The sequence below is a fragment of the Arachis hypogaea genome, chromosome 10 (genome assembly GCF_003086295.3).
Source record: "Arachis hypogaea cultivar Tifrunner chromosome 10, arahy.Tifrunner.gnm2.J5K5, whole genome shotgun sequence".
NCBI classification, from domain to species: domain Eukaryota; kingdom Viridiplantae; phylum Streptophyta; class Magnoliopsida; order Fabales; family Fabaceae; genus Arachis; species Arachis hypogaea.
In genome coordinates this window covers 34,132,893-34,204,981 of record NC_092045.1, presented here as the reverse complement: position 1 = coordinate 34,204,981, position 72,089 = coordinate 34,132,893, and the positions used below count along the sequence as shown (strand labels likewise).

Below are 72,089 nucleotides of genomic sequence, written 5' to 3'. Positions count from 1 at the left end.
TCATATATCATCCATAACCATTTGAGTTTGCCTGACTAAGATTTACAAGGTGACCATAGCTTGCTTCATACCAACAATCTCCGTGGGATCGACCCTTACTCGCGTAAGGTTTATTACTTGGACGACCCAGTGCACTTGCTGGTTAGTCGTGCGAAGTTGTGATAAAGAGTTGAGACTACAATTGTGCGTACCATGTTGATGGCGCCATTGATGATCATAATTTCGTGCACCAAGTTTTTGGTGCCGTTGCCGGGGATTGTTCGAGTTTGGACAACTCACAGTTCATCTTGTTGCTTAGATTAGGTATTTTTCAGAGTTCTTAAGAATGAATTCTAGTGTTTCAAGGTGATGTTCTTATCATCACCAAATCTGATTGATTCTAATCAATTTAGCTCTTGAATGCAATGTCCTGCTGAAGCTTGGCTAGCCATGTCTAATTCCTTTAGACTGAAGCTTTAGACTAACATTGCATGATTCCTGGAATTCTCATTAAGAATTTTGATATATTTATTTTCTTTTCCACTTAATTTTCGAAAAAAAACCAAAACAATTTCAAAATCATAAAAACCAAAAATATTGTATGTTTCTTGTTGAGTCTAGTGTCTCATGTTAAGTTTGGTGTCAATTGCATGTTTCTGTTTTTCTTGCATTCATTCATGTGTCTTAAGTGATCTTCAAGATGTTCTTGATGATTTCATTGCTCTGATCTTCAAATTCTCTTGGCTTGAGTGTTTTGTTGTTTCTCATATGCATTCTCATTTTGTTAGTGTCAATGGTATACAAACTGCTAAGTTTGGTGTCTTGCATGCATTATTATTTAATTTTAGTTGCATTTTGATTATTCCTCATATTAAAAATCCAAAAATATTTTTAATTTGTGTCTTTTCAAGTCAATAGTACAGAGAATTGAAGATTCAGAACATACAGCAGAGGAATTACACAAAAAAATTTGGGCGTTCAAAACGCCCAGTGAAGAAGGCAAACTGGCTTTTAAACGCCAGCCAGGGTGCTTGGTTGGGCGTTTAACGCCCAAAAGGGTAGTGTTTTGGGCGTTAAACGCCAGAATGGATACTGTTCATACCCTGACCGAGCTCCTCCAACTCGGCAAAATCCATGAAAGGTCCGACCTCGTCCCAAGGCCCACGCCTGAGGTCGGACCTCGGACAATAACGCTAAGAAGGCCCATCAAAAGGAACGCAGCCCAAAACCTAAAGGCCGAAAAGGCCTAGAAAAGGCGGTTCCACAAAGATAGAGATAAAACTCCCAAAAAGATAAGATAAGATAAGAATATCTTATCCAGGGGAGATCACGGCCAACTATTATAAATACACTGGAGCACCCAGGTATAACTCACACTCTAATTCTACTCAATATCTGCTTGGACCCATGCTAACTTAAGCATCGGAGTGTCATTGCAGGTACAACCACCAACCTCTCTGCATATCAAGCTCAGATCATCAATCCCCCCACCTCGGGCTCCTCCAAAACGACCGAGCTACACGTTTCAGGTAACCCTCGGAACATTGGCGCCGTTGCCGGGGACCTGGAAGTCATCCCTTTACCATGGCGGACGACCCTCTTAACAATGACCACGCTGCATCAGAGCAAGAGGATGAAGTTGACACCGGAGAACGACCGGACAGCCCTCTATCACCACGCACTCCAGGAGGAAACAAACAGAATCGCCCAAAGACATCAATCCCAAACAAAGATCCACAACATCCCGAAAAAGAAAAGAGCTCGGAAATTCTAGAAGCAGTCCGGGCACAACAAAACCGACTAAAACAACTCGAAGAGGACGTAAAGAAGCAAAAAGAAACCGAACAAGATCTGAGAAGGGAGGCTCGCAAGCGCAGGGAATTAGAAGAAAAACTGCACAAAATAGAGGCCAACCTGAAAGATCGGACAGAACGCGGCCCCACCCCCGAAGGCAATCATGATCCCTTCACGCAAGAGATCATGAAGGAGAAGGTACCACGAAACTTCAAACCACCCGATATGGATCTCTACGACGGCACCACCGATCCAAGTCACCACCTCAGCAACTTCAGAAGCAGAATGTACCTAGTCGACGCCTCCGACGCGATTCGGTGCAAAGCCTTCCCCACCACTCTCACCAAGTCAGCCATGAAGTGGTTCGACAACCTGCCACCAAGATCAATCACTAGCTTCGAAGACCTAACCAAAAAATTCCTAACAAGGTTCTCCATTCAAAAGGACAAGGCAAAACATGCCTCCAGCCTACTCGGGATCAAACAAGGTAACCAAGAAACTCTCCGAGAATACATGGAGCGATTCAACAAAGCCTGCCTGGACATACAACACTTGTCCACTGAAGCAGCCATCATGGGACTATCAAACGGCCTAAGAGAGGGACCGTTTAGCCAGTCCCTATCCAAACGATACCCGACCTCCCTATACGAGGTGCAGGAGCGGGCAGAAAAATATATCAACATGGAAGAAACCTCTCAACTGAGAGACTCTTCTAGGAAGGAATCAACCTACCAACTCGGACAAGCCACGGAAGTACCACAACTACACCCCCCTCCGAGTCTCCCTGGTAGACGTCTACAGAGAAGTATGCCACACCGAGAAGATCCCTCCGCCCCGACCGCTAAAACACAAGAGAGCGGGGAGAGATCGGTCCGAATACTGTGAATATCACAAGCTCTACGGTCATTCTACTAACGACTGCTACGACCTAAAAAATGTTATAGAAAAGCTAGCCAGAGAAGGGAAACTCGACAGATACATAGCAGAGAAAGGAGAAGAGACCAGGAAGAGAAGGCGGGGAGATAACGAAGATCGGGCCGAACAAATCCCGCGAACCCCTGAAAGGCACGTTCACATGATAAATGGAGGTTTTGCAGGCGGAGGAACATCCAGATCCTCGCGAAAAAGACACCTCAAAGAAGTCTACCACGTCCGAGAAGACAGTCCCCTGCCCGAACTACCTACTATCTCGTTTACCCGAGAAGATGCTCAAGGGATAATACCCGGGCACGACGATCCAATGGTAATCACCATTATCCTAGCAAACGCCAACTTACATCGAACCCTGATTGACCAGGGAAGCTCAGCAGATATCCTGTTCAAAACGGCCTTCGACAAACTCGGACTCGAAGAAAAAGAACTAAAGGCCTATCCCACCGACCTATTCGGGCTAGGAGATGCCCCGATCCATCCCTTAGGATACATCTCGCTACACACTACCTTCGGAAAGGGCGAGCAATCTAAAACATTGAGCATCGACTACATTATAGTCGACGTTACTTCAGCATACAATGCCCTCATTGGGCGACCAACCTTAAACAGACTGGCAGCTATAGTCTCGACCCCACACCTCTGTATGAAGTTCCCTACCGCAAAAGGAATCGCTACCCTAAAAGGCGACCAAAAACTGGCGCGGCGATGCTACAACGAAAGCCTGAGCTTAAAAGGAAAAGAGATCAACACAATAGAACTCGGGCGAGTTCAAGCCCGAGAAGATCTTCGGCCACAACCAGAGGGAGAAACCGAAAGAGTCCAGATCGGAAACACTTCTGAAAAAGTCACAAACATAGGAGCAAACCCCGAAGCGGGCCTAAAAGAGGAACTCATAACCCTCTTAAAAGAAAATTCCGACCCCTTCGCCTGGAAAGCCTCCGACATGCCAGGCATAAGCCCCGACCTGATGTGCCATAAGCTATCAGTGTACCCGGGATCCCGACCTGTCCAACAAAGACGCAGGAAGCTCGGGCCCGAACGCATGCAAGCAATAGAAGAACAAGTACAAGCACTACTAGATGCAGGGTTCATTAGGGAAGTAAAATATCCCCTATGGCTCGCAAACGTGGTCCTGGTAAAAAAGCCCAATGGAAAATGGAGGATGTGCGTCGATTACACGGACCTCAACAAAGCCTGCCCCAAAGACCCATATCCACTACCAAACATCGACGCCTTAGTAGACGCCGCCTCAGGCTATAGATACCTCTCCTTCATGGACGCATACTCGGGATACAATCAAATCCCGATGTACGGACCTGACCAAGAAAAGACCTCGTTCATAACCCCAAGGGCAAACTACTGCTACGTAGTAATGCCCTTCGGGCTGAAGAACGCAGGGGCAACCTACCAGAGGCTAATGAACAAAGTGTTCTCAGAGCACATCGGACTACAACTAGAGGTGTACGTCAACGACATGCTGGTAAAGACACAAGAAGACGGAAACTTGCTGACCGACCTCACCAGTGTCTTCGGCACCCTCAGAAAGCACAACATGAGACTTAACCCGACGAAGTGCACCTTCGCCGCAGAAGCCGGAAAGTTCTTAGGCTTCATGCTGACTCAAAGGGGCATCGAAGCAAACCCGGACAAATGCCAGGCGATACTCAATATGAAGAGCCCGACGTGTGTCAAAGAAGTACAACAACTGAATGGAAGGCTGGCCGCCCTATCAAGATTCTTGGCAGGATCAGTGATAAAATCACTACCTCTGTACTCACTCCTAAAGAAAGGGAAACCCTTCTCGTGGACCCCGGAGTGCGAAAAAGCCTTTCAAGAATTCAAGGAATTCCTCGGGCAGCCACCAATCCTAACCCGACCTTTAAAAGGGGAAGAGCTCGTACTATACCTCTCGGTCGGACATCGAGCAGTCGCTTCAGCATTAATACGAGAAAATGACCAAGGACAACACCCCATATACTTTGTAAGCAAGGCACTACAAGGGGCCGAATTAAACTATCAGAAAATAGAAAAATTCGCCTACGCCCTAGTGTTCACAGCTCGGAGGATCCGTCCCTACTTTCAAGCCCACACCATCAAAGTCCGGACAAACCAACCCATGAGACACATCCTGCAAAAAACAGACTTGGCAGGACGAATACTACAATGGGCGGTGGAACTGTCCGAGTTCGACCTCCACTATGAAGCCCGGACTGCCATAAAATCCCAGTATCTAGCCGACTTCATCGCAGAATACACTGAGACCCCTGGAACCCCACTCTCATGGAACCTGTATGTCGACGGATCCTCAAACAAAACAGGAAGCGGAGCCGGGGTTATACTTGAAAGCGACCAAGGAACGCGGATAACACTATCCCTAAAATTCGAGTTCCAGGCTTCGAACAACCAAGCCGAATACGAGGCCCTACTAGCAGGTCTAAAGCTAGCCGAAGAGGTCGGAGCCCAGAGAATCACAATCTTCAGTGACTCCCAGATCGTCACGTCACAAGTGAATAGAAGCTACCAGGCCAAAGACCCAACTATAAAAAAATACCTGGACCAAACACAGGCACAATTACGCCACGTTTCAGAAATACAAATCCAGCACATACCTCGGGAACAAAACGCCCGAGCAGACGCCCTCTCAAAGCTCGCCAGCACCAAGCCCGGAGGCAACAACAGAAGTCTCCTCCAAGAAACCTTACAATCTCCCTCCGTGCTAAGAGAGGAAGAAACACTAAATATATCCAACCAACAGCAAGGATGGATGACCCCCATACTCAACTACCTGAAGTCGGGAACTCTCCCCGCCGAGAGAAAGGAAGCTAAAAGACTCACAAAAGACGCCCAGAATTATACACTAATTCACGACGTATTATACAGAAGAGGATTCTCAAACCCCCTCCTCAAGTGCGTCCCAACCTCAGAAACAAAAAGCGTCCTCGAAGAAGTCCACGGAGGCATGTGTGGAAACCACCTCGGAGCTCGGGCACTATCCAAAAAAGTAGTCAGAGCCGGGTTCTACTGGCCGACCTTGCAAAGAGACGCAACGGAGTTTATGAAAATATGCCCCCCTGCCAAAAACACGCCAATTTTCACAAAGCACCACCCGAAGACCTTATCAGTATCACCGCACCATGGCCCTTCGCAAAGTGGGGACTCGACCTACTCGGCCCGTTCCCACAAGGACCGGGGCAAGTCAAATACCTCATAGTAGGGGTCGACTACTTCACAAAGTGGATCGAAGCTGAGCCCTTAGCCACCATTACGGCTCAGAAAAGCTGCAAATTTCTATACAAAAACATTGTCACAAGGTTCGGAGTCCCCTACTCCATCACAACAGACAATGGAACACAGTTCACGGACGCAAGTTTTCAGAACTTGGTGGCCGAACTAAAAATCAAACAGCAATTCACATCAGTCGAGCACCCACAAGCCAATGGACAAGCAGAGGATGCAAATAAAATCATCTTGGCCGGGTTAAAACGAAGACTCCAAGAGGCCAAAGGGGCATGGGCCGAAGAGCTCCCCCAGGTGCTATGGGCATATCGGACAACCCCACACTCTACAACGGGAGAATCGCCATTCCGACTAGCTTACGGGATGGAGGCAATGATTCCTATCGAAATAGAGGAAGGGTCACCCAGAGTCATCTTCTACAACGAAGGAAGCAACCCACAGGCACAAAGGGAAGAACTCGACCTCCTCCCCGAGGTCCGAGAAAGAGCCCGAATCCGAGAAGAAGCCTTAAAACGGCGAACGGCCCTCAGATACAATCAGAAAGTAATAAAGCGAAGCTTCTCCATTCACGACCTGATTCTAATCCGAAATGACATCGGAACACAAAAGTCGGGAGAAGGAAAGCTAGCTGCAAATTGGAAAGGACCCTACAAGGTAACAGAAGTCTTAGGGACAGGCTACTACAAAATATCCGACCTAGAAGGCAATGAGCTGCCCAGGGCCTGGCACGCCTGTAATCTAAAGCGGTACTACAGCTAGAAAAACTTAACCCGAGGTGTACTCTTTTTCCCTACAAGGGTTTTTTAATGAGACACCCGGTTAAGTAAGACACCCGACCTAGTCAAAGGGTAAACACTCTGTAAATATTCTTTCTTTTTTAATACTAATCAAATCTCTACTTTCTTTTCTTCTTCCTCAAGATGAAACAAATCCTAGAAAGTACCCCACCAAGGCGCATTAATTTATGCTCGGCAAAACGCAAAAAATCATTTGCCAAGAGACCACACAAGGTCGGCAAAGATAAAGCGACGAGGTTCAAATTAATGTGAGAAGTTATAAAGTAACTCTGAAAAGGCTCAAAAGGCCAAATAAAAAGAGATTACAAAAATAACTTAAAAGGCCGACCAACAACAAGGTCGGACCCCACAAAGGGAAAGTTATAAAGTAACTCTGAAATGGCTCAAAAAGCCAAATAAAAAGAGATTACAAAAATAACTTAAAAGGCCGACCAACAACAAGGTCGGACCCCACAAAGGGAAAGTTATAAAGTAACTCTGAAATGGCTCAAAAAGCCAAATAAAAAGAGATTACAAAAATAACATAAAAAGGCCGACCAACGACAAAGTCGGACCCAACCAAAAGGAGGTACTCGAGCGCCCGAGGACCGAGAAAAAGCTCGGATCCAAGAAAGAAGCCTTAAAACGGCGAGAACCAAGATTTCGAAAAACGCTTACTAAAAAGTTGCTTTACAAAAAAACAACTAAAAAGTACAAGCGAAAGAACGAAATCAAAGGAAGTTCCGAAAACGCTTACTAAAAAAGTTGCTTTACAAAAAACAACTAAAAAGTACAAGCAAAAGAACGAAAGCAAAGGAAGTTTCGAAACGCTAGCTAAAAAGTTGTTATCCGAAAACAACTAAAAAGCACAAAAGCGGAAACAAAAAGTCAAAACGCGAACAAAAACACCGCATAATAAAGTTACTACAAGTAGCTAAATAAAAGGTGTCCAAAAGCGTTCACAGAAACCATCCAAAAACAAAAAAAGCCCACAGGCCGGGCAAAACACCAAAAAGATTACAGAGGATCAAGGTCCTTTCCGGACTCCACATCAACAGCAGGCTGCGGAGGAAACATAGAGATCGGGACTGCATCGACGGCAACGTCATCCCGGTTTGAAACCTCCACACCAGATCCATCCCCGACCAAAGGTGAAGTCGGGTTCTCAACCGGAACTTTGGGGTCGGACATCGGAACCTCATCCTCGGTAGGAGCAGGAACAATCTTTCCCTCCACAACAATGTTATCCGTACTGAATAAGCTCAGATCCAGGTCAGGAGCAGGAACCCGGACCTGAGCCTTCAAATTTTCAAACATAGCATCCATACCCTTGGCCACATGACCTTCCAGCTCGTAAAACTCGTCCTGCGCGGATTGCAACTTCTCCTTTGTCTCCACAAGCTCGGCATATAGCCGAGTATAATTCTCTGTAGCCGCCTTCGCCATCTCCTCAGATGTCTTCGCTGCCGCCACAGCCGCGGTAGCTTTAGTATTCTCTTTCTCCAAAGAGGCCTCCAGCTCAGTAATCCTGGCAGCCTTCAGTTGACTAATCTTATCAAGCTCGGACTGAGCCTTCTCAAGTCGGGAGCTGGTCGCCCCAAGGGGGGATTTCCTGAACTCCCGGGCAATAGCGACATGAAGACTAGCCATCCGGACGCAGCTCCGCGCCATATACTGAAAATGATGCTCCATAGACACATCATCAGTAGAAATAAAGGTCTGAGGGAGAATATGCTGTTCAATCCAGCCAAGAGCATCAAAGTCCTTATCGTTGAAACCGGCAAGCTCCTGAGAGGTCTTCTGCTTCTTGGGAGGGGGACCCGAAAACGGAGGAGGAGAAGAAGTAGCAGGCCCAGAGGTCGGGGGATCCTGACTTATAGCTCGGAACTGGGGAGTCGGAATAGTCTTTAACCGAGTCTGAACACCCACAGTAGTCTTCTGTGGAGAAGATCGGGCAGAAGCCTCCCCGGCCTCGATATTCCGAGCAGCCACAGACTTCTTCGTCCGACGAAGGAACTTCATGGAATCCGCCTGAGAAGACATCTCTGCAAGAAATAAAAGAAAGGGATTACCACAACAGAAATTCCACCAAAAATAAGCAAAACCAAAGTACTAAAAAAGATGAATCTCGGAAGAGGTCGGGAACTACCTAACTCGGAACGGAGAAGGCTTGGATCCCCCAACATTTTCTTCGTGTCCAAGTGAGGTGCCCGACCCCATAAACTGCTCACCACACCCACAAAAGCCTGCTCCACCTCATCTAGACTCTCAAAGGTATACTTAACAGACACTACATTCTCCTGCCAACAAAGAGGAAAAGAAGGCTCCCCACTCTCATCTAGAAAGAAAGGTCGGACGTCTCCAGTAGCCCGGACCTTGAAATAAAAGTTCTTAAAATCGTGAAAGGACTCATCATACAGGGTACAAAACTTTCTTCCCTGGTTAGCCCTAAAAGAGACCCAAGATACCTTCCCTCCACCCGACCCCGGCCTCGTCAACACAAACAAGTAGGAAAAAAGAGAAATAGAGGGAGCAACGCCCAAAAACTGACACAAAAGTTGAAACAGCTTTAAAAACGCCCAAGAATTTGGATGGAGCTGCGTAGGGGCAAGGTTACAAGACCATAACACCTCGGACTCCAGGTCGGTAAAAGGAAGTCGGACACCCAGCTTAGAGAAAAAACAGTCATAAGCGTAAAAGAAGAGCTTCTCGGAACTATCTAGGGGCGGGAAGCACACTCTCTCCTCAGAATCCGGGGCTACTAGTTCATAATCCCTCTCAGACTCTCTATCCTCACATATGCTACATTGCCTACGAAACCTAGCTAAATACTCAGAATCTACCACAGAAGGGACTCTTAGAGGAACAGGATCTACCCAACCAAGACCACTTGGAATCTTGGTCGACATCGCTTGAAGAACCTTTCGAGACATAAAACTCTTGCCTACAAAGAAGAATACAACAGCAAAGCAAAAATCACATAAAAGGCAGACAGCAAAAACCCATTCAGCAAAACAAAGAAACAAAGATAGAAAAGAGCCCCCCCATATACAAACAAACAAGCAATGGCGGCGCCTCTTTTCGGGGCAACCCAGACATAGGGAAAAAGAAACAAACAAAGAGCCACACAAAAGAAACAGAAGCATATGTGCACAAGAAAAGAGAGGGGAACAAACCTGGAAGAAAGAAACGAGGACGACGAGCTGCGAAGCAAGGAGAACGGAACGGCGACACAGAGGAAACCCCGGAAAAACGCACGGAAAGATTCTGGGAAGAAGAAACAAAGAAAAAGAAGATGGCGAAAACTCAGAAAAAACAGGAAGGGAACAGAATAAACGAAGAAAAAGGAAGGGAGCAAATAAATAATGCCTTCACAGAGCCCGAACGGAAATCGAGGAGAAACGGTAAAATGCAATAAATGCTGAAACGGCCACTTTTGAATTTTGAAAAAACTACTATGCCCGAGCTCGACCTCTCGAAAAGGACGAACTCGGGCAGGGGCACTGTTCATACCCTGACCGAGCTCCTCCAACTCGGCAAAATCCATGAAAGGTCCGACCTCGTCCCAAGGCCCACGCCTGAGGTCGGACCTCGGACAATAACGCTAAGAAGGCCCATCAAAAGGAACGCAGCCCAAAACCTAAAGGCCGAAAAGGCGGTTCCACAAAGATAGAGATAAAACTCCCAAAAAGATAAGATAAGATAAGAATATCTTATCCAGGGGAGATCACGGCCAACTATTATAAATACATTGGAGCACCCAGGAATAACTCACACTCTAATTCTACTCAATATCTGCTTGGACCCATGCTAACTTAAGCATCGGAGTGTCATTGCAGGTACAACCACCAACCTCTCTGCATATCAAGCTCGGGTCATCAATCCCCCCACCTCGGGCTCCTCCAAAACGACCGAGCTACACGTTTCAGGTAACCCTCGGAACAGATACCATTCTGGGCGTTTAACGCCAGGATGGCACAAGAGGGAAGATTCTATTTTTAATTCAAATTTTTTTCAGGTTTTCAAAATTTTTCAAAATCAAATCTTTTTAAAATCATATCTTTTCAATCATATGTTTTCAAAATCAATTTCTTTCCATACTTGCTATCAATTAATGATTTGATTCAACATTTCAAGTATGTTGCCTTTTCTGTTGAGAAAGGTTTAATGTTTGAATCATATCTTTTCTTGTTAGGCAAGTCATTATTTTTTAAAATCAAATCCTTTTAAATTGTTTTTCAAATCATATATTCTCAATCACATCTTTTTAAAACCATAACTTTTCAAATCATATCTTCTCAATCACATCTTTTTCAAAATAGTTTTCAATCATATCTTTTTGATTTCTAATTTCAAAATCTTTTTCAAAAATCACTTGATTTTTTTTCCACTCTTAGTTTTCGAAAATCAATTGAAGTTTTTCAAAATGTTTTGAAATATTTTGCTTAATTTTCAAAAATTTCTTCCCCTCTTCTCACATCCTTCTATTTATGGACTAACACTATTCCTCAATGCACAATTCGAACTCCATCTTTCCTTGATAAGTTTGAATTTTCTACCTCTTCCTTCTATTTTTCTTTTCCTCTGACACCTCAAGGAATCTCTATACTGTGACATAGAGGATTCCATATTTTCTTGTTTTCTTCTCTTTCATATGAGCAGGTGCAAAGAGAAAAGCATTCTTGTTGAGGCTGACCCTGAACTTGAAAGGACCTTAAAGCGAAAGCTAAGAGAAGCTAAGGCACAACTCTCTGTAGAGGACCTAACAGAAATCTTCAAAGAAGAAGAACCCATGGCAGCCGAAAACAACAACAATGCCAACAATGCAAGGAAGGTGCTGGGTGTCTTTACTGCACCTACTCCCGACTTCTATGGGAGAAGCATCTCTATCCCTGCCATTGGAGCAAACAACTTTGAGCTTAAGCCTCAATCAGTTTCTCTAATGCAACAGAATTGCAAGTTCCATGAACTTCCATTGGAAGATCCTCATCAGTTTTTAGCTGAATTCTTGCAAATCTGTGACACTGTCAAGACCAATGGGGTTGACCCTGAGGTCTACAGACTTATGTTATTCCCTTTTGCTGTAAGAGACAGAGCTAGGATATGGTTGGACTCACAACCCAAAGAAAGCCTGAACTCTTGGGAAAAGCTAGTCAATGCCTTCTTGGCAAAGTTCTTTCCACCTCAAAAATTGAGTAAGCTTAGAGTGGAAGTCCAAACCTTCAGACAGAAGGAAGGTGAATCCCTCTATGAAGCTTGGGAAAGATACAAATAATTGATCAGAAAATGTCTTTTTGCCATGCTTTCTGAATGGAGCATCATAGGTATCTTCTATGATGGTCTATCTGAACTGTCCAAGATGTCATTGGATAGCTCAGCTGGAGGATCTCGTCATCTGAAGAAGATGCCTACAGAAGCTCAAGAACTCATTGAAATGGTTGCAAATAACCAATTCATGTACACTTTTGAAAGGAATCCTGTGAACAATGGGACGAATCAGAAGAAAGGAGTTCTTGAGATTTATATCCTGAATGCTATATTGGCTCAGAACAAAATATTGACTCAGCAAGTCAATATGATTTCTCAAAGTCTGTCTGGAATGCAAGCTGCACCAGGCAGTACTAAGGATGCTTCATCTGAAGAAAAAGCTTATGATCCTGAGAACCCTTCAATGGAAGAGGTGAATTACAAGGGAGAACCCTATGAAGACACCTATAATCCTTCATGGAGAAATCATCCAAATCTCTCATGGAAGGATCAACAGAGACCTCAACAAGGTTTCAACAACAATAATGGTGGAAGAAACAGGTTTAGCAATGGCAAGCCTTTTCCATCATCTTCTCAGCAACAGACAGAGAATTCTAAGCAGAACCACTCTGACTTAGCAACCATGGTCTCTGATCTAATCAAAACCACTCAAAGTTTCATGACTGAAACAAGGTCCTCCATTAGAAACTTGGAGGCACAAGTGGGTCAGCTGAGTAAGAAAATTAATGAACTCCCACCTAGCACTCTTCCAAGCAATACAGAAGAGAATCCAAAAGGAGAGTGCAAGGCCATTAACATGACCTACATGTCCGAATGTGGAGAGGAGGACGAGGCAGTGAGCGTCACTGAGGAAGGCCTCAATGGACATTCACTGGCCTCCAATAAGTTCCCTAATGAGGAACCATGGGAATCTGAAGCTCACACTGAGACCATAGAGATTCCATTGAATTTACTTCTGCCATTCATGAGCTCGGATGAGTATTCTTCCTCTGAAGAGGATGAAGATGTCACTGAAGAGTAAGTTGCCAAGTACCTTGGAGCAATCATGAAGCTAAATGACAAGTTATTTGGTAATGAGACTTGGGAGGATGAACCCCCTTTGCTCACCAAAGAACTGGATAACTTGACTAGGCAGAGATTACCTCAAAAGAGACAGGACCCTGGGAAGTTCTCAATACCTTGTACAGTAGGTACGATGACCTTCAAGAAGGCTCTGTGTGACCTAGGGTCAAGCATAAATCTCATGCCTCTCTCTGTAATGGAGAAGCTAGGGATCTTTGAGGTGCAAGCTGCAAAAATCTCACTAGAGATGGCAGACAATTCAAGAAAACAAGATTATGGACTTGTAGAGGATATTCTGGTAAAAGTTGAAGACCATTACATCCCTGCTGATTTCATAGTCCTAGAGACTGGGAAGGGCATGGATGAATCCATCATCCTTGGCAGACCTTTCCTAGCCACAGCAAAGGCTGTGATTGATGTTGACAGAGGAGAATTGATCATTCAAATGAATGAAGAATCCCTTGTGTTTAAGGCTCAAGGATATCCCTCTGTCACCATGGAGAGGAAGCATGAAGAGCTTCTCTCAAAACAGAGTCAAACAGAGCCCCATAGTCAAACTCTAAGTTTGGTGTTGGGAGGCCACAACCAACTTCTAAGTTTGGTGTTGAACCCCGGTGCACGAAATTGTGATCACTACAACTTCGCACAACTAACCAGCAAGTGTACTGGGTCGTCCAAGTAATAAACCTTACGCGAGTAAGGGTCGATTCCACAGAGATTGATGGTATGAAGCAAGCTATGGTCACCTTGTAAATCTTAGTCAGGCAAACTCAAATGGGTATGGTGATAAACGCCTAAAACATAAAGATAAAGATAGAGATACTTATGTAATTCATTGGTAGGAGTTTCAGATAAGCGTATGAAGATGCCTTCCCTTCCGTTTCTCTGCTTTCCTACTGTCTTCATCCAATCCTTCTTACTCCTTTCCATGGAAAGCTTAAGCAAGGGTTTCACCGTTGTCAGTGGCTACCTCCCATCCTCTCAGTGGAAATGTTCAACGCACCCTGTCACGGCACGGCTATCCATCTGTCGGTTCTCGATCAGGCCGAAATAGAATCCAGTGATTCTTTTGCGTCTGTCACTAACGCCCCGCCCTCAGGAGTTTGAAGCACGTCACAGTCATTCAATCATTGAATCCTACTCAGAATACCACAGACAAGGTTAGACCTTCTGGATTCTCTTGAATGCCACCATCAGTTCTAGCCTATACCACGAAGATTCTGGTTAAAGAATCCAAGAGATATTCACCCAGTCTAAAGTAGAACGGAGGTGGTTGTCAGTCACACGTTCATAGGTGAGAATGATGATGAGTGTCACGGATCATCACATTCATCAAGTTGAAGAACAAGTGATATCTTAGAACAAGAACAAGCGGAATTGAATAGAAGAACAATAGTAATTGCATTAATACTCGAGGTACAGCAGAGCTCCACACCTTAATCTATGGTGTGTAGAAACTCCACCGTTGAAAATACATAAGAACAAGAGTGATCATTGGCTTCGGTCCCAGAGAGGGAACCAGAAGAACCAAGATGATCTCAGATCCAAAGATCTCCAAGCTTCTTTTTTTAAAATACAATAGTATAATGTCTTACTTATAGAAAACTAGTAGCCTAGGGTTTACAGAGATGAGTAAATGACATAAAAATCCACTTCCGGGCCCACTTGGTGTGTGCTTGGGCTGAGCAATGAAGCAATTTCGTGTAGAGACTCTTCTTGGAGTTAAACGCCAGCTTTTATGCCAGTTTGGGCGTTTAACTCCCATTTTGGTGCCAGTTCCGGCGTTTAACGCTGGGATTTTTGAGGGTGACTTTGTACGCCGGTTTGGGCCATCAAATCTTGGGCAAAGTATGAACTATCATATATTTCTGGAAAGCCCAGGATGTCTACGTTCCAACGCCGTTGAGAGCGCGCCAATTGGGCTTCTGTAGCTCCAGAAAATCCGCTTCGAGTGCAGGGAGGTCAGAATCCAACAGCATCTGCAGTCCTTTTTAGTCTCTGAATCAGATTTTTGCTCAGGTCCCTCAATTTCAGCCAGAAAATACCTGAAATCACAGAAAAACACACAAACTCATAGTAAAGTCCAGAAAAGTGAATTTTAACTAAAAACTAATAAAAATATACTAAAAACTAACTAGATCATACTAAAAACATACTAAAAACAATGCCAAAAAGCGTACAAATTATCCGCTCATCACAACACCAAACTTAAATTGTTGCTTGTCCTCAAGCAACTGAAAATCAAATATGATAAAAAGAAGAGAATATGCAATGAATTCCAAAAACATCTATGAAGATCAGTATCAATTAGATGAGCGGGGCTTTTAGCTTTTTGCCTCTGAATAGTTTTGGCATCTCACTCTATCCTTTGAAATTCAGAATGGTTGGCTTCTTTAGGAACTTAGAATCCAGATAGTGTTATTGATTCTCCTAGTTGAGTATGATGATTCTTGAACATAGCTACTTTATTGAGTCTTGGCCGTGGCCCAAAGCACTCTGTCTTCCAGTATTACCACCGGATACATACATGCCACAGACACATAATTGGGTGAACCTTTTCAGATTGTGACTCAGCTTTGCTAGAGTCCCCAATTAGAGGTGTCCAGGGTTCTTAAGCACACTCTTTTTGCCTTGGATCACAACTTTATTTCTTTCTTTTTCTTTCTCTTTTTTTTCGTTTTCTTTTTCTCTCTCTTTTTTTTTTCGAAATTTTTTCTTTTTTTTTTCATTGCTTTTTCTTGCTTTAAGAATCATTTTAATGATTTTTCAGATCCTCAGTAACATGTCTCCTTTTTCATCATTCTTTCAAGAGCCAACATTCATGAACCACAAATTCAAAAGACATATGCACTGTTTAAGCATACATTCAGAAAACAGAAATATTGCCACCACATCAAAATAATTAAACTGTTATAAAATTCAAAATTCATGCAATTCTTTTCTTTTTCAATTAAGAACATTTTTCATTTAAGAAAGGTGATGGATTCATAGGACATTCATAACTTTAAGGCATAGATACTAAGACACTAATGATCACAAGACACAAACATAGATAAACATAAGCACCAAATTTTCGAAAAACAGGAAAATAAAGAACAAGGAAGTTAGAGAACGGGTCCACCTTAGTGATGGCGGCTCTTTCTTCCTTTTGAAGATCCTATGGAGTGCTTGAGCTCCTCAATGTCTCTTCCTTGTCTTTGTTGCTCCTCTCTCATGATTCTTTGATCTTCTCTAATTTCATGGAGGATGATGGAGTGTTCTTGATGCTCCACCCTTAGTTGTCCCATGTTGGAACTCAATTCTCCTAGGGAGGTGTTTAGTTGCTCCCAATAGTTTTGTGGAGGAAAGTGCATCCCTTGAGGCATCTCAGGGATTTTATGAGGAGGAATTTCCTCATGCTTGCTCCATTAAGTGCCCTCTTCATAAATGTTTATGAGGCCTTGGTCCAACCTTTGATTAAAGTTGACCCTTTTTGAGTTTGAAATAGATCTCGGGGATCACCTTCTTCAAGGCCACAACTTCATAGAAGTGGTCTTGATGCACCCTTGAGATGAATCTTTCCATCTCCCATGAATCGGAGGTGGAAGCTTTTGCCTTCCCTTTCCTCTTTCTAGAGGTTTCTCCGGCCTTGGATGCCATAAATGGTTATGGAAAAACAAAAAGCAATGCTTTTACCACACCAAACTTAAAACGTTTGCTCGTCCTCGAGCAAAAGAAGAAAGAAGAGAGTAGAAGAAGAAGAAATGAGGGGAAAGGGAATGGCTTTTATTTTCGGCCAAGAAGGGGAGAAGTGGTGTGTATGTTGTGTGAAAATGAAGGAGTGAAGGAGGGTATATATAGGAGAGGGGGAAGGGAGGGTTCGGTCATGTATGGGTGGGTTTGGGTGGAAAAGTGGTTTGAATTTGAATGGTGGGGTAGGTGGGGTTTTATGAAGGATGGATGTGAGTGGTGAAGAGAAAGATGGGATTTGATAGGTGAAGGGTTTTTGGGGAAGAGGTGTTGAGGTGATTGGTGAATGGGTGAAGAAGAAGAGAGAGAGTGGTGGGGTAGGTGGGGATCCTGTGGGGTCTACAGATCCTGAGGTGTCAAGAAAAAGTCATCCCTGCACCAAATGGCAAGCAAAATCTCGTTTTGTGCCAATTCTGGCGTTAAACGCCGGGCTGGTGCCCATTTCTGGCGTTTAACGCCAGCTCCTTGCCCTTTTCTGGCGTTTAACGCCAGTCTGGTGCCCCTTTCTGGCGTTAAACGCCCAGAATGGTGCCAGACTGGGCGTTAAACGCCCAACAGCTAGCCTCACTGGCGTTTAAACGCCAGTGGGTTCTTCCTCCAGGGTGTGCTGTTTTTCCTTCTATTTTTCATTCTGTTTTTGTTGTTTTCATTGATTTTGTGAATTCTTATGATCATCAACCTACAAAAAATATAAAATAACAAAAGAAAATAGTTAATTATAAAACATTGGGTTGCCTCCCAACAAGCGCTTCTTTAATGTCATTAGCTTGACAGAGGACTCTCATGGAGCCTCGGAAATGCTCAGAGCTATGTTGGGACCTCCCAACACCAAACTTAGAGTTTGACTGTGGGGGCTCTGTTTGGCTCTGTTTTGAGAGACGCTCTTCATGCTTCCTCTCCATGATGATAGAAGGATATCCTTGAGCCTTAAACACCAAGGATTCTTCATTCACTTGAATGATCAACTCTCCTCTATCAACATCAATCACAGCCCTTGCTGTGGCTAAGAAGGGTCTGCCAAGGATGATGGATTCATCCATGCACTTCCCAGTCTCTAGGACTATGAAATCAGTAGGGATGTAATGATCTTCAACTTTAACCAGAACATCCTCTACAAGTCCATGGGCTTGTTTTCTTGAATTGTCTGCCATCTCTAGTGAGATTTTTGCAGCTTGCACCTCAGAGATCCCTAACTTCTCCATTACAGAGAGAGGCATGAGGTTTACACTTGACCCTAAGTCACACAAGGCCTTCTTGAAGGTCATGGTGCCTATGGTATAAGGTATTGAAAACTTCCCAGGATCCTGTCTCTTTTGAGGCAGTTTCTGCCTAGACAAGTCATCCAGTTCTTTGGTGAGCAAAGGGGGTTCATCCTCCCAAGTCTCATTTCCAAATAACTTGTCATTTAGCTTCATGATAGCTCCAAGGTATTTAGCAACTTGCTCTTCAGTGACATACTCATCCTCTTCAGAGGAAGAATACTCATCAGAGCTCATGAATGGCAGAAGTAAGTCCAATGGAATCTCTATGGTCTCATTTTGAGCCTCAGATTCCCATGGTTCCTCATTGGGGAACTCATTGGAGGCCAGTGGACGTCCATTGAGGTCTTCCTCAGTGGCGTTCACTGCCTCTTCCTCCTCTCCAAATTCAGCCATGTTGATGGCCTTGCACTCTCCTTTTGGATTTTCTTCTGTATTGCTTGGGAGAGTACTAGGAGGGAGTTCAGTAATTTTCTTGCTCAGTTGTCCCACTTGTGCCTCCAAATTTCTAATGGAGGATCTTGTTTCAGTCATGAAACTTTGAGTGGTTTTGATCAGATCAGAGACCATGGTTGCTAAGTCAGAGTTATTCTGCTTAGAACTCTCTGTCTGTTGCTGAGAAGATGATGGAAAAGGCTTGCTATTGCTAAACCTGTTTCTTCCACCATTATTGTTGAAACCTTGTTGGGGTCTCTGTTGATCCTTCCATGAAAAATTTGGATGATTTCTCAATGAAGGATTATAGGTGTTTCCATAGGGTTCTCCCATGTAATTCACCTCTTCCATTGAAGGGTTCTCAGGATCATAGGCTTCTTCCTCAGATGAAGCCTCCTTAGTACTGCTTGGTGCATTTTGCATTCCAGACAGACTTTGAGAAATCATATTGACTTGTTGAGTCAATATTTTATTCTGAGCCAATATGGCATTCAGAGTGTCAATCTCAAGAACTCCTTTCTTCTGACTAGTCCCATTGTTCACAAGATTTCTTTCAGAAGTGTACATGAATTGGTTATTTGCAACCATTTCAATCAGCTCTTGAGCTTCAGTAGGCGTCTTCTTCAGATGAAGAGATCCTTCTGCAGAGCTATCCAAAGACATCTTGGATAGTTCAGAGAGACCATCATAGAAAATACCTATGATGCTCCATTCAGAAAGCATATCAGAAGGACACTTTCTGATTAATTGTTTGTATCTTTCCCAAGCTTCATAGAGGGATTCTCCTTCCTTCTGTCTGAAGGTTTGGACCTCCACTCTAAGCTTACTCAATTTTTGAGGTGGAAAGAACTTTGCCAAGAAGGCATTGACTAGCTTTTCCCAAGAGTCCAGGCTTTCTTTAGGTTGTGAGTCCAACCATGTCCTAGCTCTGTCTCTTACAGCAAAAGGGAATAGCATAAGTCTGTAGACCTTAGGGTCAACCCCATTAGTCTTTACAATGTCACAGATTTGCAAGAACTCAGCCAAAAACTGATGAGGATCTTCCAGTGGAAGTCCATGGAACTTGCAATTCTGTTGCATTAGAGAAACTAATTGAGGCTTAAGCTCAAAGTTGTTTGCTCCAATGGCAGGGATAGAGGTGCGTCTCCCATAGAAATCGGGAGTAGGTGCAGTGAAGTCACCCAACACCTTCCTTGCATTGTTGGCATTGTTGTTGTTTTCGGCTGCCATAGGTTCTTCTTCTTTGAAGATTTCGGTTAGGTCCTCTACAGAGAGTTGTGCTTTGGCTTCTCTTAGCTTTCTCTTCAAGGTCCTTTCAGGTTCAGGATCAGCCTCAACAAGAATGCCTTTGTCTTTGCTCCTGCTCATATGAGAGAGAAGAGAACAAGAAAATATGGAATCCTCTATGTCACAATATAGAGATTCCTTGAGGTGTCAGAGGAAAAGAAAAATGGAAGGCAGAAGTGGAAAATTCGAACTTATCAAAGAAGATGGAGTTCGAATTTTGCATTAAGGAATAGTGTTAGTCCATAAATAGAAGGATGTGAGAAGAAGGGAAGTGGTTTTCAAAAATTAAGTAAGAAATTTTGAAAACATTTTGAAAAACACTAATTAATTTTCGAAAACCAAGAGTGGGAAAGAGATCAAGTGATTTTTGAAAAAGATTTTGAAATTAGAAATCAGAAAGATTTGATTGAAAATTATTTTGAAAAAGATGTGGTTAAGAAAATATGATTAGTTTTAAAAAGATGTGATTGAGAAGATATGATTTGAAAAACATTTTAAAAAGATTTGATTTTGAAAATTAAAAACTTGGCTAACAAGAAAAGATATGATTCAAACATTAAACCTTTCTCAACAGAAAAGGCAACATACTTGAAATGTTGAATCAAATCATTAATTGATAGCAAGTATCTTTGAAAAAGGAAAGAAATTGATTTTGAAAACACATGATTGAAAAGATATGATTTGAAAAAGATTTGATTTTGAAAAACTTTGAAAACCTGAAAAAAAATTGCATTGAAAAACAGAATCTTCCCTCTTGTGCCATCCTGGCGTTAAACGCCCAGAATGGTGCACATTCTGGCGTTTAACGCCCAAAACTATACCTTTTTGGGCGTTAAACGCCCAACCAGGTACACTGGCTGGCGTTTAAACGCCAGTCTGTCCTTCTTCACTGGGCGTTTTGAACGCCCAGCTTTTTCTGTACAATTCCTCTACAGTATGTTCTGAATCTTCAATTCTCTGTATTATTGACTTGAGAAGACACAAATTAAAAATATTTTTGGATTTTTAATAATAAGGAAAAATCAAAATGCAACAAGAATCAAATAACAATGCATGCAAGACACCAAACTTAGCAGTTTGTATACTACTGACACTAATGAGAATGCATATAAGACACACAAAACACTCAAGTCAAGAGAATTTAAAGATTAGAGTAAGAAATCATCAAGAACATCTTGAAGATCACTAAGACACATGAATGAATGCATGCAATTGACACCAAACTTAAAATGAAACACTAGACTCAAGCAAGCAATATTTTTGGATTTTATGACTTTGTAAAAATTTTTTTTTTTGTGATTTTCGAAAATTAAGTGGAAAAAGAAGATAAAGGCATCAAAATTCTTAATGAGAATTCCAGGAATCATGCAATGTTTAGTCTAAGACTCCGGTCCAAGAATTAGACATGGCTTCACAGCCAGCCAAGCTTTCAAAGAAAGCTTCGGTCCAAAACACTAGACATCGCCAATGGCCAGCCAAGCCTTAGCAGATCACTGCTCCAAAAGCAAGGTTGATAGAGATCAATAAGCTTTTGTGATGATAAGTTGAAACCTCGGTCCAATGAAATTAGACATGGCTTCACAGCCAGCCAGACTTCAACAAATCATCATGAAACTCTAGAATTCATTCTCAAGAACTCTGAAAAAAAAATACCTAATCTAAGCAACAAGATGAACCGTCAGTTGTCCATACTCGAACAATACCCGGCAACGGCGCCAAAAACTTGGTGCACGAAATTGTGATCACTACAACTTCGCACAACTAACCAGCAAGTGTACTGGGTCGTCCAAGTAATAAACCTTACGCGAGTAAGGGTCGATCCCACAGAGATTGTTGGTATGAAGCAAGCTATGGTCACCTTGTAAATCTTAGTCAGGCAAACTCAAATGGGTATGGTAATAAACGCCTAAAACATAAAGATAAAGATAGAGATACTTATGTAATTCATTGGTAGGAGTTTCAGATAAGCGTATGAAGATGCCTTCCCTTCCGTTTCTCTGCTTTCCTACTGTCTTCATCCAATCCTTCATACTCCTTTCCATGGCAAGCTTAAGCAAGGGTTTCACCATTGTCAGTGGCTACCTCCCATCCTCTCAGTGGAAATGTTCAACGCACCCTGTCACGGCACGGCTATCCATCTGTCGGTTCTCGATCAGGCCGGAATAGAATCCAGTGATTCTTTTGCGTCTGTCACTAACGCCCCACCCTCAAGAGTTTGAAGCACGTCACAGTCATTCAATCATTGAATCCTACTTAGAATACCACAGACAAGGTTAGACCTTCCGGATTCTCTTGAATGCCGCCATCAGTTCTAGCCTATACCACGAAGATTCCGGTTAAAGAATCCAAGAGATATTCACCCAGTCTAAAGTAGAACGGAGGTGGTTGTCAGTCACACGTTCATAGGTGAGAATGATGATGAGTGTCACGGATCATCACATTCATCAAGTTGAAGAACAAGTGATATCTTAGAACAAGAACAAGCGGAATTGAATAGAAGAACAATAGTAATTGCATTAATACTCGAGGTACAGCAGAGCTCCACACCTTAATCTATGGTGTGTAGAAACTCCACCGTTGAAAATACATAAGAACAAGAGTGATCATTGGCTTCGGTCCCAGAGAGGGAACCAGAAGAACCAAGATGATCTCAGATCCAAAGATCTCCAAGCTTCTTTTTTTAAAATACAATAGTATAATGTCTTACTTATAGAAAACTAGTAGCCTAGGGTTTTACAGAGATGAGTAAATGACATAAAAATCCACTTCCGGGCCCACTTGGTGTGTGCTTGGGCTGAGCAATGAAGCAATTTCGTGTAGACACTCTTCTTGGAGTTAAACGCCAGCTTTTATGCCAGTTTGGGCGTTTAACTCCCATTTTGGTGCCAGTTCCGGCGTTTAACGCTGGGATTTCTGAGGGTGACTTTGTACGCCGGTTTGGGCCATCAAATCTTGGGCAAAGTATGGACTATCATATATTGCTGGAAAGCCCAGGATGTCTACTTTCCAACACCGTTAAGAGCGCGCCAATTGGGCTTCTTTAGCTCCAGAAAATCCGCTTCGAGTGCAGGGAGGTCAGAATCCAACAACATCTGCAGTCCTTTTTAGTCTCTGAATCAGATTTTTGCTCAGGTCCCTCAATTTCAGCCAGAAAATACCTGAAATCATAGAAAAACACACAAACTAATAGTAAAGTCCAGAAAAGTGAATTTTAACTAAAAACTAATAAAAATATACTAAAAACTAACTAGATCATACTAAAAACATACTAAAAACAATGCCAAAAAGCGTACAAATTATCCGCTCATCAAACCCCCACATTCAAACTCTAAGTTTGGTGTTGGGAGGTTTCAACATTGCTTTGAGCATCTGTGAGGCTCCATGAGAGCCCACTGTCAAGCTACTGACATTAAAGAAGCGCTTGTTGGGAGGCAACCCAATGTTATATTTATCTATTTTTCCTTTGTTATTTTATGTTTTCTGTAGGTTGATGATCATGGGAAGTCACAAAATCAATTGAAAAAGCAAAAACAGAATGAAAAATAGAAAGAAAAATAGCACACCCTGGAGGAAGACCTTGCTGGCGTTTAAACGCCAATAAGGGCAGCAAATGGGCGTTTAACGCCCAGTCTGGCACCATTCTAGGTGTTTAACGCCAGAAAAGGGCACCAGACTGGCGTTAAACGCCAGGAAAGGGCAAGAAGCTGGCGTTAAACACTAGAAATGGGCACCAGCTCGGCGTTTAACGCCAGAATTGGCATAAAGAGCATTTTTGCTCGCCACTTGGTGCAGGGATGAATTTTCCTTGACACCTCAGGATCTGTGGACCCCACAGGATCCGCACCTACCCCACCACTCTCTCTCTTCTTCACCCATTCACCAATCACCTCAAAATCTCTTCCCCAAAAACCCCTCACCTATCAAATCCCACTATTCTCTTCACCACTCACATCCATCCTTCATAAAACCCCACCTACCTCACCATTCAAATTCAAACCACTTTCCCTCCCGAACCCACCCATTCATAACCGAACCCTACCCCTCTCTCCACCCCTATATAAACCCATCTTCACTCCTTCATTTTCACACAACCTAAACACTACTTCTCCCCCCTTTGGCCGAACCACAAAGCCACCTCCATCTCCTCCGTTTCTTCTTCTTCTACTCTCTTCTTTCTTTTTTTGGTCGAGGACGAGCAAACCTTTTAAGTTTGGTGTGGTAAAAGCATTGCTTTTTGTTTTTCCATAACCATTTATGGCATCCAAGGCCGGAGAAAACTCTAGAAAGAGGAAAGGGAAGGCAAAAGCTTTCACCTGCGAGTCATGGGAGATGGAGAGATTCATCTCAAGGGTGCATCAAGACCACTTCTATGAAGTTGTGGCTGATGACAAGTCATCATATACCCATTTTTCAAGCTAATTTCACTTGTTTTATTAGTCTTTATACACTTTCTTGTATCATAAGTAAGTGATTCGGAGTGAAAATGCATAACTTCTTTAAATCAAGCAACCACCATGAAATTAATGTTAACTCATGAGGTTTAAGCTAATTTTAATTGAATTTTAATTGATTTATAAGCCTTATGAATTTAGTGATACTTGGAGTGGTTGTTTTGGTTTATTTTAGGTGAAGAAAAGAATAAAAGAGAAAAGCGTGGCCTAAGAAAGCGTGACCCAAGGAGAAGGAAGCGTGGTCAAAGGAAAGAAAAGTGTGCCGCATGCAATGGGGGAGGCAAGCATTGCCCTCCACAAGGGCACACTGCCCTCTAGGAGGGCAACATAAGGGAACAAGGCATAAAAGGCAACTCTGCCCTGCCCACTACAAGGGCAGAGCACAAATCTGTGCCTTGGAATCAAGAAGAAGAAAATGTTGCCCTGCCCTCCACAAGGGCAGTATCGGGCTCACAAGGGGAGAAAATCAAAGGAAAATGTCTCCAAATGCTTGCCACAAGAGTTGAACACGGGACCATGAGGAAGCAAGGAACTAAGTTCCATTACCGTGCCAAGAAAGCCAAAGAAAATGAATAAGCGTGTGTAGCAGCCAGGATTCGAACTCGGGACATCAAAGTGAAAACACTGCCCTGCCCTCCGCGAGGGCAGGGCAGCATTTTGTGTGGCATGATTCTGGCGCACCAAGAAACGAGTCTGGCGCACCAAGGAATGAATCTGGCAGCACCAGCAGCGCACCACAGCACCCATCTGGCGCACCAATTTTTCCTGCCCTGCCCTCCGCGAGGGCAGGGCAGCGTTCTGCGCACCAAGACCGCACCACACATCAATTTTCTGCCCTGCCCTCCGCAAGGGCAGGGCAGCCTCCTGGAAGCTATTAATTTTGGGCCAAAAATTGAATTAAAAATCCAATTCAATTCATTTCTTCACCAAATCAAAAGCCCATCCAAATCCCAAAATCCAAGAACAGAAAGTGTATAAATAGGAGCTAGTTTGATGTAATTAGGACTTTTACTTGAGCTTTTGAATTTTGCACTTTCTTTGAGCTTTGAATTTTATTTTTGCACTTTGGAGCTTCTCTTGGTGTCTTCACTGAGATTTCAGAGAATTGGGGAGGAGAATTGATCTCTCTTCTTCCTCGTTCTTGCTTGGGCATTTTTAATTTCCTTGTTTTGAGTTTTGGGTGTGAAGAATTGAGGAAATTCTGTCTCAATCTCCATTCAAAATCTCTTTAATTCCTCTTCTGCATAATTGAGTTCAATTTAAGTTCCTTTACTGCTTCTTCTTTATTTTCTTGTCAATTGCTTTGAGAACTTGGATCTGGGAAGGTAATTGAGATCTAGGCTCTGCTACCTAGTCTCTGGAGTCCTGAGATCCCAATTCACTTTTGGTTCTTCTGTGAACCTTTGCTGCAGAATTAATTTCTGTTTCTGTTTGAATTTTAGTTTATTCCAATTCATCTTCTACTTTACTAATTGTTGCAATTTACTTTCTCTTGCTGGATTTCTGAATTCCCAATCCTTAATTCCCCTTTTATATTCAAGCTACATTTCATGCACTTTAAGTTTCTGCAATTTACATTTCTTGCACTTTAAGTTTCAGTCATTTACTTTCTTGTTCTTTAAGATTCAACAATTTTACTTTCCTGCTCTTTAATTTACTGCAATTTCCCCTTCTCCCTTTATATTCCAAGCAATTTAGTTTCTGTCAAATACAACCCACTCAACCAAAACTTGATTCGCTTGACTAAATCAACCACTAAACTAAAATTGCTCAATCCTTCAATCCCTGTGGGATCGACCTCACTCATGTGAGTTATTATTACTTGATGCGACCCGGTACACTTGCCGGTGAGTTTTGTGTTGGATCGTTTTCCACACATCAAATTTTTGGCGCCGTTGCCGGGGATTGAAATAGATTGACAATAATTAAGTGAAGTGGAGATCTAGATCAAGCACTTTTTCTTTTCTGTTATTTTAATTTTGACTAACACACTAACTGTTTGAATTTTTGCTTAAACTAACTAAAACTTCATTATAGCTATAGATTGACGTTTCATTGGTTTTCTAGATCTGTGTGTTTATTGTTGTGTGTTTGTATGTCAGGTACAGGAAGATCTTCCCCTGTCCTCTCTGAAATTGACCAAAGAACTTTTCAGAGAATAAGAAGAGCCGAAAGAGGGAAGAACGTTATTGGAGAGGAAGAATCTGAGGAGGAATTCCAAGAAATGGAAGGAGATCTCAATCAACCAGGAGGAGGGGCCAATAATAACCAACAACAACGAAGAGTCCTGGCTTCATATACATTTGCAAATGCTAGACACTGTGGAAGTAGCATTCTTCCTCCTAATGTCAATGCAAACAATTTTGAATTAAAGCCACAACTCATCACTTTAGTTCAAAACAACTGCTCTTTTGGAGGAGGACCATTGGAGGACCCAAATCAACATTTATCTACTTTCTTGAGAATCTGTGACACGGTGAAAACCAATGGTGTACCTCCTGATAGCTACAAGTTGTTGCTCTTTCCATTTTCTCTCAGAGATAAAGCCACTCAATGGCTAGAGACCTTTCCAAAAGAAAGCATCAACACTTGGGATGACTTAGTGAGCAAATTCCTTGCCAAATTTTATCCCCCTCAAAGAATCCTAAGATTGAAGACTGAGGTGCAGACATTCACTCAAATGGAGGATGAAAACTTATATGAAGCATGGGAAAGATATAAGGCACTATTGAGGAAATGTCCACCAGAGATGTTCACTGAGTGGGACAAGTTGCAGAACTTCTATGAGGGGCTCACTCTTAAGGCTCAAGAAGCACTTGATCATTCAGCTGGAGGCTCTTTGCAACTCATGAAAACTACAGAGGAAGCTTAAAACCTCATTGATATGGTGGCCAATAACCAATATTTCTTTGCTCATCAAAGACAACGTCAACCATCACAAAGAAGAGGAGTAATCGAGTTGGAAGGAGTGGATTCAATTCTAGCTCAGAACAAGATAATGCAGCAGCAGATTCAACAACAGTTTGAGCAAATGGCCAAAAGGATTGATGGCTTGCAAGTTGCATCAGTGAGTGCCACAAGCCAACCACCAACTACTTGGGTACAAAGTGAAGAAACTCAAGAGGAGCAACAGCAAGAGCAAATCCAGTACATGCACAACCAAAATCCTGGAGCAAATGAAGTCTACGGTGATACTTACAATCCATCTTGGAAGAACCATCCCAACCTCAGAGGGAGAGACAACCATAATCAAAACCAACAACCATGGCAAAGAAACACAAGTCAGAACAATTGGAAAAACACAAACCACAACCCCCAGCCAAACACTAACCAAAATACATACAGAAAACCACAAAATAATTACCCCAACTCTAACCATTATCCACCCAATAACCACTCAACAAATCAAAATACCTATCATCATCCATCAACACCCCAAAACTAACCAATTTCACAAGAATCCCAAAGGATCACTAATCTAGAGCTGCTCATGGAGAAAATGATGAAGAACCAAGAATTGACAACAAAGAACCAAGAAGCTTCCATGAAGAACTTAGAAAGGCAAATTGGGCAAATCTCCAAACAAATTTCTGTTGAAAAACCATCAAGCTCAATGCCTAGTGACACCATTCCTAACCCAAAAGAAGAATGCAAGGTCGTGCAACTAAGAAGTGGAAAAGTGTTAGTGGATGGTAACCAAGGAGCAACCAAGAACAATGACAATGAGTCAACAAAGAATGATGAATCTATCAACAAGGACATGTTAAGCAAGGATGTCCCAGAAAAACTCACAGAGGAGAACAACGAACCACAGAATCTGAAGAAAGGAAAGCAGATCAGGGAAGAACCAAATCCAAGACAATATCAAGTGGAGAAGAACTTAACACCACCACTGCCTTATCCACAGAGATTTCACAAAAAGACAAAGGATCAGCATTTTCACAAATTTCTTGAGACTTTCAAGAAGCTGGAATCAACATACCTTTAGCTGAGGCATTGGAGCAAATGCCTCTGTATGCCAAGTTCTTAAAGGAGCTCATCAACAGGAAAAGAGACTGGAATGAGAAGGAAATGGTGATTCTTAGTGAAGAATGTAGCGCCGTGCTCCAAAAAGGAATCCCACCAAAGCTTAAGGATCTAGGGAGTTTTGTAGTGTCATGCACCATAGGCAAACTATCCTTGGACAAAGCTCTCTGCGATCTTGGAGCTAGTATCAACTTGATGCCTTTGTCTATGATGAAGAAGCTTGCCATAGAAGAACTCAAACCTACTAGGATGTCACTAGTCATGGCCGACAGATCAATCAAGACACCAAATGGAATTGTGGAAAATCTGTTAGTAAAGGTTGGAGAGTTTATCTTCCCTGCGGACTTTGTAATCCTAGATACTGACGAGGAAGGCAACAATTCAATTATCTTGGGTAGACCATTTCTAGCAACTGCACGAGCCATCATAGATGTGGAAAAAGGAGAAATGATTTTCAGAGTACACAATGAGCAAATGATCATAAATGTTTTTAAGTCAATGCAACACCCTCCTAAGCATGAAGATCATTTGAGGGTGGATATGATAGAGAGCCTGGTGGAAGAAATGTTAGACAATAATCAGCATGAGCAAGAAAAAGACAATCAAGAAATAATAGAGGAACATGTAGCTGAGGCTTCCATAGACAAAGAGGTGGAACCAAGCAAGAAGGAAGAGGTGCAAAAGCAAGAACTGAAGCCATTACCTTCTCATCTCAAATATGCATTTCTTGGCACTTCAGAGAGCTTCCCAGTGATCATTAATTTGTCCTTGACAAAGAAAGAAGAAGGAGAACTTCTTGATGTTCTCAGAGCTCACAAGGATGCCTTAGGATAGACCATTGATGACCTGAAAGGCATCAGCCCTACAGTATGCATGCATAAGATTCTTTTGGAGGACAATTCCAAAGCAGTAATTCAACCTCAGAGAAGACTAAATCCTGCAATGAAGGAAGTCGTCCAGAAGGAAGTAATGAAATTATGGAATGCAGGAATCATATATCCTATTTCCGATAGCTCATGGATAAGCCCAGTCCAAGTGGTACCAAAGAAAGGTGGGATGACAGTCATTATCAATGAGAGGAGTGAACTCATTCCCACCAGAACTGTGACAGGATGGAGGATGTGTATCGACTATAGAAGGTTGAATGCTGCCACATGCAAAGACCACTTCCCACTTCCTTTCATTGATCAAATGCTTGAAAGGTTGGCTGGCCATGCTTATTATTGCTTCTTTGATGGCTATTCTGGGTATAATCAGATAGTGGTAGATCCAAAGGACCAAGAAAAGACTTCATTCACATGCCCAGTTGGAGTTTTTGCCTATAGAAGAATGCCATTCGGATTATGCAATGCCCCAGCTACCTTTCAAAGGTGTATGCTCTCCATTTTCTCAGATATGGTTGAAAAATTCTTAGAGGTTTTCATGGATGACTTCTCTATTTTTGGTGATAATTTCAATACTTGCCTAAACCATCTAACTCTTGTCTTGAAACGGTGCCAAAAAACTAATTTGGTTTTGAACTGGGAGAAGTGCCATTTCATGGTGCCTGAGGGGATTGTTCTTGGTCATAAAGTTTCAAGAAAAGGGATAGAGGTTGACAAGGCAAAAGTGGAAATAATAGAAAAACTCCCTCCACCAACTAATGTGAAATCTGTTAGAAGTTTCTTGGGGCATGCAGAATTTTATAGAAGGTTTATCAAAGATTTCTCTAAAATAGCCAAACCTTTGAGTAACCTTTTAATGATTGATCAACCTTTTGTTTTTGATGAAAATTGCCAGCATGCTTTTGAAACTTTAAAACATAAACTCACAACAGCACCAATCATCACACCCCCGGATTGGAACTTACCATTTGAACTCATGTGTGATGCAAGTGATATTGCAATTGGTGCTGTACTTGGACAGAAGAAGGGAAACTTGCATCATATGTCATATATTACGCAAGTAAAGTATTGAATGAGGCTCAAAAAAATTACACTACAACAGAGAAGGAATTGTTAGCTGTAGTCTATGCATTTGATAAGTTTAGATCGTACTTGATAGGATCTAAAATTGTGGTTTATACTGATCATGCCGCTCTCAAGTATTTGATGTCAAAGCAGGATGCTAAACCAAGACTTATCAGGTGGATTCTACTCCTACAAGAATTTGACATTGAGGTAAGGGACAGGAAAGGCACTGAAAACCTAGTTGCTGATCATTTGTCAAGGCTGCCACAAGAAACAATTCAAAAGGCCTCATTACCTGTGAATGAAAGCTTCCCAGATGAACATCTTATGCTGATCCAACAAACACCATGGTTCGCTGATATAGCAAACTACAAAGTAGGGAGGAAGATACCTCAAGAATTCACCAAGCAACAAGTGAAGAAACTAATCAATGAAGCAAGGAAGTTCTTGTGGGATGAACCCTATCTGTTCAGAAGGTGCTCTGATGGAATAATCAGGAGATGTATTCCTGAAAGTGAAATAAAAGATATATTATGGCATTGCCATGGCTCAGCTTATGGTGGACACTTTGGTCCAGAAAGAACAGCAGCAAAGATATTACAAAGTGGTTTCTATTGGCCAACCATCTTCAAAGATGCCAGGGAGTTTGTCCACCAATGTAATGAATGCCAGAGAGCAGGAGGACTAACAAGAAGGAATGAGATGCCATAGAACTTCATTTTGGAAGTAGAATTGTTTGATCTATGGGGCATTGATTTCATGGGACCCTTTCCCCCTTCTTATTCGTTCAGATATATTTTGGTAGCAGTGGAGTATGTTTCAAAATGGGTGGAAGCCATAGCCACAACTACCTGTGATGCACAAATTGTCCTTCAATTCCTAAAGAAGCACATCTTTACTAGATATAGAGTACCCAAAGGTCTCATCAGTGATGGTGGTGGTCATTTTTGTAACAAACAAATGGAGAAACTTCTCCACAAATATGGAGTTATTCATAAGGTAGCAACACCATATCACCCTCAAACTAATGGGCAGGCGGAATTAGCAAATAGGGAACTGAAGAAGATCCTAGAAAAAACAGTCGGTAGCACAAGAAAGGATTGGGCTAGGAAGTTGGAAGATGCACTTTGGGCGTACAGAACAGCTTTCAAAACTCCTATTGGGAAGTCCCCATTTCAGCTGTTATATGGCAAATCTTGTCATCTCCCTGTAGAGCTTGAGCACAAAGCCTTTTGGACCACTAAACTTCTAAACTTGGATTCTGAAGCAGCAGGGGAGAAAAGGTTGTTGCAGCTGAATGAGCTAGATGAGTTTAGGCTAGAAGCCTATGAAAATACCAAGATATACAAGGAAAAAGCCAAGAGATGGCATGACAGGAAGATTTTGAAGAAAGAATTCAAACCTGGACAACAAGTACTCCTGTACAACTCACGACTCAAGATATTCCCTGGCAAGCTTAAGTCTAAGTGGACTGGTCCATACTTGGTAACTAAGGTTTTCCCTTATGGGAGTATTGAATTGCTAGATGAAGCAACAAAGAGTCAGTTTACAGCAAATGGCCATAGAGCAAAACTGTACCTAGGGGGCAATGGAACAAAGAAAAGGAGGTCCAGAACCTAAATCCCCCTTGAAGCAGAACAGAAGATGTCAAGCTAGTGACAATAAAAGAGCGCTTATTGGGAGGTAACCCAACCTGAGGTAGCTTTCTTTTTATAGCTTTTTCAATAAAAAAGTTGAATAATTGGTATACATTGCAAGGAGCTAAGTTTGGTGTTGCACACCAAAACAATTTAAGGGAGAATGAAAGATTCTAAGTTTGGTGTTCCACCAAAAATATCATTTAAAAACACATTCTCACCTCTTGCATGATGCTAGCTCCAAGCAACCAAACACATTATTCAACTGTTTAATTGCTTTCTAGTTTTAATTCCATAACCTTTAGCAAGGACACAAGTTTCACATATGGTTAAAATTGTTGCATAAGAGGCAGTGGTAAACAATTAAGTTTGGTGTTCCCACACCAAAATCAATCCAGGAACCACACTCAATTTATGCATACTAACCATATAATTAAGGGCTTGAGAAGCAAGCAACTTTGAGAATTATGCAGGACATGAGTCAACAATTGAAGACATTATGCATCTTAACTCAAAGAGAACACAATAGAAGGAAGAATCAAAAGGCTGCAACTTCAAAGGTTGTATCTAAACTTAATCCTTGCTGCTGTGTATTATTTTGAACATGGAAACCATTGTACGCCTTGCTAAAGTGTTCATCTAGTTGCAAGTGAAATTGTTTGAATGCTAAATTTGCGTGTTGTTTGTTATCCATCACTTAGTTAAATTCTGTTATGTTTCCCACATGCTTAAATAAAAGAGATTTGTTTGAATTGAAAAGTAAAATATCCAATGTTGCATAAGTAAGAATGGACGTTAATGGTGGTATATGTGTTTGATTAAATGCATAACTCATGAAATAATTGTTGCATAATATCATTCTCATTCAAATGTGAGTTAGCTTGCTGTTACAAAGACTCTTATCAATAATGAAAAAGCCCTTGGGAACAAAAACAGAAAGAAAAGGAAGAAGAAAAAGCCAAAGTGGCAAGAAAAACAAAGAATAAAGGTTGGACACCAATAGCTTGGACCCTAGGACATATGCCTGTGGTGTTCTTGTACTAAGATATGCTTGGATGAGTAAATTCTAAGGGGTATTTTAAAACCCGGTCACTTAGATCAACTGATTTGGGATGGCCAATTGAAAATCCACAATAAAGAGCAACTTAGATACAGAACATCTAGTTATCCAAAGAGATGCTGGGCATCAATGATCCTAGGAAGAATTAGTGAGCCATGTGTCTGTGGTGGAAAGATGTTGAGCAAAAGAAAAGAAAATAAAGCCAAAGGCTACTACTGCAACATTTGACACCAAACTTCCAAAAGAATAATAAGCTTGTTAAGCATTATAAGCCAAGAGAAGTTAGCAAGGGAGTAATTAAAAAGTGAGTCTTCTAATAGCAAGTTTAGCAAGCCTTTGAGGAAAGATGTATATTATGTAACAGCAACAATAATTGAGTTATCATTGTCTGCATAAAGATCCCATAAATTAAGTTCTGCTATATGCCTAATAAGGATATGTGTTCTTTTCTTAATTCATTTCAATTGCTCTTAAATTTGATGCTTGCTTGGGGACAAGCAAGATTTAAGTTTGGTGTTGTGATGACAAGTCATCATATACCCATTTTTCAAGCTAATTTCACTTGTTTTATTAGTCTTTATACACTTTCTTGTATCATAAGTAAGTGATTTGGAGTGAAAATGCATAACTTCTTTAAATCAAGCAACCACCATAAAATTAATGTTAACTCATGAGGTTTAAGCTAATTTTAATTGAATTTTAATTGATTTATAAGCCTTATGAATTTAGTGATACTTGGAGTGGTTGTTTTGGTTTATTTTAGGTGAAGAAAAGAATAAAAGAGAAAAGCGTGGCCTAAGAAAGCGTGACCCAAGGAGAAGGAAGCGTGGTCAAAGGAAGGAAAAGTGTGCCGCATGCAATGGGGGAGGCAAGCATTGCCCTCCATAAGGGCACACTGCCCTCTAGGAGGGCAACATAAGGGAACAAGGCATAAAAGGCAACTCTGCCCTGCCCACTACAAGGGCAGAGCACAAATCTGTGCCTTGGAATCAAGAAGAAGAAAATGTTGCCCTGCCCTCCACAAGGGCAGTATCGGGCTCACAAGGGGAGAAAATCAAAGGAAAATGTCTCCAAATGCTTGCCACAAGAGTTGAACACGGGACCATGAGGAAGCAAGGAACTAAGTTCCATTACCGTGCCAAGAAAGCCAAAGAAAATGAATAAGCGTGTGTAGCAGCCAGGATTCGAACTCGGGACATCAAAGTGAAAACACTGCCTTGCCCTCCGCGAGGGCAGGGCAGCATTTTGTGTGGCATGATTCTGGCGCACCAAGAAACGAGTCTGGCGCACCAAGGAATGAATCTGGCAGCACCAGCAGCGCACCACAGCACCCATCTGGCGCACCAATTTTTCCTGCCCTGCCCTCCGCGAGGGCAGGGCAGCGTTCTGCGCACCAAGACCGCACCAGCCCGCACCAAGCCGCACCACACATCAATTTTCTGCCCTGCCCTCCGCAAGGGCAGGGCAGCCTCCTGGAAGCTATTAATTTTGGGCCAAAAATTGAATTAAAAATCCAATTCAATTCATTTCTTCACCAAATCAAAAGCCCATCCAAATCCCAAAATCCAAGAACAGAAAGTGTATAAATAGGAGCTAGTTTGATGTAATTAGGACGTTTACTTGAGCTTTTAAATTTTGCACTTTCTTTGAGCTTTGAATTTTATTTTTGCACTTTGGAGCTTCTCTTGGTGTCTTCACTGAGATTTCAGAGAATTGGGGAGGAGAATTGATCTCTCTTCTTCCTCGTTCTTGCTTGGGCATTTTTAATTTCCTTGTTTTGAGTTTTGGGTGTGAAGAATTGAGGAAATTCTGTCTCAATCTCCATTCAAAATCTCTTTAATTCCTCTTCTGCATAATTGAGTTCAATTTAAGTTCCTTTACTGCTTCTTCTTTATTTTCTTGTCAATTGCTTTGAGAACTTGGATCTGGGAAGGTAATTGAGATCTAGGCTCTGCTACCTAGTCTCTGGAGTCCTGAGATCCCAATTCACTTTTGGTTCTTCTGTGAACCTTTGCTGCAAAATTAATTTCTGTTTCTGTTTGAATTTTAGTTTATTCCAATTCATCTTCTACTTTACTAATTGTTGCAATTTACTTTCTCTTGCTGGATTTCTGAATTCCCAATCCTTAATTCCCCTTTTATATTCAAGCAATTTACATTTCTTGCACTTTAAGTTTCTGCAATTTACATTTCTTGCACTTTAAGTTTCAGTCATTTACTTTCTTGTTCTTTAAGATTCAGCAATTTTACTTTCCTGCTCTTTAATTTACTGCAATTTCCCCTTCTCCCTTTATATTCCAAGCAATTTAGTTTCTGTCGAATACAACCCACTCAACCAAAACTTGATTCGCTTGACTAAATCAACCACTAAACTAAAATTGCTCAATCCTTCAATCCCTGTGGGATCGACCTCACTCATGTGAGTTATTATTACTTGATGCGACCCGGTACACTTGCCAGTGAGTTTTGTGTTGGATCGTTTTCCACACATCAGTGGCCTTGAAGAAGGTGATCCCTGAGGTCCCTTTCAAACTCAAAAAGAGTGAATACCCGGAGATCCGTCATGAGATCCGAAGAAGAGGTTGGGAAGTTCTTACCAACTCCATTCAACAAGTCGGAATCTTAATGGTTCAAGAGTTCTATGCCAATGCATGGATCACCAAGAACCATGATTAATGTGTGAACCCGGACCCAAAGACATGGCTTACAATGGTTCGGGGGAAATACTTAGATTTTAGTCCGGAAAATGTGAGGTTGGCATTCAACTTGCCTATGATGCAAGGAGATGAACACCCTTACACTAGAAGGGTCAACTTTGATCAAAGGTTGGACCAAGTCCTCATAGACATTTGTGATGAGGGTGTTCAATGGAAGAGAGATTCAAGAGGAAAGCCGGTTCAACTGAGAAGGCATGACCTCAAGCCCATGGCTAGAGGATGGTTGGAGTTTATCCAACGCTCAATCATTCCCACTAGCAACCGGTCTGAAGTTACTCTAGACCGGGCCATCATGATTCATAGCATCATGATTGGAGAAGAAGTAGAAGTTCATGAGGTTATAGCCCAAGAACTTTATAAGGTGGCGGACAAGTCCTCTACCTTGGCAAGGTTAGCCTTTCCTCATCTCATTTGTCACCTCTGTTATTCAGTTGGAGTTGACATAGAGGGAGACAGCCTCATTGATGAGGACAAGCCCATCACTAAGAAAAGGATGGAGCAAACAAGAGATCCCACTCATCATGAAATCCCTGAGATGCCTCAAGGGATGCACTTTCCTCCACAAAACTATTGGGAGCAAATCAACACCTCCCTAGGAGAATTGAGTTCCAACATGGGACAACTAAGGGTGGAGCACCAAGAACATTCCATCATCCTCCATGAAATTAGAGAAGATCAAAGAATCATGAGAGAGGAGCAACAAAGGCAAGGAAGAGACATTGAGGAGCTCAAGCACTCCATAAGATCTTCAAGAGGAAGAACAAGCCGCCATCACTGAGGTGGACCCGTTCTTTAATTTCCTTGTTCTCTATTTTCCTATTTTTCGAATTTTCATGCTTATGTTTATCTATGTTTGTGTCTTGTGATCATTAGTGTCTTAGTGTCTATGCCTTAAAGTTATGAATGTCCTATGAATCCATCACCTTTCTTGAATGAAAAATGTTCTTAATTGTAAAAGAGAAGAATTGCATGAATTTTGAATTTTATAACAGATTAATTATATTGATGTGGTGGCAATACTTTTATTTTTTGAATGTATGCTTGAACAGTGCATATGTCTTTTGAATTTGTTGTTCATGAATGTTGGCTCCTGAAAGAATGATGAAAAAGGAGACATGTTACTGAGGATCTGAAAAATCATAAAAATGATTCTTGAAGCAAGAAAAAGCATTGAATACAAAAAAAAGAGAGAAAAAGAATAAAGTTGTGATCCAAGGCAAAAAGAGTGTGCTTAAGAACCCTGGACACCTCTAATTGGGGACTCTAGCAAAGCTGAGTCACAATCTGAAAAGGTTCACCCAGTTATGTGTCTGTGGTATGTATGTATCCAGTGGTAATACTGGAAGACAGAGTGTTTTGGGCCACGGCCAAGACTCATAAAGTAGCTGTGTTCAAGAATCATCATACTTAACTAGGAGAATCAATAACACTATCTGGATTCTGAGTTCCTATAAAAGCCAATCATTCTGAATTTCAAAGGATAGAGTGAGATGCCAAAACTGTTCAGAGGCAAAAAGCTAAAAGCCCCGCTCATCTAATTAATACTGATCTTCATAGATGTTTTTGGAATTCATTGCATATTCTCTTCTTTTTAGCTTATTTGATTTTCAGTTGCTTGGGGACAAGCAACAATTTAAGTTTGGTGTTGTGATGAGCGGATAATTTATAAGCTTTTTGGCATTGTTTTTAGTATGTTTTTAGTATGTTTTAGTTAGTTTTTAGTATATTTTTATTAGTTTTTAGTTAAAATTCACTTTTCTGGACTTTACTATGAGTTTGTGTGTTTTTCTGTGATTTCAGGTATTTTCTGGCCGAAATTGAGGGACTTGAGCAAAAATCTGATTCAGAGACTAAAAAGGATTGCAGATGCTGTTGGATTCTGACCTCCCTGCACTCAAAGCAGATTTTCTGGAGCTACAGAAGCCCAATTGGCGCGCTCTCAACGGCGTTGGAAAGTCGACATCCTGGGCTTTCCAGCAATGTATAATAGTTCATACTTTGCCCGAGATTTGATGGCCCAAACCAGCGTTCCAAATCAGCTCAAAACTGCCCGGTGTTAAACGTCGGAACTGGCACAAGACTGGGAGTTAAACGCCCAAACTGGCACAAAAGCTGGCGTTTAACTCCAAGAAAAGTCTCTACACATGAAAGCTTCAATGCGCAGCCCAAGCACACACCAAGTGGGCCCGGAAGTGGATTTTTATGTAATTTACTCATTTCTGTAAACCCTAGGCTACTAGTTCTCTACAAATAGGACCTTTTACTATTGTATTTTCATCTTTGGATCACTTTAGTTCCTTTGATCATCTTTAGATCTTGGTTCTTCTGGTTCCCTCTCTGGGACCAAAGCCAATGATCACTTTTGTTCTTATGTATTTTTAACGGTGGAGTTTCTACACACCATAGATTAAGGTGTGGAGCTCTGCTGTACCTCGAGTATTAATGCAATTACTATTGTTCTTCTATTCAATTCGGCTTGTTCTTATTCTATGATATTCATTCGTACCCAAGAACATGATGAATGTGATGATTATGTGACGCTCATCATCATTCTCACTTATGAACGCGTGCCTGACAACCACTCCCGTTCTACAAGCAAACAAGGCTTGAATGTTTATCTCTTGGATCCCTTAATCGGAATCTTCGTGGTATAAGCTAGAATTGATGGCGGCATTCAAGAGAATCCGGAAGGTCTAAACCTTGTCTGTGGTATTCTGAGTAGGATTCAATGATTGAATAACTGTGACGAGCTTCAAACTCCTGAAGGCTGGGCGTTAGTGACAGACGCAAAAGAATCACTGGATTCTATTCCAACCTAATTGAGAACCGACAGATGATTAGCCGTGCCGTGACAGGGTGCGTAGAACATTTTCCCTGAGAGAATGGGAGGTAGCCACTGACAACGGTGAAACCCTACATACAGCTTGCCATGGAAAGGAGTAAGAAGGATTGGATGAAGACAGTAGGAAAGCAGAGAGACGGAAGGGACAAAGCATCTCCATTCGCTTATCTGAAATTCTCACCAATGAATTACATAAGTATCTCTATCTTTATGCTTTATTCATATATCATCCATAACCATTTGAGTTTGCCTGACTAAGATTTACAAGGTGACCATAGCTTGCTTCATACCAATAATCTCCATGGGATCGACCCTTACTCACGTAAGGTTTATTACTTGGACGACCCAGTGCACTTGCTGGTTAGTCGTGCGAAGTTGTGATAAAGAGTTGAGACTACAGTTGTGCGTACCATGTTGATGTCGCCATTGATGATCACAATTTCGTGCACCAGTCTGTCACTATGCCCAACACTCGCGAGTTTGAAGTTCGTCATAGTCATCCAATCCCAGAATCCTACTCGGAATACCATAGATAAGGTTTAGACTTTCTGGATTCTCATGAATGCCGCCATCAATTCTAGCTTATACCACGAAGATTCTGATTGATAAATCTAAGAGATACTCATTCAATCTGATGTAGAATGGAGGTGATTGTCAGGCACACGTTCATGGATTGAGGAAGGTGATGAGTGTCATGGATCATCACCTTCTTCATAGTGAAGCACGAATGAACATCTTAGGTAGGAACAAGCATGTTTGAATGGAAAACTAAAATAATTGCATTAATTCATCGAGACGCTGCAGAGCTCCTCACCCCCAACAATGGAGTTTAGAGACTCATGCCGTCAAAGAGTATAAAATTTAGATCTAAAAATGTCATGAGATCCAAAATAAGTCTCTAAAAGTTGTTTAAATACTAAACTAGTAACCTAGGTTTACAGAAAATGAGTAAACTAAGATGGATAGTGCAGAAATCTACTTCTGGGGCCCACTTGGTGTGTTCTGGGGCTGAGACTTAAGCTTCTCACGTGTCTGGGCTGTTTCTGGAGTTGAACGCCAGGTTGTAACCTGTTTCTGGCGTTGAACTCCAACTTGTAACCTGTTTCTGGCGCTGAACGCCAGACTGCAACATGGAACTGGCATTGAACGCCAGTTTACATCATCTATTTTCGTGCAAAGTATGGACTATTATATATTGCTGGAACGCCCTGAATGTCAACTTTCCAACCCAATTGAGAGCGCGCCAATTGGACTCATATAGCTAGAAAAATTCCATTCTGAGTGTAGAGAGGTCAGAATCCAACAACATCAGCAGTCCTTTTTCAGCCTGAATCAGATTTTTGCTCAGCTCCCTCAATTTTAGCCAGAAAATACCTGAAATCACAGAAAAAGACACAAACTCATAGTAAAGTCCAGAAATATGATTTTTGCCTAAAAAATGATAAAAATATACTAAAAACTAACTAAAACATACTAAAAGCTACATGAAATTACCCCCAAAAAGCGTATAAAATATCGCTCATCACAACACCAAACTTAAACTGTTGCTTGTCCTCAAGCAACTAGATAAATAAAATAGGACAAAAAAATCAAGAAATAATAATATCTCAGAGTTTCAAGTGAAGCTCAGATTCTAATTAGATGAGCGGGGCTAGTAGCTTTTTGCTTCTGAACAGTTTTGGCATCTCACTTTATCTTTTGAAGTTCAGAATGGTTGACATCCATAGGAACTCTGAATTCAGATAGTATTATTGATTTTCCTAGTTTAGTATGTTGATTCTTGAATACAATTACTTTATGAGTCTTGGCCGTGGCCCTAAGCACTTTGTTTTCCAGTATTACCACCGGATACATAAATGCCACATACACATAACTGGGTGAACCTTTTCAGGTTGTGACTTAGCTTTGCTAAAGTCCCCAATTAGAGGTGTCCAGAGTTCTTAAGAACACTCTTTTGCCTTGGATCACGACTTTAACCACTCAGTCTCAAGTTTTTCACTTGGATCTGCATGCCACAAGCACATGGTTAGGGACAGCTTGATTTAACCGCTTAGGCCTGGATTTATTCCCTTGGGCCCTCCTATCCATTGATGCTCAAAGCCTTGGATCCTTTTCACCCTTGCCTTTTGGTTTTAAGCGGTATTGGCTTTTTCTTTTTCTTTATCCAATGATTCCTTGTAATTTTTTTCACTGCTTTTTCTTGCTTCAAGAATCAATTTCATGATTTTTCAGATCAGCAATAATATTTCTCTTGTTCATCATTCTTTCAGGAGCCAACAATTTTAACATTCATAAAATTCAAGATAAAAAATATGCAATGTTCAAGCATTCATTCAGAAGACAAAAAGTATTACCACCACATATAATTAATTAGAATTATCCTTACTAAATACTCAAAAAATATAAATTGCCTCTTTATTCTAAAAATCTACTATTTTATTCATGTTTGATGATGATGAGAAAAATAAATTATGAATTAATTGAAAATAAAATCAAAATAGATATACTAATTACTACTACTTATATATAGCTTCTAAGGTAAATTCCTTTAATAACAACTATCACAGAGTTAAAGCTAAAATTAGAACTCAACAACCTTTATTTTGGGAAGTGGATGTTCCACTAGTCTGTGGGGTGCTTGGTCTTTCAAGAGATAATTTCTGACGCTTCAGTTCCTTTAAGTCACGCCTTTGCTCTTCTTGTTCCCTAAGCAATTTGCAAAGCATGCTATTTTGATTATTCTGTTCTTCCTTTATTTGGTCCATAGCTTCTTGCAACTTGGTAACAGATGCTTCAAGATATTCCCAATATTCAAATTGAGGGATTTCTGGGAGAAATTCTTGTGCTCTCCTCTTGATGGGGTCATCCTGCACTTGTTGTTTTTCCATTATGGTTTTAGTGATTGTCCGCTCAACTGAGATATACTCAGTTATTCCCATCCTTACTCCAGCATCTTTGTAGAGCATAGAAATTAAGCTTGGATAAGCCAACTTGGCATCTTTGGAGTTCTTGTTTGCAATTATGTAAAGTTCACATGAAATCAGTTGATGAACTTCCACTTCTTTTCCCAACATAATGTAATGGATCATCAATGCTCTTTTAACGGTGACTTCAGAACGGTTGCTAGTGGGCAATATAAAATGCCCAATGAAGTCCAGCCATCCTCTGGCGACTGGTTTGAGATCTTCTCTCTTGAGTTGATTTGGGATGCCCTTAGTGCTGGTGGTCCACCTGGTTCCAGGGATGCATATATCCTCTAGAATCTTGTCCAGGCCCTTGTTTGTTCTCATCATTCTCCTATTAAAGGAGTCTAGGTCATCTTTTAGCTGAGGTAGCTTAAAGATCTCCCTGATTTTGTCAACGTGGATGTGAACAATCTTTCCTCTGACCAAGGTTTGATAGTCATAAGGGCAGTTCTAGATATTCTCTGCCTGTCTGTTTGCCACAGATTAGCGTAAAACTCCTGAACCATATTCTTTCCCACTTTTGTTTCAGGATTAGCTAGGATTTCCCAGTTCCTGTTTCGAATTTGCTCTTGGATCTCCGGATATTCATCTTCTTTCAAATCAAGTTTGACTTCCGGGATTACTGATCTTAGACCCATTATTTTGTAGTAATGGTCTGAATGTTCTTTGGTTAAGAACTTTCCTTGATTCCAAAGTGGTTTTGGAATACTCTCTTTCTTGCCTCTTTGAGTGGGTTATTTTCCTTTAGGAGACATGATCTTAGTGGGTATGGTTTAGTAATCATGGATAAACACACCAAACTTAGAGGTTTGCTTGTCCTCAAGCAAAAGAAAAGAAAGGAGAGGGATAGAAAGAGAGCTAGTGTCGAATGGTGGATGAGAGGAGGGGAGCCGAATGTGGATTTAAAAGGGTGGGGGTGGGTTTTTCGAAAATTTTAAAAAGATAAGATAGAAGATATGATTTATAAAAGATAAATATGATAAAAAAAAGATATAATTTAAAAATAAAAAGTTGTGAATGATATTTGGAAAAGATAAATCAGAATTTTGTATTTTGAAAAAGATTTTAAAAGATAATTGAGTTTTGAAAAATTTGAAAAAGAATTGGATTGGATTGGAAAAAGATTTGTGTTTATGGATTAAGATACATTTGATATTTTTGAAAAAGGGATTTTAGAAATTAGGATTAAAATTTTTGGAATTGAAGGATGAAAGTTTGTAACATGTTTATGCAAGAAATCATGAATTGAAACATAAAAAATTAAAAAATTGTGAAGTAAAAAAGAATTTAACTCCTCCCCACCATCCTGGCGTTAAACGCCCAAACGCTGCATGTTTTGGGCGTTTAACGCCCATTTGCAGCTTCTTCTGGGCGTTCAGCACCCAGCTGTTGCTTCTAGCTGGCGTTGAACGCCAGAAACTCCTTTGTCACTGGGCGTTTTTCTGAACGCCCAGGACACTATAAATCTGGCGTTGAACGCCCAGAAGGTGCTTCTTTCTGGCGTTCAACGCCCAGAAGATGCTTCTTTCTGGCATTCAACGCCCAGATGGCTATCCTTATTGGCGTTGAACGCCCAGTGAGTGCTTCTTTTGGGCGTTCAGCGCCCAAAACAGCTCTTATTGGCTTTTTTTGCACTAATGAGCTTCTTTTTGCTATTTTATCCTCTGAATCCTTCTGTAACTCCGTGAACTCAAGCAATTGCTATTTTACCTTGAAGATAATTGACATAAACCTGTAAAAATCAATTAATTAACAAATAAGCCTTGTAAATGGCTGGGTTGCCTCCCAGCAAGCGCTTCTTTATTGTCTTTAGCTGGACTATTACTGAGCTTTAATCAAGTCTTAATTTTGAGCATTCTTGCTCAAAATTGCTTTCAAGATAATGTTTAACTCTCTGTCCATTAACAATGAACTTTTTGTTAGAATCATTATCCTGAAGCTCCACGTATCCATATGGTGACACACTTATAATCACATATGGACCTCTCCACCGGGATTTCAATTTCCCGGGGAATAATCTGAGCCTAGAGTTAAATAGCAAAACTTTCTGCCCTGGCTCAAAGACTCTAGATGATAATTTCTTATCATACCATCTTTTTGCTTTCTCTTTGTAAATTTTTGCATTTTCGAAAGCATTGAGTCTGAATTCCTTTAGCTCATTTAACTGGAGCAATCATTTTTCTCCAGCTAACTTGGCATCAAGGTTTAGGAATCTAGTTGCCCAATAGGCCTTGTGTTCCAGTTCCACTGGCAAGTGACAGGCTTTTCCATACACCAAATGGTACGGAGAAGTTCCTATAGGTGTCTTGAATGCTGTTCTGTATGCCCACAGAGCATCATCCAAGCTTCTTGCCCAATCCCTTCTACGGTTAATCACAGTCCATTTTAGGATTCTTTTAAGTTCTCTATTAGAGACTTCAGCTTGTCCGTTTGTCTGTGGATGATATGGAGTGGCCACCCTATGCCTAACTCCATATCTAACCAAAGCAGAGTAAAGCTATTTTTTGCAGAAATGAGTGCCCTCATCACTGATTAGTACTCTAGGGATACCAAATCTGCTGAAGATGTATTTCTAGAGGAATTTTAGCACTGTCTTAGTATCATTAGTGGGTGTTGCTATAGCTTCTACCCATTTGGATACATAATCCACTGCCCCCAGAATATAAGTGTTTGAGTATGATGGTGGGAATGGCCCCATGAAGTCAATACCCCATACATCAAACAACTCACTACAAGAAAAAAGGCCTGTCGGCACACTTTTTTCTTGCCACGCTTTTAAAGCGTGCCCAAAAGTGGTCTATGGGCACGCTTTTGCGAGGGTGGCCCCTGATTTGTGATTTGGCCACGCTTTTTTTTGCCACGCTTGAAAAACGTGGCCATAGAGGAAAATCGGCACGCTTTTACGAGGGTGGCCACTTATTTAAAATTTGGCCACGCTTTCTTATTGCCACGCTTGAAAAACGTACCCATAGAGAGAAATCGGTACGCTTTAAAAGAGTGACTAATTTTTTTTAACAGTCACATTTTTAAAGCGTGCCGATATACTGCGTTTATATAGGCACCCTACAAAAGCGTACCAATAGAGTGCCACCCTATTTTTTACACACTTCACTTTTTTCTAAGTTAACTTTTAACCTATAGAAGTTATAACTGCTCATACACTTCACTTTTATTTCCAAATTCATTTTTAACCTAGAAGATAACCTAAAAGCAAGCCATCGCACCCAGCAAGCCGTCGCACTAAGTTCATCACTGCCCATCGCCAAGGCCGTTGCACCACACAGCTCGCCGTCATGTTCATCTAACCCTCACACCCAGCCCTTCATCTAACCCTCACACCCATCCCTCTCTCTGTCGCACCCAACCCCGCGCCATCAACGATCTCTCGCACCCAACCCTCGCACCATCGACACAACCCTCGTTAGATTCGGAACCCTCCATCGGCGCTGCTCCGTCCATGCACTCAGTGGTATCTGTCTCGGCGTGCCCTCCTACTCCCTCAGTGGTCTCTGTCTCGCAAACCCTCGTTGGATTCGGAACCTCAATCGTTGCTCACTCTATTTCGAAAACCCTCAATTGCCGATCCTCCCTCCGTGGTTCAGCACCCGTCGCATTGCCGTCTCCCTCTCTGAAATTGTCGCGTCGCCGTCTCCCTCTCCCTCACTCGTCGCACCTTCGTCAGCCATGTTCAACGTTCGCAGTGCCGTGGTAAATTATTTGGTCAATTTTTTCGTTGATCTAATTATTTGATTTTGAATTTGATTTTCTTGGTTCTTCATTTTTTTCTAGATTTCTTTTTTGTTCTAATATGATCCGTCGTTTAGGGTTTTTTTCCAAACTTTTTGACATTTGGTTCTGTTCTGCTGCAGCTGTGGTAGTGCTCAGCTACTGATATGTGGTGCTCATTCTTTGAGTTTATTCTTTGCTGAATCTCGTTTGGCAGAGAATATCTCTAGATTTTTTGCAAGGTGACAAATTTAGAGCAGCAACAGATAATTACATTAGGCCTCTCCTAAGGTATTCAAGTTTCTTGTTAGCTTCAAATTATGCCTCGTTTAGGCTTTTCGAAGTTGATTGTGATTTCTTTCTTTTGTATTCTCTCCAGGGAGTTCCATCTCTTTTCTCTGATCTTTCGTCTTTGTATAATCAGCCTGGGAAGGTCAGCTTTATCCCTTACATTTCTATCACTGAAAAACTATGAGATATTTGATTGTATTTTTTCTTCCATCATGTTATATAATGGAAGAAGATAAGCTTCCTATGGGTTCTGATTGTTCTTTTTATTCTTTTGAACTTTGTTCAGGCAGACATTTTGGAACAACTTATTCTTGTACTTTTTTTCACAGCGCTCTTCAAGCTAAGGTATATTAAAGATCAGATAGCGAAGTAGGTAGCTTAATTGCTTCAGTGAATATAGGTTTTAAAGGCTAGCTAGTAATTAATTACTACTGTATATATAGATAGAGAGTGGTCACTACTACAGCCTGTATGTTCTTGTTTAATTATTTGTTATTAGTTGTGTGTATATTTAAATGTTTGCATCCTTGTTTTGGTTTCCAGAGGTAATTTGTAAAGGAGGAATTCAAGAAATTATTGTAGCATTTATACTGAGCATCGCATCTACTAAAATAAATAAATATGTCAAAGGGATTTGAGATTCATCAAGAGAATAATGAAGGAAATGGCGGCAAGAGTAATAATGATAATGATGGTGAGGAAAATTCATTTGACATAAATGAAGGAGCGGCTATGAGTGATGATGAGGAATTAGAAGAAGAGAATAATAATGAAGCAAAGGAGGAGGAGGAGGATAACAATGAAGAAGGGAATTTAACAAACCCAAGTAGCAGCAGCACAGCATCAAGAGAAGGGAAGAGAGGGAGTGGTGTGAGGCAATATGTGAGATCAAAGATGCCAAGGCTTTGTTGGACTCCTAATCTTCATCTCTCCTTTGTCCATGTTGTTCAGAGGCTTGGAGGTCAAGAAAGTAATTCCACTCTCAAACATTTGTAAGAATACACTTCAATTTGACTTGGGAGGAGTTCAATTTGATAAAATGGTCTGTTTCAATCTTTTTTTAAGTGATTCTTCTGTCTTGTGTCTATCCTCTGAGTATGCTACTATTGTAGGTTCCTTATCTAGGCAACTTTCTGTGCAAAGCAGTTTTGCTGAAGCTGCTGCAATGACAGTAAGTTTTGGACATTCATGGACCAGTTCTAGCTTTAGTTCTTGAGAAGTTGAAACCATATGGAGGCCTTCAAGGTAGGGTTTTGTATCATAGCTCATTCTTAATCCACTTTGTTGCTCAGGGTTAATGATTAACATGAGTATTCTTATGTTTATTTTCTTTCCGATGCAATATTTGTGCTTAGAATCATTCGAATCTGCTAAGGCAATTTCAGTGGGTGCATCAAAAGGTGTTCAAAGGCTAGGAAATCAACTGCTAATGGTGTTACAAAACACGAAAATAAAGCTGCATCTTCGGTATGTTTGAGTTTGTGTTGGTTGATTGCTTTTAAGATAATAGAACTGAAAACATATTGTCACAAAACACTGTAGGAGTAGTGAGACAGGGTTGCTTGAGCTCAATTAACAAGTTTTGAATTTGGATTAGTTCTGCAAACACCACTGCCAATGCTTTAAACTCTGAAAACAACATAAATAAATATATAAATAATTGAAGTAGTTGTAAAATGTGTGAAGAGGAAAGGATTTGATTTTGTGCTCCTAAATCCAAAAGATTGTAAGGTGGCAGTAATGGTTAGATACCAAGCTCTAAGAGCTTATTTCAAACCATATATTGCCTTGTTTAGTTTGCAAACAAGGTTTGAATTTAAGTAAACAAAACTAGGGAGTTGAGACATGTAAATAGTCTTTGTTAGATTTCCATTTAGAAAAGCATCATGAAAATTATACTGCTTCACTGCTCAACCTTTTGATAAAGCTATGATTAAGATTATTCTAATAGTTACAGGTTTGATAATAGGTGAGAAAACCTTATCAAAATCCACACCTGCTGTTTGTGTATATCTACAAGCAACTAACATTGCTTTATGCCTAAGAATGTTTGAGTTTGTGTTGGTTGATTGCTTTTAAGATTTGTTTGGCTTCCTAACTACTTGATTCATCATCTTGATTGTGGGTTGTTGCAACAAAGGGTGCTAGGTCTGAGCCTATCTCTGTCCAAGATATAGCGCTTCAGTCTCAAGCTTTATTAAATGTTAAGGATTCAAACAAGGAATTGCTAAGCTCTGTATACCATAATCTACTTTAAAATTCTATGTGTTTCCTAACTGGATGCAGAGTTCAAACTTTTTTTTTGGCTAAGCTCTATATACATTTGATGTTTGCTAAGCTCTATATACATTTGATGTTGCTATTTATATATGTATCATTTTTTACAACCTTTAATCCCATTAGCTATTATTAGTTTATTACTTTAAAGATTTGTAGGTTGCGTGAAGGTGTGGGTATAGCACCATGCAATGCTGCTGAATATCGTGCAATGATATTAGGAATGAGATATGCTCTTAAAAAGGGATTTTCTTTTATCCGTATCCAGGGCGACTCCAAGCTTGTTTGCATGCAGGTTGGCCATCTTTTATGCTTACATCAGTTAGTTTATTCTGGTATACATGAGCTATTTTTGTTGTTTCCTTTATAGTTTGATGAAATTTTTTATATAATTTTATGTATTATCCCGTACAGGATACGGGAACATACACTAGTTATTATAAAAAGGGGCTACTAATTTTAATTACTAAGTGACAAATTTGACATGATTGAAATTATTAGTACTGATTTTGTACTTTGTTGTACAGTTCTCATGCATACAGGTTACTGTTGCCCAACAGCTTCTACACCTCTAATAGCTATACAAGAGTTGCGTGCAACCATTCGTGTGCTACAAATTAGTCTAGATGTTGTTTAGGAACTAGATTAGATTTTTTATAACATAGAATTGTAATTTTTTTAAATGTTTATTTTGAAATTAGAATTTGTTTTTTTAAATGTTTTATTCATGTTTTATCATGTACATAATTCATATAAATCAATGGAAGAGTAATTTTTTAGTAATATTTTATTTGAAAGATTAATTTATTAGTATTTCTATTTTTATTATTTTTCTTTTTTTTTATTTGAAAAAGGATTAGGCCACGTTTTTTAAGTGCAACGACAAGTTTTTAATTTTTGGCACGCTTTAAAAGCGTGGCTGTATATCCATTTTTGGCATGTTTTAAAAGCGTGGCTGTATATCCATCTTTTGGCACGCTTTAAAAACGTGGCTACAAGGTTATATATACAGTTACGCTTTTAAGCGTGCCAATAGGTAAAAGCGTGGCAAAAAGAAAAGCGTACCAATAGATCAAGAAAAGCGTACCGATAGATCAACCGGCACGCTGGCAGATGTGACCCTTTTAAAAGCGTGCCGGTAGCTCAAAAAGCGTGGCGAAAAGTTATCGGTACGCTTTTTTGCACCTTTCGGTACACTTTAAAAACGTGGCAAAAAGCTTATTTTCTTGTAGTGACTCAATCTCCAAGATCCCTTGTTGAGGCATGGCATAACTGTGAGGCAGATTGCCAAATCTTTGGCAACTGTCACAATTAAGTACAAACACTCGGGAGTCTTTATAGAGAGTAGGCCAGTAGAAGCCACATTGGAGGACTCTTGTGGCTGTTCGCTCACTTCCAAAATGTCCTCCATACTGTGATCCATGGCAGTGCCAGAGGATCTTCTGTGCTTCCTCTTTAGGCACATATCTACGGATTACTCCATCTGCACATCTCTTGAAGAGATATGGTTCATCCCAAAGATAGTACTTTGTATCTGTGATCAATTTCTTTGTTTGCTGCCTACTGTACTCTTTGGGTATGAATCTTACTGCCTTGTAGTTTGCAATGTCTGCAAACCATGGCACCTCCTGGATGGCAAAGAGTTGCTCATCCGAAAAGTTTTCAGAGATCTCAGTAAGAGGGAGGGATGCCCCTTCTACTGGTTCTATTCGGGACAGGTGATCTGCTACTTGATTCTCTGTCCCTTTTCTGTCTCTTATTTCTATATCAAACTATTGCAGAAGCAAAACCCATATTATGAGTCTGGGTTTTGAATCCTGCTTTGTGAATAGATATTTAAGAGCAGCATGGTCAGTGTACACAATCACTTTTGATCCTACTTAATGAAATCGGAACTTGTCAATGGCGTAAACCACTGCAAGTAGCTCTTTTTCTGTGGTTGTGTAGTTCTTCTGTGCGTCATTTAGAACACGACTGGCATAATAAATAATGTGCAGAAGCTTGTTATGCCTTTGTCCCAACACTGCACCAATGGCATGATCACTGGCATCACACATTAATTCAAATGGTAATGTCCAGTCTGGTGCAGAGATGACTGGTGTTGTGACCAGCTTAGCTTTCAGAGTTTCAAATGCCTGCAGACACTCTTTATTAAAGATAAATGGCATGTCAGCAGCTAGCAGATTACTCAGAGGTTTGACGATTTATGAAAAATCCTTTATAAACCTCCTATAAAATCCTGCATGCCCCAGAAAGCTTCTGATTGCCTTAACATTGGCAGGTGGTGGTAATTTTTCAATTACCTCTACCTTAGGTTGATCCACTTCTATTCCCTTGTTCGAAATTTTGTGCCCAAGGACAATTCCTTCAGTCACCATAAAGTGACATTTCTCCCAGTTTAAAACCAGGTTAGTCTCTTGGCACCTCTTTAGAACAAGTGCTAGATGGTCAAGATAGGAGCTGAATGAGTCTCCAAATACTAAAAAGTCATCCATGAAGACTTCCAGAAATTTTTCCACCATATCAGAGAAAATGGAGAGCATGCACCTCTGAAAGGTTGCAGGTGCATTGCACAGGCCAAATGGCATCCTTCTATATGCAAATACTCCAAATGGACATGTGAATGCTGTTTTCTCTTGATCTTGGAGATCTACTGCAATTTGATTATAACCTGAATATCCATCCAGGAAGCAGTAGTATTCATGACCTGCTAATCTTTCTAGCATTTGGTTTATGAATGGAAAAGGAAAATGATCATTTCTGGTAGCTGTATTGAGCCTTCTATAATCAATACACATACGCCACCCTGTAATTGTTCTTGTGGGAACTAGTTCATTTTTTTCATTATGAACCACTGTCATGCCACCCTTCTTGGGGACGACTTAGACAGGGCTTACCCTGGGGCTATCAGAAATAGGATAAATAATCCCAGCCTTTAGTATTTTAGTGACCTCCTTCTGCAGCACCTCCTTCATGGCCAGATTCAGCCGCCTTTGTGGTTGAACCACTGGCTTAGCGTCACCCTCCAATAGAATCTTGTGCATGCATCTGGCTGGGCTAATGCCCTTAAGATCACTGATGGACCACCCAAGAGCTATCTTATGTGTCCTTAGCACTTGAATTAGTGCTTCCTCTTCCTGTGGCTCTAAGGTAGAGCTTATGATTACAGGAAAGGTATCACCTTCTCCCAGAAATGCATATTTCAGGGATGGTGGTAATGGTTTGAGCTCGGGTTTGGGAGGTTTCTCCTCTTCCTGAGGGATTTTCAAAGGTTCTATTATTCTCTCTGATTCCTCCAGATCAGGCTGAACATCTTTAAAGATATCCTCTAGCTCTGATTCGAGACTCTCAGTCATATTGACCTCTTTTACAAGAGAGTCAATAATATCAATGCTCATGCAGTCATTTGGGGTGTCTGAATGCTGCATAGCTTTGACAACATTCAATTTGAACTCATCCTCATTGACTCTCAGGGTTACTTCACCTTTTTGAACGTCAATAAGGGTTCGGCCAGTTGCTAGGAAAGGTCTTCCTAGAATGAGAGTTGCACTCTTGTGCTCCTCCATTTCCAGCACCACAAAGTCAGTAGGAAAGGCAAATGGCCCAACCTTGACAATCATGTCTTCAATCACGCCTGATGGGTGTTTAATGGAACCATCAGCAAGTTGGAGACATATCCGGGTTGGTTTGACTTCATCAGTCAACCCAAGCTTTTTGATAGTAGATGCAGGTATTAGGTTAATACTTGCCCCAAGATCACATAGAGCTTTCTTGGTACAAGTACCTTCTAATGTGCATGGTATCATAAAGCTTCCGGGATCTTTAAGCTTCTCAGGTAAGCTTTTCAGAATGACTGCACTGCATTCTTCAGTGAGGTAAACTTTTTCAGTTTCCCTCCAATCCTTCTTATAACTTAAGATCTCTTTCATGAACTTAGCATAAGAAGTTATTTGCTCAAGTGCCTCTTCAAACGGAATCTTTATTTCAAGAGTCCTGAGATAGTCTGCAAAGCGAGCAAATTGCTTATCCTGTTCTGCTTGGCAGAGTTTCTGAGGATAAGGCATTTTGGCTTTGTATTCCTCAACCTTAGTTGTTGTAGGTTTATTTCCTACAGATGTGGGTTGAGAAGCCTTTTTAGAGGGGTTGCTATCAGCACTTGTATGTGTCTGATTCCCACTGGCATTCGAATGCCAGGGGTGGAAGCTGGAGTGGCATTAGACGCCAACTCCTTACCTATTTCTGGCGTTTGAATGCCAAAACTGTGCTTCCTTTGGGCGTTCAACGCCAATTCCTTGCTTGTTTCTGGCGTTGAACGCCAGGACTAAGCATGGGTTGGGCGTTCAACGCCAGCTTCCTACCCATTTCTGGCGTTTAAGCGCCAGAATTATTCCTCTCTGGGCTGTTACTGTCCTCAGATGGATTTTGGTTAGTTTGCTCATTTCTTGGCTTCCTGCTACCTTGAAGTGAGGTATTTAATGTTTTTCCACTTCTTAATTGAACTGTTTGGCATTCTTCTGTTATTTGTTTTGATAACTGCTGTTCTGTTTACTTCAACTGTACTTCCATATTAACATTAGCCATTCTTGTTTCTTGTAGTATTTCCTTGAATTTGGCTAGCTGTTTTGTTAGAAAATCCAGTTGCTGATTGAATTCAGTAACTTGTTCTGTAGGACAGAGTTCAGCAGTTACTGTTTTAGCCTCTTCTTTCATGGAAGGTTCACTGCTTAGGTACAGATGCTAATTTCTGGCAACTGTATTAATGAGCTCTTGAGCTTCTTCAATTGTCTTTCTCATGTAGATAGATCCACCAGCTGAGTGGTCTAAAGAAATCTGAGCTGTCTCTATAAGCCCATAATAGAAGATGTCTAACTGCACCCAATCTGAAAACATTTCAGAGGGGCATTTCCTTAGCATCTCCATATATCTCTCCCAGGCATCATAAAGGGATTCATTATCTCCTTGTTTGAAGCATTGGATGCTTAGCTTTAGCTGTGTCATCCATTTTAGAGGAAAATAGTGATTCAGGAATTTTTCTGACAGCTATTTCCATGTCTTTATGCTGTCCTTAGGTTAGTTATTTAACCACCTCTTAGCTTGGTCGTTTACAGCAAATGGAAACAGTAACAATCTGTAGACATCCTGATCTACTTTCTTATCATGTACTGTGTCAACAATTTATAAAAACTGTGCCAGAAACTCTTAAGGTTCTTCCTGTGGAAGACCGGAATACTGGCAACTTTGCTGCACCATGATGATGAGCTGAGGATTCAACTCAAAACTACTAACTCTAATGGAGGGTATACAGATACTACTCCCATATGAAGCAGTTGTGGGGTTAGCATATGACCCCAGAGTCCTTCTGGACTGTTGATTTCCACTTTTGTCCAAGATGGAGAAAGGGAGATGACGTGGATTTATTTTATTTATTTTATTATATATAAAATTTTATTTTCAAAATAATAAAATAAAATAAAATAAAATTAAATTAAAACAAAATAAAAATAAAAATAAAAATTTGAAAATGTTTTGTGAAGATTTTTGAAATTAAGGAGAGAGAAAGTGGTTAGGATATTTTTGAAAAAGATAATAAATTTTTTTTTTAAAAAATCTTAAAAGGATAAGATTTGAAAAATTTTGAAATTGAAATATGAATTTTTATAAAAAGAATTCGAAATAATTGCTAAAAAATAGTTAGAAAAGATATTTTTTTGAATTTTGAATTTTATGATGAAAGAGAAAAACACACAAAAGACACAAGACTTAAAATTTTTAGATCTAATGCTCCTTGTTTTTGAACATTTTGGAGGGAAAACACCAAGGAACACCAAACTTAAAAATTTTAAGATCAAAACACCAAGAAGACTCAAGAACACTTTGAAGACTCACAAGAACAATAAGAACAAAAGAAAGAATACCAAACTTAAAATTTTTAGAAAACCACAAAAAAATTTCAAAAATTATAGAAAGATTAACAAGAAAACACCAAACATAAAGTTTGGTACAAGATTAAATCAAGAAAAATTATTTTTGAAAAAGATTTTAAAAAGAAGATGCCCAATTATCAAGAACATAAACCAACGCTCTAGCCAATTGAGCTATAAATGTAACGTGTTTTAAAGAGGTATTTTTAATAACTAAAAATAAATTTTTTTGAAAACTAATGTTTTGAAAAAGCACAAGAAAAACAATAAAAGACACAGAACAAGAAAAACTAAAGATTAAACAAGAAAAATAAACAAGAACAACTTGAAGATCAAGGAAGAATAACGAACACAAATTCGAAAATTTAAAGGAAAATATAAAATATGCAATTGACACCAAACTTAAAATATATAACTAAACTCACAGAAAAATTAAAAATTAATAAGGAAAAATAATATTTTTGAAAAAATTTTTGAAAAGAAAATAAAGGACTCAGAATTGATGACTCTAACAGCAACAAAAATAAATTATTCCAATCTAAGCAACAAAATAAACCTTTAGTTGTTCAAACTCGAACAATCCCCGGCAACGACGCCAAAAACATGGTGCACAAAAATTGCAATCACACTTTTGCAATCCGCACAACTAACCAGCAAGTGCACTGGGTCGTCCAAGTAATACCTTACGTGAGTAAGGGTCGAATCCCACGGAGATTGTTGGTTTGAAGCAAGCTATGGTTATATTATTAATCTTAGTCAGGATACCAATAGGATTCTTTAGCCTCGATTGTAAAAGATAAAAGAGCATGAAATAAATACTTATTATGCAGTAATGGAGAATATGTTGGAGTTTTGGAGATGCTTTGTCTTCTGAATTTCTGTAACATAATGCTTCCTCACGTTCATAAATGCAAGGCTCCTTCCATGGCAAGCTGTATGTAGGGTGTCACCGTTGTTAATGGCTACTTCCCATCCTCTCAGTGAAAATGGTCCAAATGCTCTGTCACAGCACGACTAATCATCTGTTGGTTCTCGATCATGTCGGAATAAGATCCGTTGATCCTTTTGCGTCTGTCACTACGCCCAACACTCGCGAGTTTGAAGTTCGTCACAGTCATCCAATCCCAGAATCCTACTCGGAATACCACAGACAAGGTTTAGACTTTCTGGATTTTCATGAATGCCGCCATCAATTCTAGCTTATACCACGAAGATTCTGATTGAGAAATTTAAGAGATACTCATTCAATCTGATGTAGAACAGATGTGATTGTCAGGCACACATTCATGGATTGAGGAAGGTGATGAGTGTCATGGATCATCACCTTCTTCATAGTGAAGCACGAATGAACATCTTAGATAGGAACAAGCATGTTTGAATGGAAAATAGAAATAATTGCAGTAATTCATCGAGACGCTGCAAAGCTCCTCACCCCCAACAATGGAGTTTAGAGACTCATGCCGTCAAAGAGTATAAAATTCAAATATAAAAATGTCATGAGATCCAAAATAAGTCTCTAAAAGTTGTTTAAATACTAAACTAGTAACCTAGGTTTACAGAAAATGAGTAAACTAAGATGGATAGTGCAGAAATCTACTTCTGGGGCCCACTTGGTGTGTGCTGGGGCTGAGACATAAGCTTCTCATGTGCCTGGGCAGTTTCTGGAGTTGAACACCAGGTTGTAACCTGTTTCTGGCGTTGAACTCCAACTTGTAACCTGTTTCTGGCGCTAAACGCCAGACTGCAACATGGAACTGGCATTGAACGCCAATTTACGTCATCTATTTTCGTGCAAAGTATGGACTATTATATATTGCTGGAACGCCCTGGATGTCAACTTTCCAACCCAATTGAGAGCGCGCCAATTGGACTCCTGTAGCGTATAAAATTTACATACTAAAACATACTAAAATCTACATGAAATTACCCCCAAAAAGCGTATAAATATCCGCTCATCAGATCCCTTGCAGGATTGTCCTTCTCTTGCTCATCAATATTAATGATGCCATTCGTCCTCTTTGGGAGGGGCTTGACTCTTGGTGCGGGAAGCGCCTTATCGGTTATCCTTCGAGGTGCCCTCTTGGTGGGCCGCTTTTTCGGAGCTTTTCCCTTGTCCTTTTTTATGACCATCCTGAAAAGGGAAGGGAAAGAGAAAACATTAAACTCGAAGAAGCAACATAAACACAATATCATGCTAGTAAGAAGTAATGCCATAGAAGAGTAAAGCGTCTTGAAGACATGACAGCTGCAACATGTGAGCAAGACAACAATGCAAACTTGGGTAAGTTACTAGCATGAGATGCAAGAGTGAGAAAGGCATGTAACTAAGGCATGAGAAGAATAAGCTCAAGCATCAGTGAAAACACAAAGTATCATATGCAAGAGATATATTAAGCACAAGTAAATCAATCACCTAATCAAACTCAAGACAATAAAGCATGCAAAAGGACTAAAGTGGAGTTAGAGAAGGTGGAAACATAATTCTTGCAAGATGACATAAGGAAGCAAGTTATGGGTAAGAGCATATGAATGGTAAAGATGAAGAGCAAAAAGCTCAATGCACAAGAAGAAAGCAAGTGTAGTGGGAGAAAAGCACAAAATTGAAAGCATAGTGTCAACATGAACTAAAAATGTCATAGGTGCTTTTCAACAAACACTTGGTGTGCAACATTCAAACAAGAAGCAATTGGAAGAAATCTAGCAATGTAGCACCCCCAAAATGTAATACCAATCATCAAACAACACCACATATCACAATGAAGTCAAAACATATCAAAATAGCCCATCAATGCAAGAGATAAGTCCAACTTCAACACCCATAGAAAATATATAAAAAAAGAAAGCAAACAAGTAAATAAGAATGCATTAATCAAAAAGTAACTAAGAAGAAATGGTAAAGAGAGCAATGAAATGCAACTAATGAGAGAAAAATTTAAACAAAGAAAAAAAAGAAGGAGGAGTAGAAAACCTTGAGTAGAGGGAGAAGGTAAAGTGGTGTGCAAGTGGAAATAGGAGAGGAGGAAATGGAAGAAAAGAGAGAAGAGAGAAAGTGGGACCATCGGAGGTGGTGGTCACCGGTGGATGATGCCGCCACTGGGCTAGTAGTTGCAACGTGGATGCGACGCGTGCGCGCCGTGGACGCTGATGAGCGGATAATTTATACGCTTTTTGGCATTGTTTTTATATAGTTTTTAGTATATTTTTATTTTTTTTAAGCAAAATTCACATTTCTGGACTTTACTATGAGTTTGTATGTTTTTCTGTGATTTCAGGTATTTTCTAGCTGAAATTGAGGGTCCTGAGCAAAAATCTTATTCATAGGTAATGTTATTGGATTCTGACTTCCCTGCACTCGAAGTAGATTTTCTGGAGCTACAGAACTCTACATGGCGCGCTCTCAATTGCGTTGGAAAGTAGACATCCAGGGCTTTCTATAAATATATAATAGTCCATACTTTGCACAAGTTTTGATGATGTAAAATGGCATCAAAACGCCAGCTCTCTGCCATTTTTTGGCGTCAAAATGCCAGAACTGGCATAAAAGTTGGAGTTAAATGCCTAAACTGGCATCACAGCCGGTGTTTAACTCCAAGGAAGACCTCTACACGTGAAAGCTTCAATACTCAGCCCAAGCACACACCAAGTGGGCCCGAAAGTGGATTTCTGCATCATTTACCTATTTCTGTAAACCCTAGTAGCTAGTTTCATTATAAATAGAAATTTTTACTATTGTACTAGAAGTCTTTTTCCCAATTTTCGAATTCACATGTCATTTGAGGAGGTTGGCCATTTGGTCATGCCTAGACCTTATTCTAAGATATTCGCTTGCACTTCAACCTGATGAATGTCATGACCCGTGACACTCATCACTATTCTCAACCTATGAATGCGTGCCTGACAACCACTTCTATTCTACCTTAGATCGAGCGTATATCTCTTAGCCTCTATTCCGAAAGATCGGAGTCTTCGTGGTATAAGCTAGAATTATTCGTGGCCATTCCTGAGATCCAGAAAGTCTGAACCTTGTCTGTGGTATTCCGAGTAGGATCTGGAAAGGGATGACTGTGACGAGCTTCAAACTCGCGACTGTTGGGCGTAGTGACAGACGCAAAAGATCACTGGATTCTACTCCAACATGATCGAGAACCGACAGATGATTAGCCGTGCGGTGACAGCGTATTTGGACCATTTTCACTGAGAGAACGGGAAGTAGCCATTGACAACGGTGATGCCCTACATATAGCTTGCCATGGAAAGGAGTCTGAAGGATTAGATGAAGGCAGTAGGAAAGCAGAGATTCAACAGGAACAAAGCATCTCTATGCACTTATCTGAAACTCTCACCAATGAATTACATAAGTATCTCTATCTTTACTTTGTGTTTTATTTATCTTTTTAATTATTAAAACTCCATAACCATTTTAATCCACCTGACTGAGATTTACAAGGTGACCATAGCTTGCTTCAAGCCGCCAATCTCCGTGGGATCGACCCTTACTCACGTAAGGTTTATTACTTGGACGACCCATTGCACTTACTGGTTAGTTGTGCGAAGTTGTGAAAAAGAGTTAAGATTACAATTGTGCGTACCAAGTTGTTGGCGCCATTGTGTATCACAATTTCGTGCACCAAATTTTTGGTGCCTTGCCGGGGATTGTTCGAGTTTGGACAACTGACAGTTCATCTTGTTGCTCAGATTAGGTAATTTTCTTTTTGTTTTAACCATTATTTTATATTCAAAAAGTTTTCAAAAATTTTTTTTTCAAAAATTTTTTTTTCAAAAATTTTTTCTTTGTTTTTGTTTTTCTAAAAATAAATTTTTGAAAAAAAACCCAAAAAAGATTCATAAAATCATAAAAACTCAAAAATATTTCATGGTTCTTGTTTGAATCTAGGGCCAAATTTTAAGCTTGGTGTCAATTGCATGATTTTAATTGTCTTGCAATTTTCGAAACACATACATTGTGTTCTTGATGATCTTCAAGTCGTTCTTGATGAATTGCCTTGTTTGATCTTCATGATTTATTGATTTGCACTGCATGATGTTCTACATATGCATTCTTGCATTCATATGGCCCAAACATGAGAAAGTTCTAAGTTTGGTGTCCTCCATGTTTTCTTTTATTAAGAAAACTGACCTCTTGAAGTTCATCTTGATCTTCAAGATTGTTCTTGGTGTTCATCTTGACGTTCATAATGTTCTTGCATATATCTTGTGTTTTGATCCAAGAATTATATTTTTCGACTCATTTTGTTGTTTTTCAAAATTGAAAACATATCTTCTTGAATAAAGGATTTAGCAAAATGAAGATCCAAGAACATAAAGCAGAGGAATTACAGAGAAAAAGCTAGGCGTTCAAAACGCCCAGTGAAGAAGGAAAACTTGCGTTTAAACGCCAACCAAGCTACCTGGCTGGGCGTTTAAACGCCAAAACCATGCAGCAATTGGGCGTTAAACGCCCAAAACATGCAGCTCCTGGGCGTTTAACGCCAGGATGACACAAGGAGAGGAATTTTGTTTTCAAATCAAATCTTTTTCAAATCTTCGTAATTTTTCAAAATCAAATCTTTTTCAAATCAAATATTTTCAATCATATATTTTTAAAAGTCAAATCTTTTTAATTTTTATCTTTTTAATCATATATTTTAAATCATATCTTTTTCAAATCATATCTTTTTTAAAAAAAATCCATGATTTCAAAATCTTTTTAACTTCTTATCTTTTTCAAATTTATTTCTTATCTTTTTTAAAACTACCTAACCACTTTTTCACTTTTAATTTTCGAAAAACATTAACCTTTTTTCAAAATTCTTTTTTTATTTAACTAATTGTTTTGAATTTTAATTAAAATTTTCGAAAATTCTTCCCCCCCCCTCTCTTATCTTTTTCTATTTAAACACTAACATTCCTCCTCCATTGTCAATTCGAACTCCATCTCTCTCATTGTGTTCGAATTCTTCTTCACTTACCTCATCCTTCTATTCTTGTTTTCCTTTGACACCTCAAGGAATCTCTATACTGTGACATAGAAGATTCCATATTTTTTATTTTCTTCTCTTTCATATGAGCAGGAACAAAGATAAAGGCATACTTGTTGAAGCTGATCCTGAACCTGAAAGGACTCTGAAGAGGAAGCTAAGAGCAGCTAAAGCACGAAACTCTGAAGAGGACCTCACTGAAATTTTTGAAATGGAAGCAGCAAAAGAAACAATTATGGCCGAACCAAACAACAACGCAAGGAAGATGCTTGGTGATTTTACTACACCAACTTCCAACTTTTATGGAAGAAGCATCTCAATCCCTGCCATAGGAGCAAACAATTTTGAGCTAAAGCCTTAATTGGTTTCTCTACTGCAACAGAATTGCAAGTTTCATGAACTTCCATCAGAAGACCCTTATCAGTTTCTAACTGAGTTCTTGCAGATCTGTGATACTGTTAAGATCAATGGAGTTGATCCTGAAGTCTACAAGCTTATGCTTTTCCGTTTTGCTGTAAGAGATAGAGCTAGAACATGGTTGGACTCACAACCTAGAGATAGCCTGGACTCTTGGGATAAGCTGGTCACAGCTTTCTTAGCCAAGTTCTTTCCTCCTCAAAAGCTGAGCAAGCTTAGAGTGGATGTTCAGACCTTCAGACAAAAAGATGGTGAGTCCCTCTATGAAGCTTGAGAAAGATACAAGCAACTGACCAAAACGTGTCCTTCTGACATTCTTTCAGAATAGACCACATTAGATATATTCTATGATAGTCTGTCTGAATTTTCCAAGATGTCACTGGACACTCTGCAGGTGGATCCATTCACCTAAAGAAAACGCCTGCAGAAGTTCATGAACTTATTGAAATAGTTGCAAATAACCAGTTCATGTATACCTCTGAGAGGAATCCTGTGAGTAATGGGATGCCTCAAAAGAGAGGAATTCTTGAAATTGATGCTCTGAATTCCATATTGCCTTAAAACAAAATATTGACCCAACAAGTCAATATGATCTCTCAGAGTCTGAATGGATTGCAAAATGCATCCAACAGTACTAAAGAAGCATCTTCTGAAGAAGAAGCTTATGATCCTGAGATCCCTGCAATGGCAGAGGTGAATTACATGGGTGAAGCCTTTGGCAACACCTATAATCCTTCATGGAAAAATCATCCAAATTTTTCATGGAAGAATCAACAGAAGCAAGGCTTCAATAATAACAATGGTGGAAGAAACAGGTTTAGCAATAGTAAACCTTTCCCATCATCACCTCAGCAACTGATAGAGCATTCTGAGCAGAATCCTTCTAGCTTAGCAAATATAGTCTCTGGTCTATCTAAGGCCACTTTTAGTTTCATGACTGAAACAAGATCCTCCATTAGAAATTTGGAGGCACAAGTGGGCCAGCTGAGTAAAAGGGTTACTAAAACTCCTCCTAGCACTCTCCCAAGCAATACAGAAGAGAATCCTAAAGGAGAGTGCAAGGCCATTGATATAATCAACATGGCCGAAACCTTAGAGGATGAGGAGGACGTGAATCCCAATGAGGAAGACCTCAGGGGATGTCCAATGGTCAGTACGGAATCCCCTAATGAGGAACCAAAGGAATCTGAGGCTCATACAAAGACCATAGAGATTCCCTTGGACCTCCTTCTACCATTCATGAGCTCTGATGACTATTCATCTTCTGAAGAGAATGAAGACATTGTTGAAGGGCAAGTTACCCAATATTTAGGAGCAATTATGAAGCTGAATGCCATGCTGTTTGGTAATGAGACTTGGGAGGAAGAGCCTCCCTTGCTCACCAATGAACTGAATACATTGTTTCAGCAAAATTTACCTAAAAAAAATAGGATCCTGGTAAATTCTTAATACCCTGCACCATAGGCACCATGACCTTTGAAAAAGCTCTGTGTGACCTGGGGTCAGGGATAAACATGATGCCACTCTCTGTGATAGAGAAACTGGGAATCTATGAGGTACAGGCTGCCAAATTCTCATTGGAGATGGCAGATAAATCTATGAAAAAGGCTTATGGACTAGTAGAGGACGTGCTAATGAAAGTTGAAGGCCTTTACTTCCCTGCTGAGTTCATAATCCTAGACACTAGGAAGGATGAGGATGAATCCATCATCCTTGGAAGACCCTTCCTAGCCACAGCAAGAGCTGTAATTGATGTTAACAAAGGAGAGTTGATCCTTCATGTGAATGAAGAATGCCTTGTAGTAAAGACTCAAGGTTCTCCATCTGTAACCATGAAGAGTAAGCATGAAGAGCTTCTCCCAATATAGAGTCAAATAGAGCCCCCACATTCAAACTCTAAGTTTGGTGTTGGGAGGCCACAGCCAAACTCTAAGTTTGGTGTTGAGAGATCTCAACCATACTCTGATCATCTGTGAGGCTCCAAGAGAGCTCACTGTCAAGCTATTGACATTAAAGAAGCCCTTATTAGGAGGCAACCCAATTTTATTCTAATTTTATCTATATTATTTTGTTTTTTTTAGGTTGATGATCATGTGAAGTCACAAAGACAATTACAAAAATAAAGAAAAAAATCAAAAATAGCATTGAAAACAACACACCCTGGAGGAAGGACTTACTCGCGTTTAAACGCCAGTAAGGGTAGCAAAACGGGCGTTTACACGCCCAATCTGGCACCTTTCTGGGCATTTAAACGCCAGAATAGGGCACCAGGGTGGCATTTAAACGCCAGAACAGGAAACAAACTGGCATTTAGATGCCAGAACAGGAAGGAAGGTTGGCGTTTAAATGCCAGAACAGGGCAGCAGACTGGCGTTTAGATGCTAGAATTGTACTTTAAGGCATTTTGAACCCCAATTAGAGCAGGGAAGCGAATTCCTTGACCCCTCAGGATCTGTGGACCTCACAGGATCCCCACCAATCTCAACTCACTCTCTCTCCTCTTCACACCTTTCTACAACACTCCTCCCCAAATACCCTTCACCAATCACCTCCATAACTCTTCCCCAAAAACCCCCCACCCACCTTCAAAATTCAAAACCATCTCCCTCCCAAACCCACCCAAATCATTCGGCCACTCTCCCTATAAATACCCCCTTCAAACCTTCATTTTCAAACATCACAAACACCTTCTTCACCTCTTGGCCGAACACTATACACCCTCCATCTCCTCCATTTTTTCTTTTTCTACATATTTCCTTATTCTTTTGCTCGAGGACAAACAAATATTTTAAGTTTGGTATGGTAAAAACATTGCTTTTTATTTTTCTATAACCATTTATGGCACCTAAGACCAGAGAAACCTCTAGAAAGAGGAAAGGTGATGAGCGGATAATTTGTACGCTTTTTGGCATTGTTTTTAGTATGTTTTTAGTATGATATAGTTAGTTTTTAGTATATTTTTATTAGTTTTTAGTTAAAATTCACTTTTCTGGACTTTAATATGAGTTTGTGTGTTTTTCTATGATTTCAGGTATTTTCTGGCTAAAATTGAGGGACCTGAGCAAAAATCTGATTCAGAGACTGAAAAGGACTGCAGATGCTGTTGGATTCTGACCTCCCTGCACTTGAAGCGGATTTTCTGGAGCTAAAGAAGCCTAATTGGCGCGCTCTCAACGGCGTTGGAAAGTAGACATCCTGGGATTTCCATCAATATATGATAGTCCATACTTTGCCCAAGATTTTATGGCCCAAACCGGCGTTCAAAGTCACCCTCAGAAATTCCAGCGTTAAACGCCGGAACTGGCACAAGAATGGGAGTTAAACGCCCAAACTGGCATAAAAGCTGGCGTTTAACTCCAAGAAGAGTCTCTACACGAAAATGCTTCAATGCTCAGCCCAAGCACACACCAAGTGGGCCCGGAAGTGGATTTTTATGTCATTTACTCATATCTGTACACCCTAGGCTACTAGTTCTCTATATATAGGACCTTTTACTATTGTATTGAGAGCTTTTGATCATGTTTTTATGATTGAACCCTCTTTGGGAGGCTGGCCATTCGGCCATGCCTAGACCTTGTTCTTATGTATTTTCAACGATGGAGTTTCTACACACCATAGATTAAGGTGTGGAGCTCTGCTGTACCTCGAGTATTAATGCAATTACTATTGTTCTTCTATTCAATTCCGCTTGTTCTTGTTCCAAGATATCACTTGTTCTTCAACTTGATTAATGTGATGATCCGTGACACTCATCATCATTCTCACCTATGAACGTGTGCCTGACAACTGATGACAAGTCATCATATACCCATTTTTCAAGCTAATTTCACTTGTTTTGTTAGCATTTATGCACTTTCTTGCATCCTAAGTAAGTGATTTGGAGTGAAAATGCATAACTTTTCTAAATCAAACAACCACCATGAATTTAATGTTAATCATTGAGGTTTAAGCTAATTTTAATTGAATTTTAGTTGATTTATAAGCCTCTTGAATTTAGTGATACTTGGAGTGTTGTTTTGGTTTATTATAGGTGAAGAAAAGAAAAGAAAAGGAAAAGTGTGGCCTAAGAAGTGTGACCTAAGGAAAGGAAAGCGTGGCCGAATCAAAAAGAAGCGTGCCGCATGCAAAGGGAGAAGCAACATTGCCCTCCACAAGGGCAGACTGCCCTCTAGGAGGGCAACATAGAGGAACCAACCAAGGAAGACAACTCTGCCCTGCCCACTACAAGGGCAGAGCACAAGATGGTGCCTTGAGACCAAGAGGAAGAGAACCTTGCCCTGCCCTTGTGGAGGGCAGAATCGGGCTCTATAAGGAAAGAAATTCAAAGGAAAATATCACCCATGCATGCTACAAGGTTCGAACAAGGAACCATGAGGAAGCCAAGACTTAAGGATGAGTGTCGTGCCAAGAAACCAAGGAAATTAATGAATTTATGCCTCAGCCGTGTTTTGAACACGGGACGTGCAATGTGGGAATTCTGCCCTGCCCTTGGCGCGGGCAGGGCAGCATTTGGATTGGCACACGACCTTGGCGCACCAATTTTCTTCCTGGCGCACCAATTTTCTCCCCTGGCAGCACCACGCACGCATTCTGGCGCACCGTGGCGCATCTGGCAGCACCAACCTTTCCTGCCCTGACCTTGGCGCGGGCAGGGCAGCATCTGGCGCACCAAAATCAATTCTGGCGCACCAATCTTCAACCCTGGCAGCACCAACGCGCGCACTCCTCAACCCTGGCAGCACCAACTTTTCTGCCCTGCCCTTGGCGCGGGCAGGGCAGCATCTGGCGCACCAAGGGCGCACCAAACTCGCACAGACTCGCACCACGCCGCACCAAGCTCTTGCACCATGCATCAATTTTCTGCCCTGCCCTCCACAAGGGCAGGGCAGCCTCCTGGGAGTGACTTTCAATGGGCCAAAAATTCAATTAAAAATCCAATTGAATTCAATTCTTCACCAAATCAAAAGCCCATCCAAATCCCAAAATCCAAGAATAGAAAGTGTATAAATAGAAGCTAGTTTGATGTAATTAGAACAACTTTTTTTAGCTACCTTTGAACCCTCTTTTGAATTTTTACCTTTTGGCTAGTCTTTGCATTTTCTTTTGAGCTTCCTTGAGAGATTTGTCCGAGCACCAAGAGGATCAAGGGAGAATTGATTGATCTCATTCCTCATTCTCATTTGGGCAATTCTACTCTTGAGTTTCTGAGTTTTGGGTGTGTGAAATTGAGGAAATTCTGTCTCAATTCCCATTCAAGCTCTTTTCGATTTGTTTTCTGCATAATTCAATTTCAATTCTGTTCTTCTATTGCTTCTTCTTTAATTTTCTGTCAATTGCTTAGATAATTCAGATCTGGGAAGGAAATTGGGTTTTAGGCTCTGCTACCTAAGCCCTTGAGTCCTGAGATCAAAATTCACTTAGGTTCTTCTGTGAACCTTTGCTGCATTTTATTTTCCTTCTGTTTGAATGCTATTTGCTTCTGATCCAATTTCTGTTAGATTAATTATTGCAATTTACTTTCTCTTTGTTTAGATTCTGCAATCCCAGTCCTCAAACCCCTTTTATATTCAAGCCATTTATCTTTCTTGCCATTTAAGTTACTGCAATTTACATTTCTTGCACTTTAAGTTTCAGTCATTTACTTTCTTGTTCTTTAAGTTTCTGCACATTTACTTTCCTGTTCTTTAATTTACTGCACTTTTTCCTTCCCCCTTTACATTTACTGTCATTTACTTCCTGTTAAACACAAATCACTCAACCAATATTTGATTCGCTTGACTAAATCACCCACTAAACTAAAATTGCTCAATCCTTCAATCCCTGTGGGATCGACCTCACTCATGTGAGTTATTATTACTTGATGCGACCCGGTACACTTGCCGGTGAGTTTTGTGTTGGATCATTTTCCACACATCAAGTTTTTGGCGCCGTTGCCGGGGATTGAAATAGATTGACAATGATTAAGTGAAGTGGAGGTCTAGATTAAGCATTTTTTTCTTTTCTGTTATTCTAATTCCTACTAACACACTAACTGTTTGAATTTTTGCTTAAACTAACTAAAAATTCATTCTAGCTATAGATTGAAGTTTCATTGGCTTTCTGGGTCTGTGTGTTTATTGTTGTGTGTTTGTATGTCAGGTATAGGAAGATCTTCCCCTATTCACTCTGAAATAGATCAAAGAACTCTTCGGAGAATGAGAAGAGCCGAAAGAGGGAAGAACGTTGTTGGAGAAGAAGAATCTGAGGAGGAATTCCAAGAGATGGAAGGAGATACCAATCAACCAGGAGGAGGAGCCAACAATAATCAACAACAGAGAAGAGTCTTGGCTTCATACACATTTGCAAATGCTAAGCATTGTGGGAGTAGCATTCTTCCTCCCAATGTCAATGCAAACAATTTTGAACTCAAGCCACAACTCATCACTCTGGTTCAAAACAATTGTTCTTTTGGAGGAGGGCCTTTGGAGGATCCAAATCAACATCTGTCCACCTTCTTGAGAATCTGTGACACAGTAAAAACAAATGGTGTGCCCCCTGATAGCTACAAGTTGCTGCTCTTCCCATTCTCTCTCAGAGATAAAGCAACTCAATGGCTAGAGACCTTTCCAAAAGAAAGCATCAACACTTGGGATGACTTGGTGAGCAAGTTTCTTGCCAAATTCTATCCACCTCAAAGGATCCTAAGGTTGAAGACTGAGGTTCAAACATTCACTCAATTGGAGGCCGAGAACTTATATGAAGCATGGGAGAGATATAAGGCTCTATTGAGGAAATGTCCACCAGAGATGTTCACAGAGTGGGATAAGTTGCAAAACTTCTATGAGGGACTCACTCTTAAAGCTCAAGAAGCTCTTGATCACTCTGCCGGAGGCTCTCTACAACTCATGAAGACCACAGAGGAAGCTCAAAACCTTATCGACATGGTGGCCAACAACCAATATTTCTTTGCTCATCAAAGACAACGCCAACCATCACAGAGAAGAGGAGTAATGGAGTTGGAAGGAGTTGATTCAATTCTAGCTCAAAACAAGATGATGCAACAACAAATTCAACAACAATTTGAGCAAATGGCTAAGAGAATTGATGGCTTGCAAGTGGCAGCAGGGAGCACCACAAGCCAACCACCAACCACTTGGGTGCAAAGTGAAGAAACTCAAGAAGAGCAACAACAAGAGCAAGTCCAATACATGCACAACCAAAATCCTGGAATAAATGAAGTTTATGGTGATACTTACAATCCTTCTTGGAAGAACCACCCCAACCTCAAATGGGGAGACAACCATAATCAAAACCAACAACCATGGCAAAGAAACACAGGCCAGAACAATTGGAAAAACACAAACCATAACCCCCAGCCAAATACTAACCAAAACTCATACAGAAAACCACAAAACAACTACCCAAATGCTAACCAATACCCACCCAATAACCACCCAACTAACCAAAACACTTATCTTCATCCATCAACACCCCAAAATCAACCCATCTCACAAGACTCACAGAGAATCACCAATCTAGAGCTGCTCATGGAGAAACTGATGAAGAACCAAGAATTGACAACAAAGAACCAAGAAGCCTCCATGAAGAACCTAGAGAGGCAGATTGGACAAATCTCCAAGAAGATTTCTGTTGAAAAACCATCAAGTTCACTACCTAGTGACACCATTCCCAACCCAAAGGAAGAATGCAAGGTCGTGCAACTAAGAAGTGGAAAAGTGTTAGTGGATAGTAACCAAGGAGCAACAAAGAAGCTTATGGAGAATGACACTGAGCCAACAAAGAATGATGAAACCATCAACAAGGACATGATGAGCAAGAATGCTCCAGAAAAACTCAAAGAGGAAGATAACAAGCCACAGAATTTGAAGAAAGGAAAGCAAATCATGGAAGAACCAATCCCAAAACAACATCAAGAGGAGAAGAGCTCAACATCACCATTGCCTTATCCACAGAGATTTCACAAGGAAACAAAGGACCAGCACTTCCACAAATTTCTTGAGACTTTCAAGAAGTTGGAAATCAACATACCTTTGGCAGAAGCTTTGGAGCAAATGCCTTTATATGCCAAGTTTCTAAAGGAGCTCATTAACAAGAAAAGAGATTGGAATGAGAAGGAAACAGTGATGCTTAGTGAGGAATTTAGTGCCGTGCTCCAAAAGGGAATCCCACCAAAACTCAAGGATCCAGGGAGTTTTGTAGTGCCATGCACTATAGGCAAACTATCCTTGGACAAAGCTCTTTGTGATCTTGGAGCTAGTATCAACTTAATGCCCTTGCCCATGATGAAAAAGCTTGCCATAGAAGAACTCAAACCCACCAAGATGTCATTAGTCATGGCAGACAGATCAATCAAGATACCAAATGGAATTGTGGAAAATTTGCTAGTAAAGGTTGGAAAGTTTATCTTCCTTGCAGACTTTGTAATCCTAGATACTGATGAGGAAGGCAACAATTCAATCATCTTGGGCAGACCATTTCTAGCAACTGCAAGAGCCATTATAGATGTAGAAAAAGGAGAAATGATTTTCAGAGTACACAATGAGCAGATGATCATAAATGTTTTTAAGTCAATGCAACACCCTCCAGAGCAGGAAGATCATTTGAGGGTGGATATGATAGAGAGCTTGGTGAAAGAAATGTTAGACATTAATCAGCATGAGCAAGAAAAGGACAATCAAGAAACAACAGAGGAACATGTGGCTGAGGCTTTCATAAACAAAGAAGTGGAACCAAGCAAGAAAGAAGAGGTGCAAAAGCAAGAACTGAAGCCATTACCTTCTCATCTCAAATATGCATATCTTGGGACTTCAGAAAGCCTCCCGGTGATCATCAATTCGTCCTTGACAAAGAAAGAAGAAGGAGAGCTTCTTGATGTCCTCAGAGCCCACAAGGATGCCTTAGGGTGGACCATTGATGACTTGAAAGGCATCAGTCCTACAGTATGCATGCATAAGATTCTTTTGGAGGACAATTCCAAAGCAGTAATTCAACCTCAGAGAAGACTAAATCCTGCAATGAAGGAAGTTGTCCAGAAGGAAGTGATGAAGTTATGGAATGCAGGAATCATATATCCTATTTCCGATAGCTCATGGATAAGCCCAGTCCAAGTGGTACCAAAGAAAGGAGGGATGACAGTCATTGTTAATGAGAAGAGTGAACTCATTCCCACCAGAACGGTGACAGGTTGGAGGATGTGCATTGACTATCGAAGGTTGAATGATGCCACACGCAAAGATCACTTCCCACTTCCTTTCATTGATCAAATGCTTGAAAGGTTGGCTGGCCATGCTTATTATTGCTTCTTGGATGGCTATTCTGGGTATAATCAGATAGTGGTGGATCCAAAAGACCAAGAGAAGACTTCATTCACATGCCCAGTTGGAGTTTTTGCCTATAGAAGAATGCCATTCAGATTATGCAATGCCCCAGCCACTTTTCAAAGGTGTATGCTTTCCATTTTCTCAGATATGGTTGAAAAATTTTTAGAGGTTTTCATGGATGACTTCTCTGTTTTTGGTGATAGTTTCAATACTTGCCTAAACCATTTAACTCTTGTTTTGAAACGGTGCCAAGAAACTAATTTGGTCTTGAACTGGGAGAAGTGCCATTTCATGGTACCTGAGGGGATTGTTCTTGGTCATAAAGTTTCAAGAAGAGGAATAGAGGTTGACAAGGCAAAAGTAGAAATAATAGAAAAACTCCCTCCACCAACTAATGTGAAATCTGTTAGAAGTTTCTTGGGCATGCAGGATTTTATAGAAGGTTTATCAAAGATTTTTCTAAAATAGCCAAACCATTGAGTAACCTTTTGATGATTGATCAACCTTTTGTTTTTGATAAAAATTGCCAGCATGCTTTTGAAACTTTAAAAATAAACTCACAACAGCACCAATCATCACACCACCGGATTGGAACTTACCATTTGAACTCATGTGTGATGCAAGTGAAATTGCAATTGGTGCTGTACTTGGACAGAAGAAGGGAAACTTGCATCATGTCATATATTATGCAAGTAAAGTATTGAATGAAGCTCAAAAAAATTACACTACAACAGAGAAGGAATTGTTAGCTGTAGTCTATGCATTTGATAAGTTTAGATCGTACTTGATAGGATCTAAAATTGTGGTTTATACTGATCATGCTGCTCTCAAGTATTTGATGTCAAAACAGGATGCTAAACCAAGACTTATCAGGTGGATTCTACTCCTACAAGAATTTGACATTGAGGTAAGGGACAGGAAAGGCACTGAAAATCTAGTTGCTGATCATTTGTCAAGGCTGCCACCAGAAACAATTCAAAAGGCCTCATTACCTGTGAATGAAAGCTTCCCAGATGAACATCTCATGCAAATCCAACAAACACCATGGTTCGCTGATATAGCAAACTACAAAGTAAGGAGAAAGATACCACAAGAATTCACTAAGCAACAAGTGAGGAAACTAATCAATGAAGCAAAGAAGTTCTTGTGGGATGAACCCTATCTGTTCAGAAGGTGTTCTGATGGAATAATCAGGAGATGTATTCCTGAAAGTGAAACAAAATATATATTATGGCATTGCCATGGCTCAGCTTATGGTGGACACTTTGGTCCAGAAAGAACAGCAGCAAAGGTTCTACAAAGTGGTTTCTATTGGCCAACCATCTTCAAAGATGCCAGGGAGTTTGTCCACCAATGTAATGAATGCCAAAGAGCAGGAGGACTAACAAAAGGAATGAGATGCCACAGAACTTCATTTTGGAAGTAGAATTGTTTGATCTATGGGGCATTGATTTCATGGGACCCTTTCCCCTTCTTATTCATTCAGATACATCTTGGTAGCAGTGGAGTATGTCTCAAAATGGGTGGAAGCCATAGCTACAACTACCTGTGATGCACAATTGTCCTTCAATTCCTAAAGAAGCACATCTTTACTAGATATGGAGTGCCCAAGGTCTCATCAGTGATGGTGGTGGCCATTTTTGTAATAGACAAATGGAGAAACTTCTCCACAAATATGGAGTTATTCATAAGGTAGCCACACCATATCATCCCCAAACTAATGGGCAAGCAGAATTAGCAAACAGGAACTAAAGAAGATCCTAGAAAAAATAGTTGGTAGCACAAGAAAAGATTGGGCTAGGAAGTTGGAGGATGCACTTTGGGCATACAGAACAGCTTTTAAAACTCCTATTGGGAAGTCCCCATTTCAATTGCTATATGGAAATCTTGTCATCTCCCTGTAGAGCTTGAGCACAAAGCCTTTTGGGCCACTAAACTTCTAAATCTGGATTCTGAAGCAGCAGGAGAGAAAAGATTGTTGCAGCTGAATGAGCTAGATGCGTTTAGGCTAGAAGCCTATGAAAATACCAAGATATACAAGGAGAAAGCTAAGAGATGGCATGACAGGAAGATTTTGAAGAAAGAGTTCAAACCTGGACAACAAGTACTCCTGTATAATTCACGGCTCAAGATATTCCCTGGCAAGCTTAAGTCTAAATGGACTGGTCCATACTTGGTGACTAAGGTTTTTCCTTATGGGAGTATTGAATTGCTAGATGAAGCAACAAAGAGTCAGTTTACAGCAAATGGTCATAGAGCAAAACTGTATCTAGGAGGGCAATGGAACAAAGAAAAGGAGGTTCAGAACCTAGATCCCCTTGAAGCAAAAATGAAGATGTCAAGCTAGTGACAATAAAAGAGCGCTTGTTGGGAGGCAACCCAACCTGAGGTAGTTTCTTTTCATAGCTTTTTCAATAAAAATGTTGGGTAATTGGTGTGGATTGCAAGGAGCTAAGTTTGGTGTTGCACACCAAAACAATTTGAGGGAGAATGAAAATTTCTAAGTTTGGTGTTCCACCAAAAATATCATTTAATACATTCTCACCTCTTGCATGATTCTAGCTCCAAGCAATCAGCCACAATATTCAACTGTTGAATTATTTTCTAGCTTTAATCTCATTCACCTTTAGCAAGAATACATGGTTTCAATTATGGTTAACTTGTTGCATCTGAGGTAGTGGCAAACAATTAAGTTTGGTGTCCTACACCAAAACAATCCAGGAACCACACTCAGTTATACATACTAACCATA

At 40.5% G+C, this 72,089-nt stretch overlaps 1 protein-coding gene, 1 long non-coding RNA gene and 1 other non-coding gene across 8 annotated transcripts; all 3 read left to right on the top strand.

The window, feature by feature from the left end:
- The first annotated feature begins 19,189 nt into the window (after nucleotides 1–19,189).
- On the top strand, nucleotides 19,190–19,297 carry LOC112719127 (small nucleolar RNA R71). The gene has a single exon (XR_003161442.1). It is a non-coding gene; the product is annotated as a small nucleolar RNA R71 (small nucleolar RNA).
- Nucleotides 19,298–44,644: 25,347 nt separating this feature from the next.
- On the top strand, nucleotides 44,645–45,567 carry LOC112715555 (uncharacterized). The gene is made up of 3 exons (XR_003159830.3): nucleotides 44,645–45,115; nucleotides 45,277–45,424; nucleotides 45,513–45,567. It is a non-coding gene; the product is annotated as an uncharacterized lncRNA (long non-coding RNA).
- Nucleotides 45,568–45,710: 143 nt separating this feature from the next.
- LOC140175839 (uncharacterized) lies at nucleotides 45,711–48,484 on the top strand. Of its 6 annotated transcripts, XR_011866593.1 has the most exons (6): nucleotides 45,711–45,769; nucleotides 45,968–46,416; nucleotides 46,537–46,669; nucleotides 46,780–46,891; nucleotides 47,853–47,996; nucleotides 48,229–48,484. XR_011866593.1 is itself a non-coding variant. In XM_072204824.1 (4 exons), exons 2-3 carry the CDS (start codon nucleotides 46,046–46,048, stop codon nucleotides 46,638–46,640), a joined length of 453 nt encoding a protein of 150 aa, XP_072060925.1. In that variant the 5' UTR covers nucleotides 45,718–45,769; nucleotides 45,968–46,045; the 3' UTR covers nucleotides 46,641–46,669; nucleotides 46,780–47,182. The 6 variants fall into 6 exon arrangements, 1 of the variants encoding a protein (XP_072060925.1); XR_011866589.1 differs by lacking the exon at nucleotides 48,229–48,484 and having other exon boundaries at nucleotides 45,718–45,769; nucleotides 45,968–46,394; nucleotides 47,861–47,996; XR_011866591.1 differs by lacking the exon at nucleotides 48,229–48,484 and having other exon boundaries at nucleotides 45,718–45,769; nucleotides 45,968–46,394.
- The last annotated feature ends 23,605 nt before the right edge of the window (nucleotides 48,485–72,089 follow it).

Bases quoted from the DNA above. Each gene is read 5' to 3' on its own strand.
- LOC140175839 (XM_072204824.1), top strand. From the start codon at position 46,046: ATGTCAAAGGGATTTGAGATTCATCAAGAGAATAATGAAGGAAATGGC. The intron at 46,395-46,536 runs GTAATTCCACTC...CTACTATTGTAG, and splicing joins GAGGCTTGGAGGTCAAGAAA to GTTCCTTATCTAGGCAACTT.